The sequence below is a fragment of the Neovison vison genome, chromosome 3 (genome assembly GCF_020171115.1).
Source record: "Neovison vison isolate M4711 chromosome 3, ASM_NN_V1, whole genome shotgun sequence".
Taxonomy (NCBI): Eukaryota; Metazoa; Chordata; class Mammalia; order Carnivora; family Mustelidae; genus Neogale; species Neogale vison.
Window position 1 is genome coordinate 220,679,425 of NC_058093.1, and position 70,100 is coordinate 220,749,524.

Consider the following 70,100-nt stretch of genomic DNA (forward strand, 5'->3'; position numbering starts at 1 on the left):
CTGAGCGCTAGGGGGCAATGTGTCTGTTCCAAAGAAACCGCGGGCCCTCGTTGGCGGAGTGCTCATCCCGGCACACGCAGGGGCGCCCATCCCATGGAGGCACACTCTCCAGCGTGTCCAGAGGCACAGATGGGTCCAGGTGGGCGCCCACTCTCACACTTGCAGAGAAAACAGACACACTCGAGCAGAGACTTGGGCATACAAGGTGTGAGGCAGCCGCACACCTAGGGGCCAACACAGGCAGGCACAGAGAGAGAAATGGGGGTGGGGGTCCACAGCCCTTCCCCCAGGGACACTCATCGAGATGCCCAGAAGCACATGGAGGCACGTCCACAAACACACACGGCTGCCCAGCCACCCCCACTCAGGCCAAGACACAAAGTGCAGGCCCCCTGCCACACACCCACACAACATTCTAGTGTGAAGGAAAGGTGACCCAGACACATCCTGAGCAGAAACCCAGCCAGGCCCCAACACACCCTCTTTTCAGACACTCACACACCTTGTAGACTGAACTCTTGGAAACAGCCCCAGAAAAATACTCCCACACCCCCCCTTCCCCGGAGCGCACAGAATTATTCCACAGGAAACCTGCCCAGGTGTTCAGGGGACCCCCACCCCCGTGTGAAGTCATGGCTTAGCCGAGAGCACATCCCAGCCAGGGTCTCCCCAGACTGCAGGTCTGTGGGCCATTCTTCCCACTGCCCAGGCCCACCCAGGCCTCCAGACAGGTCCCAACTTCCCCCATTCCCTCCAGACATACAGGAGACATAATACTTCTCTCATAGGGCTCCTAAGACATCCCTCTCTCCCAGCACTGATGGCTCTTGGACAAGGCGTGCCACCAGCTAGCTGTCACGGGCTTTGCCCAGGCCTTTGCCCATGCAGAGTCCTCCTCTGGTGACCATTCCCCCTGCTGGTCCCTTTCCTGACCAGGAGGCGCAGGGTCTCCCTGTCTCTGGCCTGGGTGGGAGTTGGGGGGCCTACCCCCACCCAATGAAGTCCTATCCAGTACCTTTATTTCTTTGTGCCTAAATCAGCCAAGCCCCAGTCTTTTCCGGCTCTCACTTCCTTGTCACTTTGCTAAGTAATAATTTCCATGTCCGATTCCATTTCTTTCTAGTTCTGGAACCTCTAAGCTATCAGCAAGAGGATAGTTCACATGAAAACTAATTACACAAAATCAATATTTAATCACAGACCAACAACCTGATCCTGCAGAAAAATCCTTTTAAAACTCCACCACCCTGTACAAATACTCCTTCCCGATGCTTATTTATGGACTCCATTTTTGGTGGGGGTAATTTTCATTTTTAATTTCAAAAAGAAAAAATATCTGTAGACATCCACAACAGGAAGGTCCCAGGAAGGACCTTGGATCTGAGCTGGCTTCCGCCCTCTGAGTTTCAAAGTTGCAGGTTTTTATTGCTTGTTTTCATTTGTATTCTTTTGGGGAGGGGAGTTATTTTCTCCCTCAAGAGACCCTGCTTCCCGCCTCCCCTCCCCCTAAGTGGAACCCATTTTCCTGGCATTTTGGCTCAGGAACACCCAGAGTCTGCTTTCCCAACAGCGACATGGGGGAGCAATGAATCCCTGTGCTGGCAACGTGGTAACTTTTCAACTCCTGCCTGCGACGGTGGAGTGCTTAATCTGAGGTTTTTTAAATAAAAAGGGCTCAGGGGTTGGTTTTATTATAACGTTTATTTCATTTCAGATTTCATGCGCAATTTAGCAAACGCTAGACAGACTTGGGTGATAAACACTTTCTTTTGTGGGGGGAAAAGGCATTTTTATACACCATGCTTAATTTTATTTAGATTTAATAGTGATATCGGGGCACTTCAAAGAATGTTCTTTCTTTTTCCCCTCCCCTTCTCCGACGAATGCTGGTTTGCTAGCAAAATCACCTCGTGCTATTTTATGGCAAGGGAAATTACAGGCCTTCTCCCCCTTCCTCCCTTACACGCACTTTAGGGAGGAGAATACACGCAGGCATACAGAATAAACATCTTCTCTACTCTCCATCCCCTCTAAACTCCCAACTTCTAATTGCAAGATAGATTTCAGCCTCAGTGGGGATCAGGAAGATCTAAACATTTTAACTAAGATTATTGGGATAAATATTTCATAAAGAGAAGGGCAGATATTAAATTACTCCTATTGATTTTAGTATCACAACCCAATTCCGTTCCTTGGCCTCTTCAGTTTAATTGATCTCTTAAGGAGGCCAACCTTGCGCCCGCAGAGGGCCTGGGCCTCGGCCCGGGTGTCCGGAGGAGACTGCTCCCCCGGGCGGGTGCGCCCTCTGCGCACGGGTCTTCTCGAAGCTCCTAGCCGCCTTGCGGCTCTGGCTCTGCGTTCATTCGACGTGCACCCCTCAGTCCCCCACAAGTAGCCGAATGGTTATGGCTCCTCCGGGCGGAAGCCTGCGACTGAAAACGGGGAGCCCCAGAGTGCGCGGGTAGAGAACAATTGTGCGCGCCCTAGTGAGGAGGAGTGAGCAGGCGCCCGGGCCTTTCGAGCGGAACCCTAACTTCGGGGTTCCCCGTTTGCTTCCACCTCCAGAAAAGTCCGAGGGCCGGCTAACTTGGGTTGCCACTAGTAGGCAGACAGCGGTGGAGAACCGTGGGTTCGCCCCGGGGTTGAAGCGCAGTTGACTGTTTGCGACTTTCCGTGGCGAGTCCAAGAGCTCTGCTCGGCGACCCTATTGTCTAAGCGCCCCGCACCGCTTACCGCCCACCTCCCCGCCCCCTGCCCAACCCGCAGGTCTCTCTTCAGTTAGGGGTGGGGAGTTGGGAACTGTGTGAGTGGGGAGGGGGTGAACAAAGCCAAGATCCCACCATTCTCCGCCTGCGCCCCCTCCAGCCCAATGCGCGGGGAGGCCAGGGCGCGCCCCCCAGCTCACTGGTGTCAACCCCGAGGCAAAACCCGCGCGGGGGACCCGGGAGCTAGCGGAGTGCGGGTTCATGGCGCGGGCCTCGGCAGCCAGCAACCGGGACCACCTTAAGAGCGAGCCCCGCCCCGGGCCCGGAGCTCGGGCTGCGCTGATTGGTGCAAATGTAATGGCTGAAATTGATTGCTGAAATGCAAAACTTGTTGCTGCTTCTCCCGGCGCTGGGCGAGAGGCAGACACCGAGAGGGGAGCCGAGACCCTCGGAACGCCCCACGCAGAGCCCCCCCCTCCAGCCAGCAGAGGGGTGCGCGGACCCCCCCAGGACTGCCCCCGCCCCCCCCATTCCGGGCTCCTAGAGCGTAGCCGGAACGCCTCAACCCGCTCGCCTAGCCTGGCCCCCCAACCCGCGTATGCCCCCCTCCTCGGGTCCGAGGGGGACTCGTGAAGCACCTCGGCTTGGAGGCAGGGAACCCGAGCTTCGGAGCGACCCAACCTCTCGACTCGCTGCCCGCCCGCGCCTGGAAGCGGGCGCGGAGACCCCGCGAACTCAGAGACCGAACAGACGAGGACAGAAGCGGCAGGCGGCGGACGTGGCCGCGAAGCTGCGCGCCGGGGTGCAGCGCACCCGCCGCGGAGCAGGGAAACCGCGCCTTCCCTCAAACCTGGGCTCCAACCCCGGGCGCTGCTGCCTCGCCAGCCCAGCTGCGCCCTCGGCTCAGGGCCCGCACCCGTGATGCCGAGCGGAGCTTCCAGCCTTCCGACCCGCTGAAGAAGCAGTAGCCGCTTGCTCGGGGCCGACGGAGACTGTGCGAGCGGATCGTGCTCGGCGGAGGCTCGGGCTGCGGAGCGCGGGGACTCCGGGGGGGAGGGGGGAGGGACCGTTCTGTCCATGCCTGGGCGCCAGCCACGGCTTTGAAAGGTCTCCCTGCTCGGCCCCTTAGCAGCTCCACCACGGACTCCGGGAGGCTTCGGGAGACGTCCTGGGGCTTCCCACCCGACCCGATCGGACTTAAGAAGGTGATCGCTCTGCTTTCCCTTCCTTTTTCCCGCCTCCTTCCCCCCACTTAACTTTTTGTCTCCACTCGCCCGCAGCTCCCTCCCCTCCGCGCAAACCCACCCGCGGCTGTGCCAACCGCCGGGGCATGGGCCCCCCAACACGGCTCCCCGAGGCCCCGCGGCACCGCAAGATGTGAGAGGCCCGGGTCCGGCAGAGCCAGAGCTTCGGGAGAGGAGCTGATAACCCCCAGCCTCCACACGCCAGGCGAGGTGGCGGTGCGCACTGCACCCCCGCGGTGCTGAGCGTCCCAGAGCGCCCAACCCTGGGCCGGAACGTTTAGCTGGCCGGAGGCGCGCCGCGGAGAGCAGGCTGTCATGCCCTATTGATCCCCCCGCCCCCTGCCAAGTATGTTTGGGCTGGACCAATTCGAGCCCCAGATCAACAGCAGGAACGCTGGCCAGGGCGAGAGGAACTTTAACGAGGCCGGACTAAGCATGAATGCCCACTTTAAGGCCCCGGCTTTCCACGCGGGGGGACCCCCTGGCCCCGTGGACCCTGCCATGAGCGCGCTGGGCGAGCCCCCGATCTTGAGCATGAACATGGAGCCTTACGGCTTCCACGCGCGTGGCCACTCGGAGTTGCACGCGGGGGGGCTGCAGGCGCAGCCGGTGCACGGATTCTTTGGAGGCCAGCAGCCGCACCACGGCCACCCGGGAGGCCACCACCCCCACCAACATCACCCCCACTTTGGGGGCAACTTCGGTGGCCCGGACCCAGGGGCCTCATGCCTGCACGGGGGTCGCCTACTTGGCTACGGCGGCGCCGCCGGCGGCCTGGGCAGCCAGCCGCCCTTCGCGGAGGGTTATGACCACATGGCGGAGAGCCAGGGGCCGGAGAGCTTCGGCCCGCAGCGACCCGGGAACCTCCCGGACTTCCACAGTTCGGGCGCCTCGGGTCATGCGGTGCCTGCCCCATGCTTGCCGCTGGACCAGAGCCCTAACCGAGCCGCCTCCTTTCACGGCCTGCCCACCTCCAGCGGCTCCGATTCCCACAGTCTGGAGCCTCGAAGGGTGGCGAACCAAGGTGCCGTCGACTCGCTGGAATACAATTACCCTGGCGAGGCGCCCTCGGGACATTTCGACTTGTTTTCGCCCTCCGATTCCGAGGGGCAGCTGCCTCATTATGCGGCGGGGCGCCAGGTTCCCGGGAGCTCCTTCCCGGGTGCCTCGGCCATGCCCAGAGCTGCAGGCATGGTGGGCTTATCCAAAATGCACGCGCAGCAGCAGCAGCAGCAGCAGCAGCAGCAGCAGCAACAGCAGCAACAGCAGCAGCAGCAACAGCAGCAGCAGCAGCAACAGCAGCAGCAGCAGCACGGCGTGTTCTTCGAGAGATTCAGCGGGGCCCGCAAGATGCCCGTGGGGCTGGAGCCGGGAGTAGGTTCCAGGCACCCGTTGATGCAGCCTCCCCAGCAGGCCCCGCCGCCCCCTCCGCAGCAGCCCCCGCAGCCGCCGCAGCAACCCCAGCCGCAGCCGCCGCCACCCGGGCTTCTGGTCCGACAAAATTCGTGCCCGCCTGCGCTCCCGCGGCCCCAGCAGGGCGAGGCGGGCACGCCCAGCGGCGGCCTGCAGGACGGGGGCCCCATGCTGCCCAGTCAGCACGCACAGTTCGAGTACCCCATCCATCGGCTGGAGAACCGGAACATGCACCCGTATTCGGAGCCCGTGTTCAACATGCAGCACCCCCCTCCCCAGCAGGCGCCCAACCAGCGGCTGCAGCATTTTGACGCGCCCCCCTACATGAATGTGGCCAAGAGGCCGCGCTTTGACTTCCCAGGCAGCGCGGGAGTGGACCGCTGTGCTTCGTGGAACGGCAACATGCACAACGGCGCGCTGGACAACCACCTCTCGCCCTCCGCCTATTCGGGCCTACCCGGCGAGTTCACGCCGCCTGTGCCCGACAGCTTCCCCTCAGGGCCACCCCTGCAGCATCCTGCCCCGGACCACCAGTCCCTGCAGCAGCAGCAGCAGCAGCAGCAACAGCAGCAGCAGCAGCAGCAGCAGCAGCGCCAAAACGCGGCCCTCATGATTAAGCAGATGGCGTCGCGGAATCAGCAGCAGAGGCTGCGCCAGCCCAACCTGGCCCAGCTAGGCCACCCTGGGGACGTGGGCCAGGGCGGCCTGGTACACAGCGGCCCGGTGGGCGGCTTGGGCCAGCCTAACTTTGAGCGCGAAAGCGCGGGCGCGGGCGCGGGGCGCCTGGGCACTTTTGAGCAGCAGGCGCCTCACTTGGCTCAGGAGAGCGCGTGGTTCCCAGGGCCGCACCCGCCGCCGGGGGACCTGCTGCCCCGCAGGATGGGTGGCTCAGGCCTGCCGGCTGACTGCGGCCCGCACGATCCGGGCCTGGCGCCTCCCCCTCCCCCCGGTGGTTCCGGAGTGCTGTTCCGTGGCCCTCTGCAGGAGCCGCTGAGGATGCCCGGAGAGGGCCACGTGCCCGCGCTGCCCTCCCCCGGCCTGCAGTTCGGCGGCAGCCTGGCGGGTCTGGGCCAACTGCAGTCGCCAGGGGCTGGGGTGGGACTGCCCAGCGCTCCCTCCGAGCGCCGACCCCCGCCGCCGGATTTCACCGCACCAGCGCTCGGGGGCCAGCCTGGCTTCCCATTCAGCGCAGCGAACCGGCAGGCCACGCCGCACAGCGGCCCAGGCGTGAACTCGCCGCCGAGCGCGGGCGGGGGCGGCGGCAGCACGGGCGGTGGCAGCGGAGGGGGCGCCTACCCGCCGCAGCCTGATTTCCAGTCCAGCCAGCGCACCTCGGCCAGTAAGCTGGGCGCGCTGTCGCTGGGTTCCTTCAACAAGCCCAGCTCCAAGGACAACCTGTTCGGCCAGAGCTGCCTGGCTGCACTCTCCACCGCCTGCCAGAACATGATCGCCAGCCTCGGGGCCCCCAACCTCAACGTGACCTTCAACAAGAAGAACCCGCCCGAGGGCAAGAGGAAACTGAGCCAGAACGAGACCGATGGCACGGCTGTGGCCGGCAACCCGGGATCGGATTACTTCCCCGGAGGAACTGCCCCTGGGGCCCCAGGGCCTGGAGGCCCGTCGGGGACTAGTAACAGCGGCTCCAAAGCCCCAGGGCCGCCCAACCCGCCTGCCCAGGGGGACGGCACCAGCCTCTCCCCAAACTACACCCTGGAGTCCACGTCTGGGAACGACGGCAAGCCGGTCCCCGGGGGTGGCGGCCGGGGACGGGGTCGAAGAAAAAGGGACAGTGGTCACGTGAGCCCTGGGACCTTCTTCGACAAGTATTCGGCAGCTCCAGACAGTGGGGGCGCGCCTGGGGTGAGCCCAGGGCAGCAGCAGGCACCGGGCGCAGCCGTCGGGGGAAGCTCCACGAGCGAGGCTCGCGGGGCTCCTACGCCTCACGAGAAAGCGCTCACGTCACCGTCGTGGGGGAAGGGGGCCGAGTTGCTCCTGGGGGACCAGCAGGACCTCATGGCTTCCCTGGACGGTGGAGCCAAGTCGGACGGTAGTTCGCCCCACGTGGGCGAGTTTGCCTCCGACGAGGTGAGCACCAGCTACGCCAACGAGGACGAGGTGTCATCCAGCTCCGACAACCCCCCAGCCCTGGCCAAAGCGAGTAGGAGCCCCCTGGTGACAGGCTCGCCCAAACTCCCTCCGCGTGGGGTGGGCACTGGGGAGCACGGACCGAAGGCACCCCCACCCCCCCTCGGCCTGGGCATCATGTCTACCTCTACCTCCACCCCTGACAGCTACGGCGGCGGGGGCGCGGGCCACCCTGGCACGCCAGGCCTGGAGCAGGTCCGGACCCCAACGAGCAGCAGCGGCGCACCACCCCCGGATGAGATCCACCCCCTGGAGATCCTCCAGGCGCAGATCCAGCTGCAGAGGCAGCAGTTCAGCATCTCTGAGGACCAGCCCCTGGGGCTCAAGGGTGGCAAGAAGGGTGAGTGCACCGTTGGGTCCTCTGGTGCGCAGAATGGTGACAGTGAGCTGGGCAGCTGCTGCTCTGAGGCGGTTAAGAGCGCCATGAGCACCATCGACCTGGACTCGCTAATGGCAGAGCACAGCGCCACCTGGTACATGCCTGCCGACAAGGCCTTGGTGGACGGCGCAGACGACGACAAGACGCTGGCGCCTTGGGAGAAGGCCAAACCCCAGAACCCCAACAGCAAAGAAGGTATATGCCCTTGTTCCCATCTCATCTCCCGCCGGGAGGCCAACCCCCCACTGCAGGCCTTAGCCTAGCCTTGAGTGGTCAATTGGAGGGGATGATCCCTTGGGGTTAGGAGGAGCCCCAGGCTCTCTTAATGCCCAGCTCAGAGGTGGACACCACCCCGTTGGTTACAGCAAGGACTCTGTGGGCAGATCCCCCCACTTCCATTCCCCACCCTTCCCCGCCAGGCACTGCTATCAGGTGGATTCTATTTCCACACCGAGGTCGGAACTTTGATGGCAGCCCTGTGGGCATTATTTCAGGGTCCCTTTACCAAGTTTCAGCTGAGTTGCTGGGTGCTCAGAGGACAAGGCCAGGCCCTTTCCTTTCACACCAAGACCACTCCTCACCCTTAACACTCGGGCTGGTTCTACTTTGTGGGAGTTGTGTGCCTGCCTCTACACCCCCCCCCCTACTTTCCTGGCAGGACACCTGGGAAGTTGTGTTAATAACCTTCCCACCTTATCCTAGGAAGCCAACCTCCAGCTTGAGTTTCCTTCCATGTGCCAGCATCTTTAGAAAAAAAAAAGTTACCAGGCACTGGTGTCAGCAGCATCAGTCCAAGGCAATGCCTAATTTGACATTTGTTCCTAATGAATAGCTGTTTTGTCTCTTCTTAACTATTACGGTTTCATTGGAAACCTGGAGACCTGTCTGGTTGTAGGAGGCAGGCAGGCTTTTCCTGATTGCATCTCCTTGACATTTGGGTTGGGGGGTTGCTGGGGCTGGGGTGGAGTCTCTGCTTGGCGGAGACCGGACTACTCAGCTGCGGCATCGTCTGTGTATGGGGTTATGGATATATAGTCTTAAGACACAAAGGACCCGCGTTTGTCAATATCTCGCCTGGCTTTGGTGACAGATGTCTGGTCCCAGCTCTTGTTTGCATTCTAAGCACTCCCTCCCCACCAGGCCTGGAGGCCTTTAAGGTGGGTGGGGTGGGGGTTAGTAAAGGGACCGCCATTGCAAGTTAAAGTCATAACAATTTTGTCTTTACATCGTAAGAGGATGGGACTGCAGTAGATAACCGTTTCATTTTAACGGGCCCTTTCTTTTCTCCACACATAATTGCTTCTTAAAATTAATATCATACCTCTCCCCTCACTAACCCCCCAGCCCCCACAATTCCTCCCTTTTTCTTTTAAACCCTTGATGCCTTCCCTAGATTTGGCGGGGGTGGGGGGATGCTGACTATTACCATGGAACCAGCAGCTGCCCATTGAACCTGTCTTTAAAAAACAGACATCCTCTGATTCTTGCTCTCTCTTAGAGTTCTTCCTCTGTGTCTTCTTTGGCCTGGGCCTCCTGCCCCTGAGTTTAAGGTGCGGGTAGGTTTTAGGAGAATGGGCTGGAGGAGGAGGAAGAAGAAGGAGGGGGGAGGGGAAGCGCGGCCCCCGGAGTTGGGTGGCTCAGAACTCCCAGCTTTCGGCTTTCACCGCTGCCTGCCGGCTTTCACCGCTGCCTGCCTTCCTGGGTAGCGTCGTCCAGGGTAGCGTTCCCGCTTAGGTTTTTCTAATTCATGAATGCGGCCTCCCCGCTTTTCTCTTTGTTCGCCTACTGCCCAGCCCGGGACGCTGCTCTCTCATTTGAAGCCTGCTGCTTAGCATGCACGGCAGAGACCCTGCGGCCAACATCAGCATTCTCCAGGCTTCTCCCAGGCAAGGCCATAAATTGGTTAGTTTGGGACCCTCCGCTTCTTCTCCCTGGTTTTCCCCCCCTTCCTTTTTAAAATAGACTTGGACATAGCATCCTGTTTGCCCAGCTCTCAGCCACCCTCCCCACCCCAGTCTCTTTTATTTTCTTGTACACAACATCTCGATCCTACCCCGATCGATAGCTGGTTAGCACAAATCCCAGCCCCTGTCACTTCTACCTGGCTTGGCCAGGCTGCCCCTCCCCCGCCCCTCCCCCCTCCCCCTTCCCAGTAATTAAGAACATATTGGCCAAAATAGGGTGAGAAAAGTTTCTTAAGAGCCCCTGATTTCGAGAATTAATATAGAAAAACCAGTAGCCCTCGGCCTGTGTGCCTTCTGAAGGTTCTTCGTAGATGAGGTCCGGAGGAATCGAGTGGTTTTAAGATTTTTTTAAAAGGTGTCACAGAGCCCTCTTGCCAGGGGACCCCCTAGCCTTCCTTCCCGGAAGGAAAAAAAAAACGATGCAGCCTGTGAACGAAGAGATGTCATTAAAGATACGTTTTGTTTTGTTTTGTTTGTTTCATTATCACAGTCAGAGGAGCGAAAATATTTTTTTGGAAGCAGATGCTAGTCACTTGAGGGTTGATTCGCCCTGTAAGCTAAAGGCAGCCCTCCCTTGCCCAGGGGGGAGGACAGGGGTTGGGGGACAGGGACTTCTTTCAGGACAGGATGGGCTGGGGACTGGGACGGGCTGCGGGGCTGGCCTCCTTAGCAGCCTCGCAGGGACACCCACTTGACCTCCTTTGTTTTCCATTCTGTGATGTGGGAAGGGCAGTTTCCTAGATAAAGCCCCGAATTGAGGTCACTCACAGCTTCGGCAGCCTTGGGGCTGCTAGTTAAGGCTTTATAAGGTATCTGCATCAGATTCCTGCTCCCTTACTGGTAGTAAATAAGGATGATTAAACTTTTCATTATGATAACACCCTGCAGTTCCATCTGTACATGTTGTATAAATAGGTACACAGAGCCTTCAACAGCCCCCCGAGTCCCCTGGCTGAAAATCAGTGAAGTGTGCCACTTCAAAATAGAGGCGAAAAAAAAATTTTAAAGTACAACGTTCTGCTTGTCCTTAAACACATGCCCCGTGGGCCCATCGGCCACGAAACGGGGTGTCCAGCAGCTTTGAACATCCCTTCTGGAGGTCCCAGCCCCCAGCCAACCCCTTCCCTCCCACCCCCTTTCAGGCAAAGCCCGTTTTTATAATGATATTTTATTTTGTCACGCCGTAAAACATGCCAGTACTAATGTGATTAAATATTAACACCGTTTCTGAAATTCTTCGCTCCGATGACAAAGTACGAGTCGGTATTTAACAGAATGATCTGTGCTCGGATTGGTGAGAACGGATCAGTCTTCAGACCCGCACAAGCCGTGTAGTCGGTGGGACGTGCCCAGATTGTCTTATGGGGTTTAGATGTCCTTTGGAGGGGAGGGAACTCAAACGGCAAGTTGTAGTTCTGGCAAAGGCCAGGCCCGAATCACGTGTGATGATGATTTTTTTTTTTAAAAACCAGGTAAGCGGGCTTCTCGAAATTATGCTTCTCCTGACTTCTTAACCCACCCAACAACTTTTATATAATGAAACTCCTCATCTCCTCTTGAGGTTCTGTTCGCACAAAGTTGGGGGCGGGGGTGGGAAAGGGTGAAGTTGTGCGGAGGGATGGGGAGGGAAGAAAAACCAGCCTGAGTTTGGCCCTCTTCAGACATCTGTTAGATCAGCAAGGACGACACGGATTTGAGAGGAGTTGGCAAAATCGTCCACTGATCTTGGTAATAGGTGTGTGGCTGTGGAGGAATCCCAAAACAGAGAAGGAGGGAAAATGAGGAACTGTAGATAAGAGGGTATTCAGTCTGAAAAAGGCCATTTAGCCCCCTCCTGTCCCTGACGATTTTCAAAACTTGAATTAACTGTTTTCCTTACTAAGTTGATCCTTGCCAAACTTCCACTCCGTGGCTTGCTCTCTGTCCTGAAATCTGGAGCGGTCCAGAAACGTTCCTTCGCACACATTGAAATAGAAGAGGGCTCCATGTACACTGTGCATGCAATCCTGCCCTTTTTGGAAGGATGATATTTTTACAGTAATGCGGGAGAAATTTTTGGAATTTTATGCCTCTCGGAGTGTGCCGGTCGGAACTCAGTAAGCAGTACTGAGAAAGAGTGGGCAGGCAGCATTTGGACACTGAGTTTCCTTAGACGTGGGGGCAGGCTTGGGGGAGGAGGGAGGCCCCAGTGCTCTTTCCTGAGTAGTTTCCCCCACTCCCCACGGCGGCGTGGAGAAAATTTTTTCGGCTCACTCAGGCTTGTTTCGGGAAGGCAAGGAGCCTTGCCTTCCCATTTCCCTGCGAAATCACCCAGCATGGGTTGCATGCCTTCTGATGACTTTTGCCCACCCCCCCCCAAGATGTAACTCAAAACTTTGCAGGTGTTAATCAGGGGCAATGTAAACAGATAGGAGCCCCCTTTGTAGAGCTGACGCTCTGGCCTGCTTGCTCCCTGCCTAGTTCTGGATGCACTACTACTATTCTTTGGTGCTTGTTTAATATTTCATGGTTGTAATAAACCCGTCTCTCTCTCCTTTGCCCGCCTCCCGTCATAAAACCCCAACCTAGCGTACATCTGCAATTATACATTTCTACTAAATATTAATAAAGGACAGGGATTTTTGAGGGTTTGAAGCTTATCGGTGTTGAACTTGTTAATGGCTTCCACCACTCGATTTTTCTGACTGTTTTTTTAAGCAGCTGCTGCCTTCTGATATATCTGTGTTGACCCATGTTCATAGTTGCACATATATATGTAAATATATAAATAGATACAATTTTTGTAGATCCAAGGGCTTTCCTCAAGGATCGCTTTCTTTAATATCAATTCATTTACATTTCTTATGAGGCCCTTCAGACCGGAAGTAAGGAGCTGTTGAAATGTACTTCTGTTTTACTGAGGTTTCTAGGAAGGGAGTGAGGGCTGGTTAATCTGATAGCTCTTTCTAGCAATGAAATTCTATGATTCCTGATACGATTTTGTTTGCCTGACAGAGGTATTTAAATTTCCACAAAGAATCTTAATAGGGCCTGAAAATCTTAATAGGTCCTGAAAAATAGATCCTGCCCTTGCCAAGAAGTTACCTGATATTCTCTGCTGATATAAAATATACATCTTTAATAAATAGCCCAGGAGGACCAGGTGAAACTGGAGGAGGGAAATTCTTCCCGCTCTGGCGGGACAAACTTGAACGTATCCTTGGGATCTCACAGGATCTCCTGGACTCATTTCGTGCTGGTGCGGAGAGCAAAATCATCTCTCTCTCCACTTGAGTGACAGTCGCGTTAGGGTCACGTTCTTTGCCCAGGGAGTGATCTGGTTTGCCAAAGGCACTTAGGAGATAAATATTCCTGGTAAGGAATACTGTATTTACCTCTGGTTAATTTTAGAGGATAAAAAGCTATAGCTTTTATGTCACGGGATCAAATGTCTGGGCAATGTGCAAGGGCAACCAGGCTTCCCAGCAAATTATGTATAAAACCCCAAACCTTCTGATGCCAGAGGGGATCTGGGTCTGTCTGGGCACCCCCCCATAACTGAGTGGGTGTACCTTATGCCCTTCCCTCTCTGTCCCCCTGTTTATTCCACCCAAATATCCAGTCTGGAGGGTCTGGAATAACCAGCTTCATCCTTTTGACTCAAGTTGGGATTTTTGACTTGCCGAGCGATGTGTTTGTTTTAGGACGATGCCTATTTTTAGGCCCAACTTGGGTGGACAGATTTGAGTGTGGGTTTTGATTGCTGGTGGCGGAGATGTTGGTATATACATGAGTGTGTGATTGAGAAGAGAGACATTTGGTGGAAATTTTCAAGCTTCCTTACCTTCTCGAACCCACGGAAGCCAAAGGAAGTGGTCTGGGGGCCGGCTTGAAGGAATGTGGCCGAGGTGGGTGTCGGCTCGGGGTCTGCCCGTAGCTCACCAGAGGAAAGCAGGGCCCCTTGCAATTCAGTGTGTGAAGGAGGCCCCCCTCCGTCCCCCACACCCCACCCCTGCACAAGAATATATACATATGCATGGCCAAGTGTATTTCCATCAAATCATCCAGCCACTCCTCCACTTTACCCTTAATCTGCTTTCCCAAGGCAAGTGGGGAAAGGAGCTAAACCTTCAGTTTCAATGGCGTTAGCTGACAGGTTCTGATTCTGTAAAGGACTGAATGAGCGCAAGTCCTAAAAATAGACGGAGGATTTTGAAGATCCTAATTGCGAAATCTCGGCCTCCTGGGCTTCCTGGGCTGTGGGTGACTTTGATCTGGAGTATTTTGGTAGCAGGCGCGCATCTCCCCTTGCTGGGTTTTGTGCGTGAGCGTGTGCATGGAGGTGTCTCGCTGGCTGAGTTCAGCTGACACCACTCTCCAGCCAGGAGAGGAATCATTGAATCGGTGCCCACCCCGCCTTCCCCCTGCTCCTCTCCCCCCCTCCCCCTCCCAGTTGTGGGAAGCGGACGCTGCTTCTCATGTATGGAAATTCCTCTCCTTCATTGTAATCTTTTGGTACCAACATGGAGGAGACGATGCCAGGCTTTCGAATTAGTCACAGCCTTGCCTTCGGGGACCCTCTGTGTCCTGACACACTAGAGCTCCACTGACAGTACCCAACTCCGTGCCACGCGGGGCCCTGGGAAACTCTGAATGGGACCCGAAGGAAGAGATGGTTCTGGGACCCCGGCACCTTTTGCCCCATGGGCAGCCCAGCGAGGAGGGGGCCCTGAGCATTTTCTGATGTCTTGAAATGATGCGACAAGAGGTACCACGCCTCAGCAGGGTAGCCGTTACTGGAGAGCATGAGAGAGAAGGTGGCCTGAGTCACAGCATGTCTATCGGGGGCAACAACTCCAGACTTACTCTGTGCCCAGGATGGAAAGGCAGAGTGCAGTTATGGTGATGTGAGTGCGGGCGGCTGTTTGAGAGACAGCATACTCTCGGGGTGTAATTCTGATAGGACACGAGGCCCGCTTTGTTTGCTGGTCTGCATTTTAATCAGCGTCCTCCAAGGTTTGGGAAGCAAAGGAAGGGTCTGCTCCAACATGGTATTTACCCGGAAAGGACCCGGGAGAGGAGGCAGTGGAGAAACTTGTCAGGGGTTTCCCCGTGCCTTGAAATCCGAGGGGCTGTTTCGGGTTCTTGATAGCTTTGAGCTTTGGCCCGATGAGGCCACATTGGACTGCCCTCCCTCCCCCCGTACCTAATGAGTGTGTGTGTTGGTGTGTGGGGAGGGTCCATAGATCTACGGTATCATCCCAAATTCCCGTTCTCCCTCCTGTCTGAGAAAACCTTTTCCTTGCAAAGCTGGATCAGAGAGAGAACTTTATAGCGATCGTGTGCGTCTCCTTCATGGTTTACACATCATCTTATGGACCCAAATGCCCTTTTAAACATAAAGGCAATTGAATTGAACTGTTTGGAGGTCTGAGTGCATTCGCAATAACCTACTGGCTCTCTCTGCATGTCCCAGAAGGAACATCTAACACGGAATAGATTTGTCCAAAAAATGGGAAAACCCACAGCAAACATCCTAACACACTCACCTTGTAAGAAAGAAGTCATTTAGTGTACTGATCTTTAAAGGTGAGGGGTCCAGCAAACTCAGCCTGCCCCCCTCTTCCCTAATTGTTGCTAGGATCCACTGTGTGACCCAAAGCCTCTGTCTTCCTTCCCACTTTCCACCTCTCCGTGGAAGATCTTGGGCTCCTCGTGAACTGTTTGGCCCTGGGATTCCGATCCCTCCAGCGGTCCCTGGTTTTCTGGGTTTGCAGGCTTACTTATCTGTGCCAGGGTTTGGTTTGCGTGAAGGAAATGTGCTGGACAGGGGTTTGGGGAAACAGAGAGACCCTTGGGCAAAGCCATAGTCGGGGCCCCTGGCTGTGGACATCTTTGGAAAGTCGAGGGCTTCGAAGATCCCCCACCCCCACCCCCCACCGCCCCAGAGGGAACCAGGTCTTGCTTTTATCCGGCATGTCTCTGAAACTATCTCCAGGGTTACTCAGCAATAGACAGTGATTGTCATGCCTTTGGAGGAAGCGCGGACTGACTCCGGTGTTGAGGCACTTGGCCACCCCCGCGTTCCCCATTTCCCTCTTCCAGCAGCCTGTCTTGGGGGAACAAAGTGGCTCGTAGAGGCGTTTGATTCTGAGGATTTAAAATTAGGTTTCCTTCTCGTTGCTGATAGTGATTTAAAAAGAGTTTGGGCACCAAGATTTAATTTGATCTGAAAGCTCGGGTCCGAAGTGGCATTGGGACAAACCCCGGTCTCGGGCCGTTCTGAGCAGCTGGCTTAGCGTGGCGTGTCTGGGGAAACCCGTCTGTCCCAAAGTTGAGGGCCGCAGTGTAGCGTTCCTGGTTGTATTTGGGAGCTCCTGGAACGTGAGGTGACAGCTAATGAGTGAACCCCTCCATACACACTTGCATGCGCACACACACACACACACACAGAGACACACACACACACACACGGGTGCGTGCACACACACAGGCACACACAAACACCCTGCTCCCTATCCATCCAGTCATCCCGGGCAGGGTGGAATGTCAAAAAGAGATGACCTTTTTCAGTTACCGTGAAGCAGTGTTTTCAAACGCCCTTGGATCTTCGAACGCAAGTATTGTTGAATGATTGGCAACGACCACCAGGAATAAAATACTTTGGAGGGACCATCTTATGATCAGAGCGGGGGTGGGGAGTCCGAAGAAAACATAGCCTTCTTTGAAATCTGCCAAGCTCAGCCTTCCCGCGAAGGCGAGGGGTTGGTTGGGAACTCACTGAGAAGTGAGGGGGTTCCACCCCGGCCGCGTGGACTGTTCGAAAAGTCCTCGCGAACATCAGGGCCCCCAGGCCTCATGTGTATATTCCGCTCTCTTTTCCTGTGAGAAAAACACCCCTCTTTTTGGGAAGAGTGAGATCCGGGTGCGGTGTATTTTCTCGGTGCTGGAGGGGGTCGGCTAGTAGAGGGGTGGGCAGAGCAGGGAAGAAGCGTGTCCATATGAATCAGAATGTTATTTACCAATACTTGGGGTTTCAGGAGTGGCAAATGATTTCTAAATGTGGAAGTCATTTATAGAACACTTCCTGGGCAAGGCTGGGGGTGAGCGAATTGTTTGGGGGCTGTCGTCGGCCATCGCAAAAGCACGCCAAGTTATGGTTTGAGCTTCCCCGTGACCACAGATTTTGTGGGGGTAACATAGACGTGGAGGACCCAGTGTGGACTGATAGCCGAATGGTGGGTCTGTTAGCAATCAGAGCCCTATTTTGTTTAGATAGTGGCACGGGATGTGGGGTGGGAGGGGTGCGTGTGGAGGATGAAGACCCAGATGGGCCCTGGGTGCGTCAAGGCCTTGTAATATGCCTGTGGCCACCTTCTCCTGCAGAGGAGTTGGCCCCATGTGGCCTGTTGCTGATGCACCAAGTTTCGAAGATGAGCCCAGACCTTTCCATTAAAGAGGGATGATGGGAGTGGGAAAAAGGAGCAACCTTTCCCCTGGTGACCCCATAAGGTGACACTGAGGCTTCCTTCCCAGCACCCAGCCACTTTGGGGATAATCTTGCCTTTCATAGACCTCTCAGGCAGGTCCCACTGCTTTGAAACGCAAGCAGCGCCCTCCTACACAATGTATATTTTTTTTCCCCTTTTTCTGAATGGTAGGCAAAAACGGAACGAAAGTCAGTGATGAATTCAGCAACAGGAAGATTTCCCTGACTCGAGATAAGCCAAGTGTGGAAAGGAGCTGCAGACATTCAGGTCTCCTTTCTCTTCCTCTTCGGGAGACCCCCCGGCCCAGCCATCGGCAGCCTGGAGTGCTTTTGTAGGGAGGCCTAATTGGCTCAAAACAAATTGACCATTTTCAACCCCTGCAATGTAACTTTTGGTGGTTGTTTAGTATTTGAGGGAAGAGAGGCAGTGGCCCAAAATTTGGCTTTTTTAAACAAGAGCAATTTCACGATCCTTATGCCGTGACTATTTCTAAATTGTCTGGGCATAAAGCTTTGGATGCCTTTTGCTGGATTCTGCTTATGCGTGCTTACACACACACACACACACACAGGCCTGAGAAGTCTTCATAAGAAATGAAAAAATAAATGGGTTTCTTCCCCATCTGCACCCCACCCCCGCCCCCTGCCCCAAAAGAAGGCTCATACAAAGTTTTGGGTCCTTTCAGTTTTAAGTAGAAGCTTATTGATCTCTGTGTGGTCAATTTTTGGCGAATTTGTAATCCTGTTAGGCCCCCGGGAGAGGCATGATTAATTTACTTGTACATTTCACTATTTGGGGTCAGTGTAGTTAATAAGCATTTATTTTGTGCTCAGTGTGAGAAGCATTTTTCTGGGATTACGATTGTGGGGGTGTGCGCGTGTGCGCGTGCGTGCGTGTGCGTGTCCGTGAGGCTGAACATGTACGGTAAGAGCCCCGGCTCCCCCAAGGCTGAATAAAGACCCCCAACTGCCGTTCCCACCACCTCCCCAGGACAGGAATAGAGAGAGGTGACAAGCAATCGCTTGTCGGGAAGGAGGCAGAAAAAGCCCAATTGTCCAGCAAACCCAGCCTCCCCAGACCCTTCGAGACAGCCAAGGAACGTGGGTTTCCTCCTGGTGCCTTGGTCCCTGGAAAGTTTTCTAGCATTACTTCTTAACTAACTGGGAGCTGAGCGCTGATGTGGAGAAGACTTAAGAATCGTAAACTTTTTGGAGCACCCTCTGTGCTGCTGCTTTGACAAACAGTGGTGCTGGGATGTGCGCGTGCGGAACTTTTAGAAAAACGCATGGCTGGACTTCCAAAGAAGGAAGAAAAAGTATGTGTAAGTCTTGAAAGCTGGGACAAGGGAAAACAGAGCCAAACAGCCTGCAGCTTTGGCCTCTCCTAACACTGAGTATCAAAGGGGGACCGTGTGTCATCCTGGTGGTGCGGGCTCTTTGGCCCGAAGTCTGTGGGTACCCTCCTCTTCCTCCCTGGGCTCCCCACAGCCTTCCTGTCTCTCCACTTCCGGATGATGGGTTAAAATTCCACTTCTGTTATGATTGGCCTTTTTTTTTTTTTTTTTAAAGATGGGTCTTGGCCATCATGGTTTTGAGCAAATGATTTCCCGAGTAACCCCGCAACCCCCATTTGCTTGATTCTACACACATCAGTTTTCATGAAGTCCTTGCCTTTGTGGAGCGAGGGCAGGACGGAGTGTTTTCGGCGCCAAGCCAGCCTGAAATGAACCTGAGTCACTGAGGAAACGGGCATTTGGAGAGATGAGGATACAATTTCTTTTTTTATGTGGGCCCGTTAAAGTCTAATGGACATTGGTGTCTGGCCTTAAATTTGGAGAGGGTCTTTATCTAACCCTTAAAACTAGAGTCGTTTCCTGTAATTACGACACCCCAGGCAAGATCACTAAATCTTTCAGAAGCTCATCTGGAAGACGGTGCGGGAGTGGGGGGGGGTGGGAGGGACAGAGGGGGCGCACACCTGTTACCTGGATCAGCTATAATTATGACATCTCTGGACTCCTGGTTTGAAAGGAAGAATTTATGGACCCAGCAGTGCCGGAAGAGAGCAGCCTGAGGCGTTCTGTCTCCTGGCAGCGAAATCACAGCCACCTCCCCGCCTGCGTCCCCCTCCCCGCCCCCCCCACCAGCTCTGTGCCCATCACAGTCCCTGCATCTCTTTAATGAATTAATTTAGCTCCCCGACATTTGGTATTAAGTAAGTAGCTATTTTGGGAATCCAAGAGAGAAAGAACTAGAAGACTTTTTTTTTTTTTTTAAACTCTTTGGAAAAAAGAAAAAGTGTTGCATTTTGAAGCTGGAGATGCCTGAGAATCCAGGCATGGCGTTGTGAAGGAGAACACATTTGGTGGGACGTGGCAGAACGTGGCAAAGCGGGCTGACCCCATCCCTGCTGTGTTTTTGCTTCACTGAGTGGTGTTTTTTTCCAACTAACCCCCCCCCCCCAACGTTGTTAAGAACGGAGGAGGCCACAACCCCCAGACTCCATGCTGTTTGTTTGGAAGTATTGTTTGGATTACTCTCGCTTTTCAAATTGAGAGAAACTTAGTTTAATGGGAAAATAGCAGTATTACTATCTTGGTGTGTTTGCTTTAGCGTTTAAAAATAGTTTGTTTTCATATCCTGAATTTCATCCTTTCCTTGTTTGCTTGTCTGATGGGAACCCGTGAGAGTGTGTGCGTGTGTGTGTGTGCGTGTGTGTGATACCAGCACACACATCTGTCTGTACACACTCAGGCAGGCAAATGATTGCAGTCGTGCAACCAAAAATCAGTTGCAATTTCACAGCTGGCGCAAGAGACCCAGAGCATTTGCTTTTAACTTAAACCATCTTGTCCCCTTCTTCCCCACCAGCGCCCCACTCCCAGCCTCCGCCTTCCATCTCCCTCAGCAACGTTTATTCCTTCCTTAAAAAGGGAATGCTGGGCCTGTTTGCGGAGGTCCCCGTTGGAATAGATTTTCAGGGGTTATGTATTAAATGTGTTTGAGGGTGATTTCAGCCCTCAGCCTGGTCGTCCCAGTACTAATGGTAGCAGGGCCTATTATAGGGAGGCAAAGAATATTGTAAATGGCTTATGCAGAAAAACCATTTAGATAAAAATGCAATTTTCCCTTCTGCATAGAGTGCTACGAATTAATAGCACATTCTTTCTAAATGGATATTTTTATATTATATTTTCCTCCTAATGAAATTCTTTTCCCAAACAGGGGTATGTTTCATTTTAAACTTTAGAGTAAAATTGATCTCTTTGTAAGCCTACAAAAAAAAAAGGTGTGGGGGGGTGTCCTGGTTTTGAGCAGGCCCCTTTCCTCCCCACCCTGTGCCCAGGATTTTTTGAAGTTCAATCATGCAGAGGTTGGGTGGAAATGGTGAGTCTGCCGTAGGGAGAGGGGCTGGGTTTGTTCACATTGTTTTTTTCTTTTTCTTTTTTCTTTTTTTCCTTTCTTCTTCCTGGGGTAGGCTTGGGGGCTGTTTGGTGGTTTCCACAAGTACAGAAACTGGTCTTGGAATTGGAGCTGTTTGTGCTTGGCACCTCTCACCCCCTCACCTGCCCTCACCTCCGCAGGCAGGTTTCCCACCATGCTCTCTCCCCGAGACCCAGATGCCTGCTCCCTGCTCCCCCTCACAGGGCAGCTGTGAGAGATGGTTGCTTTTAGCTCCTGTGCACCCAGTAAGGAGTGATTCTGTGGCCCAGCTCTCTGCCGGGGCCTCTGAGGCCATTGTGGGGGGCAATGGAAATTCAGAACTTCTTCGAAGGCCGGCTTTGTGCCTTCCAGCAGAAGCTTGCAGCAGCCTCATCGTGGAAAGGCTTTGAGAACTTCTTGCTCTGGCTGCCATGGGCCAGTGTCTGCTGACCCCAATTTTCTGGCCCTGCCTGGGTGTGCACCTATGGAGACACTGTGTAGACTTGTGTTGGTGACTTCGATCTGCAGACAGGACAGCAATTAGAGCTGTGGTGTTGCTCTAGGTCAAAGTCCTGGGACACGTGCTCCTAGCTCTCCCTCTCAAACTAGCATCAAGGTGAAAATTTAGGCAATGTTGTAGATGGGGAGAGAACATCTCCTGGTTTTGAGCCCTTTCTCCATAGCTGTGCCCAGCTGAAATATCCAGGGCCCAGAGAGGGCAAGCTACCTGGCCATGGTCACACAGCACGGTTGCAGAACAAAGAGTGGACGGTAGTGGACCCTGGGCCTCGACCTCCCCTTACTACCTCTTGACCTTCTCATTTGTGAGCCAGGATCTGATTTTGCCTGGTTAAGCCTTGTGTGTACTGGGGCCGGGGCCATCGTAAACCAGAAGTCTCCAAATCTCCTGTAGAAATCACCCTGACATCCATTCCTGAGGACAGAGGCACTTACTGTCCAGCCTCGCAGGAGGTGGATGTTGTTTAAGACACCGTTCTTGACCTTGGGGAAGATGCAGCTCCTGATCCTGCCCGACAGGTGGTCTTGGGTTCAGGACTGGCCCTTCGACTCTTCTGAGCTCTGTGACCTTAAAGCCACTTCAGTGGTCTTAGCTTGGTTTCCTTATAATATCAAGAAAGCGGAAAAAAATAGTGCTTCCCCTCATAGAAGTATTGTGAGGATTGAATGGGATGATTGTAGCTAAACAGGACTACACAGAGGGATGATAATGATGTGGTTAAGAGCATGGGCTCTGAAGCCAAACATGCTGGGGTCAAACTCCAGCAACTCCCATTTCCTGGCTTTGTGACCTTGGGTAGACTCCTTAACCTCTCTGTGCCTCCTTTTCCTAATCGGTGAAAGGGGATGATCATCACTCTTACCTCATGGGGCGGGGAGGGTTCAGTGAGTTCAGACATGCAGGAGCAACTACTTGGAAGGCTGCCTGTCACCAAGAAGCACCATGCCAACGCAGCTTTTATTGAGCACCTGCTGTATGCCAGATGTTTCATAGGCATGACCCTTCGATGTGCAGGGTGGTGGGGCTGCTATTGTTTGTCCCAGCAAGGGAGGCCATGGGACTTGCCTCTGCCATCCAGTGGTGCAGGCTGGAGGGGTACCACAGGAGGCCGTGCATCGGGTGCTGAGACTGGGGCCGGGCACCAGGAGCTTGCTCAGTAGATGTTACTGTGTTCTGGGTAGGGCAGGGCTGGGCTGCTATCCACTGCCCCTGCAGCAGCCACCTCTGGCCTCATTGTGGGTCCCTCTCCTTATGTGGGGTGGTCAGAACCCCCCCAGTGGACAGTGGTGGGCTGGCCCTAGCATGGTGTGGCCAGCCACGGTCAGCCACAGCCAGCCACGGCCAGCCACGCTTGCTGGCTGCAGGATGGTAGCACCGTGATATTTTTCTTCCCCTGACAGCTCTCCCTGTGCGCTGAAAGCACAGTTCCCTGATAGGCGTGAGTAATGGTCAGCCTTCTCATTGAAGGAATTCATGAGATGAGCTGGTCCCCAGCCTCTGAGCACTTTGCCAGGAGCCCGCGTCGGCCATAAACAATTTGAGAGCTGGCAATAAAATATTAACCCCCTGTGTCTGGCACCTCAGGTGAGGCCTCGGGAACCTGGCAGGCTTCAGCTAAACAGCGAGAGCGCCAGTGAGCACGTTCGAGAGGAAGAGAACATCCCTGCCACAGTGAGAGTGGGAGGGGCTGGCTGCCTAGGCCTGAGTTCGAATTCCAGCTCTGTTACTTGGGTTCTGTGTGACCTTGGGCAGGTGGTTCACCTCTCTAAGCCTCCGTTTCGTGGGTGTGATCCTTCGGTCCCCTCTAAGATGGTTGCTGCGGGGGTCGATGAGCCTTGTGCCCTGGGGGCAGTGAGCAGCGGGGTAGGACTTTGGAATCAACTAGAGGGGAGTCATTTTCTGTTCCCACATTGGCCAAATCATGGTGCCTCCCCAGCCTCAGTGTCCTCTGCTATGTGCTGGAGAGAATAACACATCTCCCTCAGGAGCCTGGCCATGGTCCTCCTCTGGGAGTGAGGACCCCACACCTCCCCGCCCCACCCCCACCCTTCCCAGCCAACCCTCACCCGCCGGGCCCTTGGCAATGTCTGGAGACATTCCTGGCTGTCACAGCTGCAGAGAGGGAAGTCGCTCCTGGCATTTAGTGTGTAGAGGCCAGAGCTGCTGTGAAACGTCCCACAGCACACAGGACCATTCCTACCCCAGTCCTCCCCCACAAAGAATTCCCAAGCCCAGAAGGTCGAAAGCGCTGGTGTTGAGAATCCCTGAACCATAGTGCGGGATCGGGGCTAGGGTTCAAGATAATCCAGACGTGACAGCAGTGTCTGCATTCAGCAAACGTGAATGAAGCCGTTAAGGCTGTTCTGGGTGCTGGGATGTGGTGAGGAAGCAGAGGGACAAAAGCCCCGGCTGGCACAGCGTTTATGTTGTAGGAGAGCAGACAGACGGACAGACAAGCAGCAAACCGAGAAGAATGATGCAGAGTGGGCAGGGTGGGGAACAGAGCCTTAGGAGAAGGGGACTGGCACGGGAGTTTCTCGACTGGGCCACTGGGGATGCCTCTGGGGGGTGGTGACAGGTGAGCAAGAGGCTTGAATGATGAGAAGGGACCAGCCAGTGGTGTGCTGCTCATCAGCAACAACTGGCTCTCTGGGGGAGGAGGAAACATACAGTTTCTGTTTTGTAGCCTCTGCCAGTTCCCCTGGAGTAAATGCTCCCCAGCAATTTCGGCCCTCAACCGGCTTGTGGAATTCCTGTCTAGCGAACAGTCTACACCCCCTGGAGCCAGCAGAGTCCAGGTCTACAGGAATGGGCTTTCAGGAGGGGATGCAGCGGTGAGGGCAGGAGAACCCGGCGGGACTGAGCAGAGAGGTGTTGGTGAGGAGGGAGAGACTGTTTGGGCGGGCAGGGGCTAGACCTCTGGGGGCTTATCATCACCGTCAAGTCAGGAGTGTGGATTTTATTCCAAGTGTGACAGTGGGCCAGGAGAGGGTGGTGAGCCCTGGAGGGATTGGATCCGATGGCCCATAGTAGATGAGCAATTAATAGCGATTACATCTGAGCCCAGAGTCTCTGAGATGATGTCTGTTTCCCTTTTCTTGCTTGGTGCTGGGCCCCTTCTGAGGAGGCAGAAACTCTCTTCCCCTAGATTGGCAACATCTGGGTCACAAGTGAGGGCAGCGGGTGTACGCTCCTTCCCAGGAGCAAGGCACTCAGAGCCCAAGGGGACTGCTCAGCCTGAAGCAGGTGGGGGGTGTGGGGGATGTCCGTCCGCTCCCTGGTCTGGGCAGGCCACGATTTATGTCCCGGCCCAGGGAGACTCTGTTTCCTTCTTTTCCCAGGCATTGTTCTCCACGCCTGACAGAGGTCACTGAGACAGGAAGGCAACAGGCCCTGTGTAGAGGGCTGAGCCTCTGGGTGACCTGGGCTTGGCGTCTACCTTCTGGGAGCTTTTCTTTTGCTTTCCTCCCTGACTCTCTGAGCTAAAAAGCAATTGTAACAAGCTATAGGCAGAGAGGGCCAGGCATATCCAGCCCCGTATTATAGATGAGTAAGCTGAGGCTCAGAGAGGCAAACTGACCTGCCCCAGGGCAGCTGGCTGGGAGTGAGGGCAGAGCGCACATTCATGCCTGGGCCCATGCCCAGGATGGGAGCCCATGCTCAGGATCGCTAAGGACGATGCGACTGGAAGCTGATTTCTCACCAACAGATGCTCAAAATAAAAATCGACTCATGGTCTCGCCCCCTTCTGGCAAACGTCAGCCATATCATTGGCTACTGAGATCTTTACCATCCGCGTTCTCCACTGGTGAAGGTGCTGGGGGTAGGGTCCCCAGGCCTGGGGGCGGAGAGCCTGCTGTGACTGAGCCTCAGTCTGCCTATCTGTCAAATGGGTCCTTTCTGGTCTTTCTGGTCTTTTCTAGGACTGCCCTCCCCCTCCATAGGGAGGGAGCATCTGCTCTTGTAGCAGTCACCTTTCTCTGGGCCCTTGCCCGGGCCAGAACTGTAGCTGTGAACCAAACACACTCTGCCTGTTGGGGGCTTGAATATGCTTGTATATGCAGGAAGCATAGGTAAAAATGACAGTTGCGTGAATGTTCCATCGGAAATTGGCCAGTGGAAGGAGAGTGGACTGGGGTTGGCCTGCTGGCCGGGAGGGCTGGGAAGCTCTGACATAGGGGTTGAGACCACAGTGAAGACAAAGCAGCAACCATTCCCAGCACCTGGCCCTGGCTTGGCAGCCAGTAGCCATCTGGTGACTGAACGACTGAAAGAAGGGGCTTTACTGAAGGTAGGGGTGCGTCCCTGCCTGGTCCCAGGGCTGGAGGTTGAGTGTCACCCCAACAGTCCTGAGATCTAGGAGGGCTGGTGGGACTTTTCCTCCAGAGGGGCTGGGGTGAGGAGGGAAAGGAAGGGGGCCCCGGATATTAACATCAGAATTCCTTATCCTGCCAGGCCTGCTGGTGTGCCTTGGGTCTCCAGCCCCAACACCGATCCTCCCTTGCCCCTCCTTCCCATGGGTCCCACTTGCCTGAGTCCCAGTAGCCCAGGACACAGCCTCTGTCCCAGCTGAGGCTTGTTCCAGATGCCAGGGCCCACCTGACCCGAGGGGGTCATCACAGGGTGCCTGAAGTGGCCACTGGAGCTGGTATTTATGCCCCAGACCTCAGGGAGGACGATGGTGCAGGAAGTCTGGGCCAGAGCTGTAACAGCGTGGCCGTGGCCTTGCCCTGGACTGATCCCTTCACCACCCTGGGCCTCCCTTTCCTTATCTGTTTTTTGGGGTTAAACAGGGTCTTAGTGAGGATTACAGGAAATAATGGACTAACCCAGCATCTAGCTCATCACGGAGGTTACTAAACTCTGACATAAATACAGGTGCCCCTCTGGGGTGCCCCCTTCCCCCTGGCCCCGCAGGAAGAACTCGGAGCCTTCGAGGGGAAGGCGGGAGTGGGGGCCGCCTTACGGGGTTGCAGCTTACGGTGAGAAATGTGCCTGCAGAGTTTTCGACGGTGGTCTTCCATGCCATGGAGGGGAGAAACAGTGCCCACAGCGGTTGGCAGGAACTCCCCAGACAGTTTAGGTGTTCGAGAACACAAGTCCGTGAGAACACAAATCTGAGGTAAAAATCAGACATTTTTTGGGAGCCCCTAAGGAGCTTTCTCTACCCTGGTCCTACATACCCACTTCTTAGACTCCCTGTCCGTGTAGGATTTACCAATCAGTCCCTTGCTAATCTTAGGAATCTCTCAAAATCATGGCCAGAGTGCTAAGGAAGAACGTAAAGAATATTACTCCCGTTTCTACTCTGGATGTAGATAGGGATGGGCTCTCCGTGGGCTGTTAGGCGACACATGCGTGGTGCTTAAACATGGTGCTTGGCTGGCAGAGGCCCCAGTGTCTACTACCTGCTACTTTGTCACCGGCCTGGGCCACCGACTGGGGACAGCAAGGACGCTTATCCTGAGGGACTTTGCTTCTTGCTTGTGTTTCTCCCCAAATCCGTGGGGCTGTGAGTAAGCGTGTTTGCTGGAGATGTCCGCCTCGAATATTCATTTATGGTTTCAGCAAACAGAAGCAGGGCAGAGAAGCTGGTGGGCAGGAAGTTAAAACCTCTCTGTCCGGAGTGGGGTCCATCGATGTCCCCCTTGCGTTTTAAAGACTGGTACAAAGACTCTTTGCCTGCCAGTCCCTGGGGGACAGAAAAACATCCCCAGCTGTGGTTCCCCAGGTGTTCGCTCTGTCTCCCGTACCCGCCCCCCCCACCCCCCTCTCCCTTTCATTCCTGGAACAATGTCCGGGCCAGTTCCTTTGGGCTCCTCCACATTCCCTGCCAAAAACAAAAACCATTCTTAACCCCAGATGACCAGGCCTGTAGTCGTTTTGTCTGGTATGTGGCGTCCGCCTGGGGTTGGGGCGGGGGGTGGGGGGGCACGCATGCTTCCAATTTATATTCCAGAATGCCAGCTTCAAGGGGAGCAAAGGCCGGAGGAAAGAAAAGGCCTCAAGGAGCAAGGAGTCCAGAATCGCCCAGATTTCAAGAGAGGAGAGAGAGAGAGAGGGTGAGGGAAGGGCCAGCTGGCTCAGGGGTCTGAGGCCAACCCCTGGGGATGTGAGTGAGGGGATTGTGGGTCAGGCCGGGCCCTGGCCCTTCACCCACTCCCTCCTCCCTGCTCCCCCCACTTGTTAGCCACGTTGTGGACCTCGGATTCTGCTCTGTATTCTATTTGGTTATGATTATTTTTTAATGAGGTCAGACTGAAAATCCATCTGTCTGGGCCTGCCTGCCTAGGTTTGAAGGCAATTAAACTGGAGACTAACCTCTTAATTAGGGTTTCCTTGTGTAAATCTCGTTTGATAAATTCCTTATCATCTTTGGCTTTAACTACAGCGAGGCCTCGAGAGGGGATTGTCCCCCCCACCTCTGAGTGAATCCCCCCCCAAAGAGGCTGCCTCCTCTACAAACGGGGCTCCGCCAGCCAGAACCTCCCCCAGGAAGGGCTGGGAGAGAGGCCCCTTTCAGGGTTAATTAATCAGAAAATTTAGTGGTGCCCGGTGATTCCGGAGAATTTGTCTGCCACCTTTTTATTCTCCTGTTCCCCCTTCTGCCTCCCTTCTATGTCTTTCTTTAAAAAAAAAATTTTGGGGGGATGGGGGTGAAGTGGACTCTACAGAAGGAAATCAGCAGCCCCCCCTCTTTCCTTGTCACCCCCCCCTTCTCCCCAACTTGTTTGTCTCTGTGGATGGTTAAATTTTCTTCCTTCCCTTTTTTAAATGCAAGTGAGGCTGGGAGGGCTGGGAGTGGAAATGTCAGGGGTCAGTCTTCAGGCAGCAGGGAGCAGGGCGGGCAGTCTTTGCCATTTGGGAGAAATCAGAGCTGAACTTAACCCTTTGGAGCCCAGCCCTGGCCTGGGGGCTTGGGTGCTGCTTCCTACTCTGTTCATGAGAGTCAGGGGACTTCGTCACCTGGACTCCGTTTTTTTAGGGTTTTAGGCATGGGGGTGGGGCTGGCCCAGGGGGTGAGGGGCAGGCCAGGGATCGTGCCAGGAGCAGCCCTTAGGAGAATGTCAGGTTGAATTTATGGTACTAAGCACCTGTGCTCTGTGCTGGGGATTGGGCTCCATTTGCTGTCCCTTTGGATGGGGCTGGTGGGTAGGCGTGGCCACATTCAGTGCTTTAACCCTGTCAGCATCCCAGGGCATGGCCCCCCTTTACAGATGGGGAAACCGAGGCCCGGGGGGCAGTGGCGTGGTGATGTGCTGAGTCTTCCAGTTGGTAACAGGCAGGGATGGGGCTGGGGTCTCTGTCCTGAACCCTTGATTCCAGAGCTTCCTGGGGCCCAGTAGGAGGACAGGTCTGACTCAAGCATAGCATTTGGGCTCCTGGAGAGCCCAGCAGGAGCCGGTACCTTCTCTGAGCCATGCCTGTGGCATCCTCGCAGCCCTGTGAAGCAGCTGCTTTTGTGTACCCACCTTACAGATAACGTGAGTGAGGTGCAGAGGTGGGTGTGGCCGGCAGGGATAAAGCCCAGTCTGCACCCCCACCTTTCTGCCCCCCGGGCCAAGCTGCCCCTTGGCATGGCGACAGCACCAGAACACAGAAACGGGAGAGATGGTACAGAGCTCACACCTTGTGACCAAAGGTCCTCATCACCTATAGGGGGTCTCCAGGGGTAATGGAGGGGGATGCATGGTCTGCGAACCTGGGGCTCACTGCGCATATGGCTGGGTGTTGGTCAAGATGATACTGTGTTTAGTCTGTCGTGGCTTAGGTCAGCCCCTGGCAGAGCTGCCCCCAGCATGTGAGGCCCATAGGGTAGTTGTCACAAGTGTTCTGCCTCGGTTCCTCATCCGTGAAGAGGGGATGATGGCAGCGTCCATCTCAGAGGGTTCTGTGGGAACTACCTTCGTTCCAGCTTGAAAAGCCTTGTGATCAGTGGCTCACACCTGGCAAGCTTCAGTACAATTAATGTGGTGTTATCTATTCCTAATCATGGCAGGGGCAGTGGGGGAGGGGGGATATAGGCAGCCACAAAGTCCCAAAGAGCAGCAGCCCCATGTTGAGGTGGCATGTCTGTGGATAGCCAGGAGGGAGGGGGGACAGTGAGAGGGAGGAAGGACTCTGCCAGGGGCTGACCTCAGAACCTAGACTGTGTGGCCCTGGGCAAGTCACCTCACCTCTCTGTGCTCTGGAGGTGGGAGGGAATGCCAGCTTCCTCTGTCAGAGGTGGCATGAGTCTAGACTTTGAATCTGCAGGGGGAGTAGAGGAAGATTTGCTTCATGGCTTTGCCCTTAACTGGGGTGTGGCTCTGGGACCTACTCTGCTGGCTGGGCGTCAGTTTCTCTGTCTGGAATGTGTAAATCGGGGTGAAGCCTAGAGGAAGCGACATGCCCAGATGTGTTCTGTAGCCTCCAAGGAAGCTGTTCAGACATCAGAGATTATTATTAGAATGAGAGAAAGTGGGATCGTTTCTCTGCCGAGTGGAGGGATATCTGAGCATGGTGGAGCCACTCTACTTGGAAGCTCCAGGTCTGCCCCAGGACCTTTGCTTGGCATCTGCCTCCCAGAGGGCATTGTAGAGGGAGGGAGAGAGAAAAGGAGCCCTTTTCCTTTGTGGCCTTGAATGAATCCTGTTGCTGCTCTGTGCCTCAGCTTTCTCATCTATAAAATGGGTGTGGCAGAGTTGCTGCCTCTTAGAGTGGACGTGAGGACTAAATGAACCGAGGTAGAGGTATTCAGGGTGCCAGTCTGGGCTCCCACGGATGCCATGCATTTGGTCACTGGTCACCGGTCACTATGACAACGGCTCAGGCTGAGCTGAGCCTAGGAAGGTCTTTGGAGCTGCCTGAAGTGGAACTTGAATTCTCCTCTTGCTGGCCTGTGGCCTCCCTTCCTCCCGCCTTCTGAAACCCAAGCCCAGCATCTGCTTCCCCAGGAGCTGTTTAATATTCTGCTGGGGTAAAATGAACTCATTGGAGCCACCCGAAAACAGCTGAATGAACCCCCGGCGCCCGCAGCCTTTCAGAGAGGCTCCAGACCGCTCCCCGCCCCCCCGCCACCCTCCAGACCTCTGGGAGGCTGGCAACCACAGCAGCTGTGGGAGAGGGGCCCCCTTTTCTTTTTGGTGCCCTGGGGGAGCCTGTGCCCCCAAATGGGGCTCCTGGAGGGTGGGGAGCTGGAGCACGGGGAGGGGCTGCCTGGGTTTCTCGGCCTGTTTGGGGCCTCGTCTGTACTTCTTGGCTCAGAGGTTCTGTGTGTGGGGCCTCCTTGGGAAGGCTGAGAAAGCCAGGCCTTCCCCAAATTCTTCTGATCCTCCCCGCCCCTGGTTCAAACTGGGTCCAGTGGAGGCACGAGGCCCCAGCCAGCAAATCTGTACTACTTGATGTCAGTGACCAATCGTCACGGTTGTACTTGTTGAGCACTTGCTCAATGCCGAACATGGGGCTTAGCATGTTGTCTGTGTTTTCTTACTGACTCCCCACAACCACGGTGGCAGTTTATTTCGTCTCCTTATTCCTGTTTGACAGATGAGGACACTGAGGCCTGAGAGGTGAGCTGGCTCGTTCAAGACCATGCCGCTGGGAAGTGGTCAAGCGGGAATCCATCCAGGGCCCAGGTTTCTCTTGGATGGCACATGGATGTCTGCCCGTGATCCTTTGGGACCTGGTGGCCTCTTCTGTCTTCTGTAAAGTGGCAGTGGTGGGGTGTGTGGCTGACGTGCCCACCTGCAGGGCTGTCCTGACTGTCATGCCTGGGGGGCATTTCCCAGGAGCACACAGTTGGGGCTCCCTTACGTCATTATCACCTGATTATTACTTTGCAAATCTCAGCACCCTCTCTCTTCTCCTGCCTGCCTGTCTTGCCTGCCTGCCTTCTTTTTTCACCCCAGCAACCTGGGAAAGTGAACGGTAACAAAGTGCTTCCAGGTAAAAGCTGAATTAATTTCATGTAATTATCCCTGATAAAATTAAATATTACTTGCAATTAGTCTTGGGCAATTTCGCTCCCGAAGCAATGGGATAAAAACAGGCTGAGTGGGTGCCCCCTGGGCCAGGTGCTGGGCCTGTTGGCAGGTAGGTGGGAGCTGCCCATGGGTGCCCCATCGCCAGGAGGAGCCTGGGCAAGTAGCACTGGGCTGGGTCCTCCCGGCAGGTTGTCCTGATGCACCTCTTTGGCACCTCTGACCTTTCTGGAAGGTCCCTGCAGTCCGCCTCCGGGAAATGGAATCCAGACCTTTGTAGCTTCTGCCCAGCTGTGGCATTTGGAACAAAATATCTCCCTTTCCTGAGCCTCAGTTTTTCTCATCTGTGAAATGGGGGCAGTTTTGCCCATTCAGTGACTGAGTGGCAGAGGAGTCAGCAAACCTTTTCTGTAAAGGATCCGATCCTAAATATTGTGGGCTGCTCAGGCCACTTGGTCTGCATTATTTCTACCTAACCTTGCTCTTGTCATGTGGAAACAGCTAGGATGTGTGCCCAAGGGGACTGCCCAGTAAATGGAACCAGTTACTGTTACTATTTCCTGGGCTCGAAATACCTTTCATGGTAGATTTCAGAGTCTTTTTACTTTTTACTGTTCACACAGCGTCTGTGCATTTTTTTTTTTTTTTTAATTCTTAGACCGAAGGAGGGACATAGTACCCCCCACCTTGCAGGGAGACAAGGCCCAAAGAGGGAAACTGCCTTATCCAAGGTCACACAGTGGGGAGAAGGCAGAGGTGGGACCCGAGCGTGCACCTGGTTCTCCGCCTGGCTCAGGGCCTGCTTGGCAGGACAGTTGTCAGTATCAGATTGTGCTCACCCTTTAGTGAAGATGTGACCTCAGGCAGGTCCCCTTGGGTCTCTGGGTTTCCTCATACCCACATTGCAGGTTGTCATGAGAGTGAAGGAGGGGCCGGGGTAAAGGGACCCATGAGGTCGGCCACGCAGCAGGTGATCAAGGCAGAGGCCTCCCTGTTCGTATGTCTGAGGGCACTGCATTTCCAGGCCCTTTCTGAAGATTGCGAACTCCCTCTCTCCAGATTCCTTAATGGTGAAGAGCTTTCCTCCTGGCCTGGCCTGGACCTGCTGCCTGACCTTGGGAAAGTTGCTTTATTTCCTTGGGCCTCAGTTTCTTTATCTCTGTGAGAACAGGGCTTCCGTGGCAGCTACAAATCTGGAGTGATGTCGTTCTGGCTGCCTTGAACATTGGGTTGAGAAAGAGTCTGAGGCTGAGTCTGGGCTCTGTGGGAGCCAGTGCTGTGGGCGGTCAGCGAGCGGTACTCCGCTGTGGTCTCACGGGGAAATACGTTTTGGTGGGAGTCCTTGGTGGTGGATAATCTCAGAAAAGAGGACCCCTGTGGTTCCTTCCTGGCCCCTAATTTACCTCCGTCTACAGAACCCCCCCCGCCACTTGCAAAATGATGGAGTTTGCCTTTTGTAAGCAAAGCTGTGGACACGGCAGCTGCTGACCCAGATGGGATTTGTAGATTATAATTCTAGATTGTCCAATGGAACTTTCTGTGATGACGGAGATGTCCTCAGTCTGCACTGTCCAGGACATAGTGACCACCAGCCCCGGATAGTTGTCGAACCCTTGCAGTGCGGTTAGCTGTGAATGAGGCATTGATTTTTAAATTTAAAAAAAGCCACATGGGACTAGCGGCTGCTATGTTGGACAGCCCAGTTCTAGACCCACAGAGCTCCTGAGCTATGTTATAGGGGTCCCTGAGATCACAGACTTGTTATACCCCAAGCGGGTCACGAACTCTGGGTAGGTTGTTGGGTGCAAGCCTGTTGCTTAGTAACAGAACTGCAGCAGAGCTCTGCCCCCAGGCAGCAGCCGGAAACCAGCCGGAAACCACCCCTGCAAGAGAGTTAAGGCTTTTCCCTGTTGTCCCACTCCCCTCCTTGGGGTCCTGATTGCCCACGGCTCAGACCCTGCAGGGGGTAAGGCCTGGTCTGAATCAGCTGCCCCACCAGATGGTATGTACGTTAGTTTCGCCTCAACCCCTGGCACCCCAAGAAAGTGGCAGGTGCTTCCAGACGCAGAGTGGGCGGACCAGGAGGGAAGGCAGGATGCCAGCCCTTTAAAAGAGACAGGAATTTTTTTTTTTTTTCCTTTTCCTTTTCCCCTCCTCTCTCCCTCTTCTCTCTCTTTCTGGTGGGCAGCAAAAGTAGAAAAGCTTTTAGAAACGGACTTGACCTCACCCTGCCTCGACTGCTCCCTAGCTGTGTGGTGTGGGGAGAGTCGCCCAACTGCTCTGAGCCTGTTTCTGCATCCTTTAAAAAGGAGTGACAGCCCCTCCCTGTGTGGGTTGCTGGGAGGTCCTGATGCAATGGTATAGACATAACTTTTAGAACAGTGTCTGGGATGTGGTCTCTTTCCCTGAAGAAGAAGAAAAAAAAGAGATGTTGTGAGGGCTATTTAACTGAGTTCTGTGCTTGCTGTCAACTTAAAACTCACCTTGGGGTCTGAGTGGGTTTGGGGGCTCGAGGCCAGTAGGCAGAAGGGGTGGGCTGGGTGGGGGTATTGGTTGGGAAAGGGGCCTTCCTGAGTAGTCATTCTTGGGTGGAAATTTCTCGCATTTGTCAGCTAACCCCCACCGCCCCCAAGTTTTCTTTCCTCGAAAAAGGCACCTGCATTTTGGGGCTTCCTCACATACCTACAGGGTCTAAAATAATTTGGGAGAATTCTAGTGCCCAAACTTGGAAGGAAGGGTGTTGGCTGTGGGGTTTTGGTTGTGGAAATAAGTGGATATCATTCCTCCATTGCTGGATAATAGTCTGAGAGGGGGTGTGGTCCCTCTAAGTACATTTTGGGCAGAGGTTAGTGGGAAAGCCTCCTACTGAAGTCTTGTTTCATTGGCACCAGGAAGCCTTGAAGAGTTCCTATTCAGGTCTGTCTGGAGGCCCACGTGATATGGTTTGATCTTCCTTATTTTCGTGATTCTTTAGGGTCTGTTCCTGCCCATAGGAATTGGTGGAGTCAGCATATACTGGTTGAGGGTCTACAAGGGCCAGGTGCCAGGGCCACAGTAGTGAATAGGAGAGTCGGGCGTGCGATTTCATGGAACTCCTATTCTAGGGGCTGTAGTAGAGAGTAGGACAATTAGGAGAGGTTGGGGTTAGCACCATGTATTAGAATACAGTGTGCACTTGAGTCTACTGAGGGGCTTGAAAAGACCTACTTGAGGAAGGAGGAGACAGATGAGTTATTTAGGTGAAGGGCAAAGTGATAGTAGTTGCAAAAAGAGGGGAGAGCAGGCATGAGTAGTGTTGCCACCACTTGGTGACAGCATACTGCAAACTCCATTGTCAAACCTTCTGAAGGAGGAGAGGACTGAGTGCTGGCTTAGGCAAAACAGGCAAGAACTCTCTGCTTTATTTATAGTTCTGCCCCTGACTTACTCCTCTCTGGCCTCAGTTTCCCCAATTTACAATACCAGCTAGCCCAGTCTTCCTAGGGTCCAGTTCTGCCTTCCTCAAAAAAAACACAGGGACAAGAAGGTGTGACCTCTGCCATGGATGGAGCATGGTGGCCCCTGCTTTTCCTTCAGAGCCCACATCCTATCTGGCATTGGAGGCCCCAGTGGGGACACAGTGCCAAATCCCCACTCCCAGGTATAGCTTAGCCTACAGTTCCCATAAGTCCATAGCATAATTTGGGTTGGACAATATCTACCTGGGTGGCCTCTTTAGGTCACAGAGTGACAGGTCTGGCAGTAGGGATTCCTGCAGCCCAGAGAGAGTGAGTGATAGCCCTGGATTTGCATAGCCAGCTTCCACCACTGGGTTCTAGTTTCCCACAGTAGGAGAGGGAGAGACCCACCTGGAAGGAAAGCAAGTTGGGGGTTGTTTGCGGCAGAGGCACCTCTCCCCAGAAGCCTAAGCCAGACCTTCCAGAACCCATGTAAGATGGGAGCTGAGGATGGGTGGGCTAGCCACCAGGCAATCCAGGGATCCTCTTCCCTGTCGTTTAGATGGGAGTGACCACCCAGCTTCTTCTAGGCCTAGACCAACTTCCACTGTTCTGCCCATCTCTCTCCCCCAGGTCAGGCAGATGCCTCAGGTGGTTAAGGTCATACAAGGCTCTGGACTCCTGCAGAGCTGGGTTTGAGTTCTGACTGTCCAATTTCTTGCTGTGTGACCTTGGCCCTGCTAGGCGGCTGATGGCATAAATGAGATCAGCCAGTGAGGAGGCCCCAGGGCCTGCCCCAGGGCCTGCCCCAGGGCTGGTGCTCTGTGGCTCAGGGTCTACATAGGTCTGCTTGTCCTGCCTGTCACTGTCCCCTTTGCCCATTGCTCTGTCCTTCCAAGTGGAGATTCAGAGGTCATGCAGGAGTGAGCTCTGGTTGGGGTTGGGGCACCCATCTCCCCTGGTCTGATGGGGCTGACTTGTTCTGCCTTGGAGAGACCCCCTTTCTCTTTTTGTTGCATTGTAGACACATTTTGGAACGATTTTTAAAAATAGCAACCCCTATTCTCCCCTCCCCTCCAAACCAACAGTTTAATGTTTTATTGATTTTTTTAAAAGATTGTATTTATTTATATGAGATAGAGAGGGAGCATGAGCTTTGGGGAGGAACAGAGGGAGAGAGAGAAACAGACTCCCTGCTGAGCAGGCAGCCAGGGTGGGCTTCAATCCCAAGACTCCGGGATCATAACCAGAGCCAAAGGCAGATGCTTAACCGACAGAGCCACCCAGGTGCCCTGCTTTATTGATTTTTAAATAGGAAGGCAGGGAGGTTTCCCCTGTAGGCTGAGAAGGAAGACCAGGGACACAGTGAGTGGGAGGGACATTTCTGACTCTCTAAGGGTCACTGTGCGAGTCTTCACCAATCAGCAGTGTTGTTTACATATTGACATGTTCCTAGGGAACATGTGGGGAGCATCTACTGGGCGCCTGGTGGCTCCTTCCTACTTGTGTGAACTTAGACAAGTGATGTCACCTCTCTGAGCCTCAGGGTCAGGGGTCAGCAAACTTTCCTCATAGAGGGTCTGATAGAAAATATTTTAGGCTTGTGGCTTAAATAGTCCCTGTCCCAACTACCCAACACTGTCATTATAGCATAAAATAGCCATAGACTAAATGTAAATCTACAAGTGTGGCTATGTACCAATAAAACTTTATTGATAAAAACAGATGGTGGTCCAGATTTGACCTGTGGGCTATAGGTTGCTGACCTTAACAAGTCCTTTACCTATGAAAGGGGGCTGAGAGAATAGAAGCTGCCCTTTGGGGTTATGGTGAGGAAGTTTAAAGGAATGAATGCATGACAGGTATTGACCCCAACCATTTTCTGTTATTGTTAATATTATTGTATTCATTCTCCTGGCAGCCCAGCCCTGCGGGTGTTATGGTCTCATTTCACACATGGGGAAACTCAAGATGTGGAGAGATAAGAAACTTTCCCTCAACCCTTCTGCTCTCTGTTGGATAACCTGAGATGCATACTTTTGTGCCTTGGGTTTCCCACCTGTATTCTCAGTGAGGATCTGTTGATGTCAGTGCACAGGGCCCGGTGGTCACATCCGTTGTGTGGAGAGGAGATGGAGGCATAGAGAGGTGGAATCCCTTGCAAGGGCCCTCGGCTCCTCGGCTGACACATGGCGAGGCAGTGCTGGGTTTCTTGGGGACCTGGGTTATAGGCGTGTGACTCAGAAGCTGCTGGGGAGGGATGGCCTGCCCCGTTAGACCAGAGCTGTCTCAGAGCACCATTCCCTCGGGGGTGGGATCGGATCCCCCCACTTGTTTAGAAGGACCTTGGAACACAAAGGACCTTGTCCCCAGTGGAATGTGTTTCTGATTCAGGTGTACTGTGCCAAGGCTGGAATGGATGAGGTACAAGCCTCTTATGCATGTTGACAGATTCCTGATGCCCCTCCCTTGCTCAGCAGCCTTCCTTGGCTCCCTTTTGCTCTCAGGAACAAAGCCAAACACTTCCTGGGGCCTCCAGGGGCCTCTGTGACCGACTTCATTTCAACTTTGCAGACTCCTTTTCCTCCCTCTCCCCCAGGCCCCAAATCAGAGCTCCTGGGCTGGCCCCCACTTCTCCCCAATCACAGCAGAGGCCGGGAGCTCACTTCCTGCTTCTCTCTGCTGCAAAGCTTTATATTCATCCTTAAGTACCCCCCCTGACCCACCTCACGTCCCCTCCTCTGCAATTTCTCCTCTCCCCCACCCCACCGCTGCCCCATCCCCACCTATCCCCTGGGTGAGTGACACAGGGCAGACTGTCTCTGTGGCGGTGACAGGCTCTGTTTGACACTAGGTGTTTACTGAGTATCTCTCAGCCAGGCTGAGAACCCTGGGGAGTGGCGGGTGGGGGGCAGGCTGGGAGCTCTGTGATGGGATCCCCTTTCTGAGTCCCTTACCCAGCACACAGCTGGGAACACCTACCTGTTCAGCTGGGATGCTTTGGCTCGTCGTCCTGCTGTTACTGTTATCTTAAGGCCCCATCTTCTTTTTCCTTTTTTTAAGAGAAGGAAAGAGGGTAGGCCAAGGGAGAGGGAGAAAGAATCTTAAGCAAGTTTCATGCCCATTGCAGAGCTGGATGTGGGGCTTGGTCTCACCACCCTATGATCAAGACCTGAGCCCAAACCAAGTCAGTTGTTTCACCGACTGAGCCCTCCGGAAGCCCCCCAAGGACCCCCTCTTACAGGCTGGCCCCAGGAAGGCTCAGGTTTGGAGAAGCAATTGTGGGATGTGGAGGGGCAGCTGGGTACCAGGTCCCTGGGAACTAGCCCATGGCCTCTCTCTGCAAGGCAGGAATGACTGAAGACATTTTTCAGGTTTGGAAATGGAGGCTCAGGGGGTCAGAGTAGCTGATGCAGGGTCCCACAGCCTGGCAGTGACAAGGTTAGGAATGGATCCCAAACCCTAGCTGCAAAGCAGACGATTATCCCACGATGGACTCCCACACAGAGCCCTTCCTTGGGGATGCAGAAGCGCTATGGGAATCTGCATGGGTGAGCAGGTCCCCTGCAGCCCTATGGGCCCCGCGTGGGAAGGTCCCAGAGCTCCTGCAGACAATCGGATGGGTGAGTAGGGCACATATTCTCAAGAATCACCACCCAAAGCATCAGCACTTTGGAAACTTATTCTGTGAAATCCTGAGTTGTCACTAAATTGTCTCCTTCCTTCAGTGGGCTGAAAACAATGGTGTTCTACTTCAACAGAAGCGTATGTGTCTGTCTGTCTGTCTTCTTTTATAAAATAAGTGTTTAATGGCTGAATGCCCCCAGGCATTGTGCTGGGAGCTCAGGGAGGAGTCTGCCCTGGTTCTAGGTTGCCCCTAGGATAGAGGGGAGGAGGTGGGGGCTCAGAGAGGGGCAGAGACCTGTCCAGGGCCACCCAGTGCCGGGCCTAATGCCATGGGGCATGAGTTGTGAGCGAGAAGGGGAGAAAATAGGGCTAGAGTGGAGATCTGGGTCGAACAGTCCTGCTTGCAATGCTGAGAGCAACTACTGTTTCCTGGCTTATCCTTGGTGCCTGGCGGGGGGCTGACTCTGCCCCCTTTACCACAGGGGCCCTTCCCGCGTTTCTGGCAGATTGATGGCGCCCCCGTTCCCATCTGGACCCCTTGGGAAGGGGTCTTCCTATTCCGGGACCCTTGTTGCACCACAGTGGGCCCCGTCAGAAGGAAGGGGCAGGCTGAGGGGTCGACCTGCGGCCCCCTCCCTACCCCTAACTGTCATGTCTCGGTAGCGAACAGGCCCGGAGTGGCCCGGGGGGTGCACAGGGCTGCATCTGTCACAGGTCACTGGCCGTGGGTCCCGAGGCGCCAGGAGAAGGAGCCCAATCGGAGGCTCGGGCCGGGGTGAGGGGCCCGCGACGTCCGTCCTGTGGGCTCTGGCGCTCTTCCGCCACCCTGTCTCCTCTGGGTTGGGCCAGGTCCCCAGCGTCCAGCCCCTGCCCCCATCCCCAGCGCTCGGCCGCCCAGTCCCCACGATGCCCTTGCTGCTTCGCCTCAGTGGAGCCCTGAGCCAGTTCTCAATCTAAATGACAGCTGCCCTCAGCCAAGTCAACTCCAATTAATTTCCGAAGGCTTCCAGGGGCCGGCGGAGGCTCGCACCAGACTCCGTTGCCTGGCGGCCCGTGTGCGCACGAGGCCCCTTCTTTACCCTCATGGGGCCCAGGCGGGTGGGGCCGCACAGGGTCCCTCCTGATCCTTGGTGGGGGGCCCTTTCTTCCTCCTAGGAGCCCCCTTGCTGGCTTTGGATCACCCCTTTCAGGTCGGGCTGATGTGGAAAATCTCAGGCAGTGTCCGTGGAGAAGGACTGAATGGCGGGCCTCAGATTTTGTCCTTGGCTTCTCTGTCACTCTGGGGGTCATTCTCATTCCATCTGTGAGCATCACGGCCCTTCCCCAAAAAGTGAGAGTTGATTTCAGGGAAAGACAGGGAATTGGGGTCAGGGGGAGAGAACAGAGAGATTGAGAAAGAATTGGGGGGGGGTGTCGTGTGAGAGACAAAGAGAAAGAATAGGGGTCAGGGAGAGGGAGCGCCTACCACTTTCGCTGGTAAATTTCACTTTTTCATGTGACTTTGATGGACCCACACACTGTGGCATCAGGCAGACCTGGGAGTGACCCCGGCTCCTCTACTGGCTGGCTGCATGACTGTGGGTCAGTGACGTCCCCTCTCTGAGCCTTAATGCACACACCCCACCCCCCGGCTGAAATGACCTGGTGTTGGACCATCTCTCCCCAGGTTTGGGGGTCAGTGCTCACTCTTATCATCCTTGGAGCTGACAACAGTGGGGATGGGCTCACGTTTCCTTTTTCCTTTCCTCATTTGTCATAGTAATACCCCTGCTTGAAGTTGTCCTCGAAGGGAGGGGAGCGAAAGGGTGGGGTGCGGGCAGAGGGCTGGGCTGAGGAGGGGCTGGTCCCTTGACCTCTGTGAGATGACTGATTGGAGTTGTCACTCAGGCTGCCAGCAGCCAGCCCTCTGTCCCTGATCCCCAGGGTTGTGCTCTTGGGGATTCCTTAGGTGAAGGTATCTTAATGTCCCTCACTTGGGGTGGGCTCCTGCCCCAGCTTCCACCCTACATCGAATGTATAATCTGATTTCCCTGAAGGAATGAAAAGAGTCCGGGAGGTTGTATATCTACCCACCACCGTTCATTTCAGAGAGGACCAAAGAGGCCCAGAGAGGGGGAGTGACTTGCCCAAGGTCACACAGCAAGCAGGTGAAGAGCTGGGATGAGAATGTGAATCGTTCTTTCAAATATTTAACAAATCTAGGGCGCCTGGCTGACTCAGTCGGGGGAGCTTGCAACTCTGGGTCTCAGGGTTGTAAGTTTGAGCTCCAAGTTGGGTAGAGAGATGACTTAAAAATAGAATTTTTTAAGAAAATAAAAAATAAATAAAATATTTAACAAATCCTTTTCAGCAGCCTACTGTGTGCCAGGGACCAGAGAGACAGCTGGGATCCTCGTGAGTGTGTCTGCCCTCAGGCCGGGCTCCTCTAAGAGGGGTTGGTCACAGGAGAGATTTTTATCCCCCCTCTCCAGAGGGGGGAACAGGCCCAGCAAGTTGAGCTTGCCCAAGGTTATGGAGTGGGTGAGAATTAGACCGGGGTGGAATTTGAATCCAGGCTCTGAGCACGCAGAGTTGGGGCTCCCCCAAAGCTGAGGGTAGGGGAGGAGAGCAGTGGGGGTTTGGGTGTGCCGTGTTCCTGCTTCGTTGGTGGCTTTGTAGACCCTCTGTGTGAGGCCCCCCATCTGGCTTAGATTTGCTGTTCCCACCCTCAGACTGAAGTTAAGTGAGTCCCCTGGACCCTGAGTGTCTCCCTGGAGGAGGAGACATGGGTCAGGGACCCAATACGGACAGGCAGCTGAGGAGGGCTTTGGCTTTGGGGTCGTGGGGCCCTGCAGAAGGCTTCCAGTTGGGTGGCGGGGGTCAGTTCCTACTAGCGTTGTGTCCCCCACATTCCCAGTGGCAGGGTCTTAAAAATGTGCTGCCTTAAAAATCCTTGTGACTTTGCTTACCACTGGGCAAGGCTATCTTTTCCTGTGACTTTTGTCTGCTGTGACAGCTGGTGGCCATTGCGTGAGCACCTGCTGTGTGCCAGGCACCGGAGAACCTGGGGTAACCTGGCGAGGAGCTGGGTGCTATCCTTGTCCCATTTCATGGGGAAGGAAGCTGAGGCTTGGAGAGGGGTTGCGGTTTGCCCAAGGTCAACCCACTGGGGGAGCGTCAGGGCCCGAGATGCAGACTTTGGTCATCTGGCTGCAAAGCGCCCCCCTCCCCCATGATGTTTTTCATCTTTGGCAGCTTGTTGTCGAGGGCCCTGAGCACAGGACGCCCCCTTCTGCCAGGGTGAGATGTGTCCGTGCACCCCAGAGCCAGCTCGGGGGTAACTGAGGCATCATTGCTGTGAGAGCGGGGAGAGGCGTTACCCACCTCAGAGAAGGGGTGTTGGAGAAACTTTGCCACAAGGCTGACAGCCAGGTAGAAGGTGGGAGTCAGCAGGGGCGAGAGGTGGGGAGTGCTCGAGACAGAAGAAACGGCAGGTGCAGGGCTGTGGAGGCGGGAAGGATCAGGGCTTCGTGGAGAGACTCTACAGCAGGCTCACGGAGAGGTGAGGCTGGAGGCCCACGAGGAGAGCAGGCCAGGTTATGCGAAGCTGGGAACTTTACCTTGGGAACACTGGGGAACCATGGAAGATTTAAGCAGGAGAAAGGGCTGCTGTGGTTGGTGCTTTGGGAAAGGTATCTGACTCACAGGGGAAAATGGGCTTGGGGGCCTGTGGGGAAGCAGGAAGGAGGCAGTGGGGACCTGGCCCAGGGTGGAGGCAGTGGGGAGAGAAGTGGGTGGATTTTGGAGGCAGTCTCCTCCTTCCCTGGTGCTTAGGCTCTGGGGCCTGGGCAAGAGTGAAGAGAGACATTCAGTGCCCTGGGTGCCATATCCCACCTTTCTTGGAGATGGGGAACAGGAGCTGGGAGAGTCATGGAAGTATCTGGGGGCCTCCAGACCTTCCAGGCTGCAGGACAGGGGCGCTGGTAGGATCTGGCCCAACCCTGTGGCTCCCAGGCCTGCTTCTGCTTCCGGGCTCAATGGCCCACCCCCCAGCTGAGTGGCAGCTGTCAGACACCAGCATCTCCCCCTGCCAGGTCCAAATAAAGGAAAAACCAAAATACATTTCCCTTTGTCGGAATCCGGTGAGGGTGAGTCGGGCGGGAGTCATTCGCTATTGTGTTCTGGGGCCCACACTGCTCCTTACATAAGCTGGAAGTTAAAAATACGCATGGAATTCTAATTTGCCTGCTTTGCCTGGGATCGTACCCTGGTCCCCTTGCCCCACCCCACCTTGGGGGGCAGGGGGCAAGGCAGGCCCCCACCTTACCCTCCCTCCCCGGCACCCACGGAGACAAAGAGACCATCCCGTGGCCAGTATCCCCTACTGGCATTTGGCAGGATTAGCTCCAACCACCTCCGAGGTCCTGGGTAGTTAAAGCCCAGTGAGTGTAATAACCCTAAGAGCAGCTAACGTTTTTGGGGAGCTCATCACGTGCTTAAAGTCTTTATCTGTGTGATCTCCATTAATCCTCCCAGATGCCTGTGAACTTGGTTCCCATTTTGCAGTACAGGTTAACACCTTGCCCAGGGCATGCTCTTGGATGCGCAGCCAGGGAACCCTTGATCGGGGCCCTACTTGGAGGTCCCCCTGACCCCCCTGGCCCCCCTCTCTCTGGCCTTCCCTATGGTGGGTGGTGGGCGGGTGGTGAACAGGAGGTGGACAGAAATCCCCTCTCTGAAGGTTCAAGGACAGAGCCGTGTGGTGCTGCAGCTCTCACCAAGCCCTGCCTCAGGGAGGGGATGGGGGTCAGGGAGTTGGGGGGTGGCGGCTGTCCCCAGCTCAGGACCCCTGACCGTGTGCCTCTCCCAAATTGGGACCCAGTCCTGGGGACCCTGGGTGCAGAGCAAAGTGGTGACAGGGCCTGTTTTGCCACGTTTAAAAAAGAAAGAACACCTGGCTCCCTCTGTGGGCGGCCTCTCTAGGAGGGAAAGGAGCCATGAGGTGTCCCCAGGTAAACAGACATGAGTCTGTCCCCTTCTCCCTTCTCCGTTTGCGCCTGCAGGTGGGTCAGCGGTGCTGCCGGGCAGGAGTCGGCTCTGTGCCGGGCAGCAGGCTAAGCCTTTTACATGGATCATTTCATTTAATCCTCGTTGCCGCCTCCATGAGGGCCAGTCCTATTATTTTCCCCATTTTCCAGGGCTCAGGTTCTGGGAGCTGAAGTGATGTTCGCAAAAGCCCTGTGCTCTGCAAGTGGTAGCCGCTGTCATGGTTGAACCCTGTAGGAGAACTGGCATTCCTCTTGTTATTCACTTTTTTGACACTGACTCTAGGTTCTCTCCTTCCCTTTGTGGCACTTACCGTCCCTATTGGGGATCCATCTGACGCAGGCCCCAGGGTCACTGTGGGGTGGAGCAGGGGGCAGCCAGCACCTCCATGCCATGGTAGCAAGTTGGTGGCAGAAATGGCCAAGTGGCTTGTGTGCTGTGTAGTGATGGGAGGGGGTGCTGGGGAAGCGCTGGATAAATCAGCTAGGACATGTTTGTGCACCTGAAGAAGGATGGAGAGGAAGAGCAGGCTTCCCCCCTACAGGCCCTGCCTTGCTGGGCGGGCGTGACGTCGGGTCCCAGAACCGGAAGCCCCTCACCTCGACCCCTGGGCTGCCTGCGCGGGGTGAGGGTCATTTGGGGTGACAAATTTGAGATGGTGACACCCCTACCTCGAGGAATGATCCCCCCACATGCACAGTGTCTCCTGTCGTTCTCTTGTATGATCCCCCCAAGCTGCTCGGAGATGGGTCTGCCAGGGATCATCATCCCCAAGTTGCAGATGCGGCCAGCTGCCCATGTATGGGGGGGGTTCAAGATCCCACCTCAGCCCGGTGCTCAGGGAATCCCAGCCTCGAAGGAGAGGGCTGGTCCAAGCTGCTGACCTGGCCCTGGGTGATGCCTGCGCAGTTCCCCCCCTCCCCCACCCAGGGCCTCAGTCTTCCCATCTGTCAAATAGGGATGAGAATCACTCCACAGCCCCAGGCCCCCAACGGAGCACCTGTGTGCAGCGTACTGTGATGCCACAGTCTGATGGGGAGGCTGGTCGCTAACAAGTAGAAAATGTGAAGGTCTGCATTGGTGGCTGTGTGCACTGAGTAACTCCTAGTCCTGGGAGCTTGGCGAGGGTGGTTTTTTCTCTGGGTCCTTGTGTGGGGGGCCGGCATGCCTGCCATCACCGAGGAGTGGGGACTGGGGACTTCTCTGGAGCAGGGGCAGGCCCTGACTTGAGGCGGCTTCCGTGGGACTGATTTATTTGCAGCCACTCAGCAGCCCTGGAGGGGTGGAGGGGAGCTGCGGTCCTAGGGCGTGTTGGGTCCCCCCAGCTGGAATGAATCTGGCAGGAGGATGAGTTTGGTCATGCTTGGGTTGTCAAGAACTGAAGAATAATATTCTCTTTTAAAAATATTCCCCATGGATACCAGACTCTCTTGCTTGTCCCAGGCAGAGGCTGGGGAATCCTGCGCCTATGCCCTGTGACGTTGAGCAAGCCCCTCACCCTCTCTGAGCCCCAGGTGCCCCTTCTAATGTGGGGAGAAGAGGCGCCCAGCTGCTGTGCTTGTGGGGGGCGTGGGATGGAATGAGATAACACAGGGACATCTTCAGCTGTGTGCCTGGCATGCCCTCACTAAATCTTCTCCAAGTAAGAGGAGCAGCTGTCTCTAGGGTTGGCACACGGTATGCTTTGGAGTCACCCAGAACTGGGGAATACGGCATCTCGAGGACACGTGGCCATTTGGGCCAGTCTGGAAAGATCACTCAGCAAATGCAGCTCCCAGAAGGGTCTGCAAGCCTCCTCCGTCTGAGCACAGAACTCGGAAAATGGCAACTTTCCTTCACCTTCCTAGCGGAAGGGAGCCAGGTGCCAGGTGCCTGGTTCTGGGGGTCTCGTCTTTCTTTAGCTGGGTGGACTTTGGCAAGGGGCCTCGGTTTCTTACCTGTGCAATGAGCATGGCTCCTTGAGATCATGAGTGTGAAGTGAAGTAAGGAATCCTTTTCAGAATCTTCTCTCTCTCCATGGCAGATGCTCCCTTTCCCCAGTCCAGATCTCACAATGCTTGGAACAGGATTCCTTCTGAGGGGATTGGGGAGTGGGGCGTCACTAGGAGCAAAGCCTAGGCTCAAGAGCAGAGGTGTGGGAAGGGGGAAACTGAGGCTCCTAACTTCCTGCGGTACCTTCTCCCCAGGAGTCCCTGGGTGTGGCATTAACAGCATTCTAGGACTACCGCTGCTAACCAGCTTTGAAACCTGGAGTCCAGGGCCTCAGCTTCTCCTTCTGTGAAATGGGCGCATAGACGCCAGTCTCATGGGCAGGAATGTGCCCGCCTGGTGAATCCCAAGGAAGGGACGAGGCTTGGGGGCCTCTAGATGGCTGCAAGGACCCCTCACCTCCTGAACTCCCAGAGACTATGCCAGCAGCTCTGTGGGGAGGGGATCTCTCTGTATGCCAGGCCATTATAAGGCCTGAGGGAGAGGACATGACCCCCACTTCTGCAATGAGGAACTAAGGCTCGGAGAGCGGGAGAGGGGCAGACCTCTTGCCACATGGTGGTGGGGCTGGGACTGGGATTCAAGCCCCATGGTGTCTGTGATGCTCTCTCCTGCCTTCACTGCCAGCTCCTGGAGGAGGAAGACAAAGATCTGCCTTACTTCCGGCCGGATCCGCAGGGCTGGAGCCACACCTGGCACATAGTAGGGGCTCAGTAAGGCCTTATTAATTGGATGAATGAGAAAAAGAACAAGGGAGAGAATCTTCCCCCCTGGGCCCAGCTGCTCCTGGCAGGAAGGTCCTTAGCTGGGTGTCTCTGGGGCTCCAGGGTGGAAGCCCAGTTAGTCACAGCCTGGCCCATCCTCTGGGAGGATTTTCTCTGCAGGCTATGGCTCAACTCCCAAGGGAGGCCTCCCCCTTAATCCCAGAGGGCGGGATGGGTGGGGTAGCTCCTGCCTGGCACAGGGCCCTGCTGGGAGGGCGGGCCGGTCATGGAGTTCAGTATCTGGGCGTGCTCCCTCAGCTGGAGTGGGGCCCCCACCCCCAATTCCAGCTTTGCTCACTTCTTCGGAGTCAAGAGATTGACCACAGGCTCACGATCAAGCCCAGCTCTGCCCCTTCCTGGTTGTGTGATTTTGGGCAGGTCACCTCTCCTCTCTGAGAGTCAGGCTCTAAAAAGTGGGAATGATGAGGATACTATAAACATATAGTAGATCTGAGAACAGAACCATTGGCCACTTGGTAGCAGTAAACTAGCAGCTCCCCAAAATGACTGTTCCATTCCTTCCCTGCCTCTGAACCCCCAGTTCTTACTCTCTTTGAGTGTAATTCATACTAAGGAGTGAGTGGTTATCAAACTTCTTTCCAAGCAAGTTGGTCTAACTCAGGCATCGCTATGATCTGTGGTGTTTCTTATGCTGTGTGACTATGTGAGAAGGAAATGGCAAGCATTTTCACCGACTTCCTCATCCCTTCACCGGAAGTCCCTTCATAAAGCAGCTTGGGTTGGGCAAAGGGCACTCGTCTGGTTGGGGAGTCTGGACTCTTCTGCTCTGAGCAGTGTTGTACTGTTTCAGGAAGTTCCCAGCACATAGTGGGTCTCTAGCAAATGTTCAGAGGATGATAAGAGAAAGGGCTGTGTTCTAGACATAGACAACCCTCCCCTCTACCCCTTAACTGCATCTGGTGAACTCCTACATATGCCTCAACGCCCAGGTTAGATGCTCCTCCTCCAGGAAGCCTGTCCACCTTATTTTATGTCCAGTCAATCTTCTGGGAACCGTCCATCAGAGATGGGCCAACCCTGTGCAATTCTCCCATTTCCTGAGGGGGGAAAACCTGATATTGAGCCAGAGTCTTACCCTTGGCTAAGGTCTCACAGCCACGTCAGAGGCAACAGCCAGGGGATTTGAACGAAACTTCTCTAGCTCTCCTCAGATGAGACGGTCTTCAGGCATGAAAAGAGGGCATGGATGGTGCCTCTCTTCCCGTGCCTCTCCCACTCCCCCGTCCCCTTAGGGCCTCCCGAAGAGCTGAGCCTGCTGCTAACATGTCTTCCTTTTTTCTCCACAGCCCACGACCTCCCTGCAAATAAGGCCTCAGCAACCCAGCCCGGGAGCCACTTGCAGTGCCTGTCTGTCCACTGCACAGACGACGTGGGTGACGCCAAGGCCCGAGCCTCTGTGCCCACCTGGCGGTCCCTGCACTCCGACATTTCCAACAGATTTGGGACATTCGTGGCCGCCCTGACTTGAATTGACAAGAAATGCCCAACCCCCACCAGGCCCTTCACCCTCTCCCACCGCCCCCTCCCCCTGCCCCTGCCCGGAACCCCTTCCCTTGACCCCACCCTCCTATTAATTTGAAAGGGCCACTATTGCTGAGTGGATGATTTTTTTTTTCTAGGTTGGTACCTGCTTAGTGGCATATGGACCGGAAAGGGTTAATTTAAAAGGGGGGGGAACCTCAAAAAATTTTTTTAAAAAAGAAAACTCGTCTGCCACAGTATGTTACCAGTGTTAACCCTTCTGCAGTTAGCAAACTTTTGCTTCAGCCTTTTTCCTGCTAGATAATTCCCGTTTTTCTGTAATCTTGGCATACGTTTTTTTAGATGACCTCTTTCCTTGTTTTATTTTCATGCTGCTGTATGTCCAAGCATTGTTATTTCGTACTAAGACAAGAGTTACTTTCTTTTTTATTCTCTTTTATTCTCATTCCTCTCCTCACCAATCCCCAGTCGTCTTCTTTCTTTCTTTTTTTTTTTTTCTCCTTTTTGCTTTGTTCACTGCTTATTAAAATGGAAATCCTGGAGAATAGTAGTTCTGGAATATTGCCGGGCGAAAGTCAAATTGTCATCACGATATTATATATTGACACCCAACTGTCATCAGTCAGGCAGGAGCCAAACAATTAATGCCCCCCTTAGGTATTCCGCCTGGGATTTTGTTTTGTCTGTTCCCTAAGAAAATAGAGAGAGATATATTTTCGTTCCTACAAACACACGCTCAGCCCTCAGCTCCATCCTGTCTTCTGCTGGAAGCTGTCCTCTCTGCAACGGAGGTGATGACGTGTCCAGCCCGCTCAGTGGGAAGGAGTCGGAATGTTCAACAGTGGTGTTTTCTCTCCTTTTCTGGGCCTCTGTGCAAACGCCCAGGCTCTGAATGTTCATGCTATGCTAAGCAGTCCTGTGTGCATGAGGGATGGTGTCCTTCCAGCTTGCAGAGTCTCTGGGGGCTCCCGGCTTCCGCCCTGTTGTAGCAGGGCTGGCCGGGTCTTGGGTGCCCAAGTTGGGGGAGGATCCATTCTCAGCCCTTGACCTTTGCCCATACAGCTGATGCCAGCCAGGCCTTGGGGGAGGAAGGATGTGGGACTGCATGTATCTTCCTGACCACTCCCATTCTGTCCTCACTGCCCATCTAGTTCTCCCCCTCCAACCTGGGTAGCCCCCCATCCCTGGGAGGGTTGAGGCTTTTGCCAGCACTTTTCTGGGGACTCAGGGAAGGAGCCCCCAGGCTCAGCCTGCCAAGCCCCCCTTCTCTGAACCTGGGTGTATTTCTTTGCAGAGGTTGACAGGTTCCTGCGGGCTATTCGGAAGGAAACAGTGACTTTGATGCCTAGGCCTTTTTCTTTAACCCCAGAATACCCCCTGCTCCCCACCTTCTGATTTAATCTCACCCTATTGCAAAACTAGAGCCCTGTTCCAGGCGCCTCACCAAGGAATCAACTCTTTGAGCAAAGATGGGGGGTGGCTAGGTGAGCAGGCAGTAGTGAGCAGGGCTCCTGGACACCCCCCACCTCATTTCGAGGACCCAGAGTGGCAGACGTTGCTGGCCCAGTGCTGGTGGGGCAGGCACCTTTGGGTGCTGTGGAGGCCTATAAAAGGCTCTTATGATTCAGGGGTGGGGGGTCGTGAGGGGCACACAGACTCCAGGGTGGGTCAGACAAGAAGTGACTGATAGCCCTTCACCCAAACCAGTAACTCCACCATTTTCCTTCTATTTTTACTAAAGAGCAAGTCTTACTAAACGCTCTATTTTGAACCTGGCACCCCCTCCCCTCTGTCCCCAGGTCCCCAGAGTTTCTAGACCTGGCTTTTTTGTTGTTGTTTTTTAAGTAAGTGACCTGAAGGCTTTGAGTTCACCATACAACACCCACATTGTTTATTTCAAAGAACTTTCCAGCAAAGGGAGAAGAGTGTCCAGAAAAATCTTGCTCTTTCTCCTCCCTCTTCTTTCCTGCTGGGGCCCTTTTGGCTCAGGTCAGCGTCTGGATTGCCTTTGCTGGGGCCATCAACCAGGGGCCCAGGTCTGGCCCCTGGGGGCCGGCAGCAGGCAGGCAGAAGAGCAGGTGGTGTGAATTGATCAGCAGTGGTAAGGTGTGAACTGACTCAGTCCCGGAGTTCTGCCACCAGAGGAAAGAGAGAGAGAACGTTGCTCCTGCCAGGGGCCGCAGGAGAAATCAGCCATAGTCTGAGCAAAACTCCACACCCCTCCTGATTCCGCAATGTACAGCTGTTTGAGAGCTTTATCACTTTATTTTTTAAACAGGAATGATTTCTCCTTCATTGCTTAAGGCCGGGGAGCCAAGAGTCTCGACTTTCGTCTTTGACTTTCCCTGGGTTGAGTTCATTAGCACCTGGCCATCAGCTCCGTAGTCCTAGCAGCGTCGGAAACCCCTGAAGTTTTAAACTTTCTCGCTCCCCACGACCCCAGAATGGAACAGCTTTAAAAATAGCCTTAAGCAAAAGGATGTTATTTCATTAAATTTGGTTTAATGGAAAGAATAAAAGCAAATTAAAAACACACCCAACCCACGAGACTCCAAACACTGGTAATCGGTACTGCATAGCAAACTTTTTTTGGGAAAGAAAACGAAAACGTTATTGCACATGTAAAATATAAAATCTTAACTCTGCTGTGTGTTAGGCAATCCTGTAATCTTTTTTGACTCTTAAAAGAAATTCATTTCTGAAATGCTTGGTTGGAAGACTGTGACAATAGCTCATGAAATTGAGTGTTATTTTTTTCTTTCTTTTTTAAAAAAAATATGTAAAGTGCAGTCTTCTGTATTCATGCATATTGTATATACCTGTATATGTTTTCCTGAGCAGCTAAATAACAATAAATATGACGTTAATGGTGACTGTGGTACATTTGTGGGTGGGGCTTGCTTCATTTCCCCCCACACACCCCCTCTTTTTCCATAGGTCTATTCAGAATCCCATGGGGGCTGGGAGCGCAGGTCTGGACGTTGCAGTGCTGCGCCTGCGTGTGTCGATGCTGTTCTACACTGAGTCATCTTAGAGTTTCTCAACCTGGACGCTGTGACACTCGGGCTGAATAGTGTTTTGTGGTGTCTGTCTCCTGCCCTGTAAGATGTTGAGCAGGATCCCCAGCCTCTACCCACCAGATGCCAGGGACACCTCTCCCCTCTCTCCCAGCCCCGTGACAACCCATGTGCCCTGGGAGGCTTGACCCTTCTGGGACTGAAAACCGCTGGTGTCTGATTGGTCTGGGAGGGAGGGGGCAAGGAGAGACCACCCAGGTGGCCATATGGTGAGGCTTCTTTTGGGTCGCAGGCTGAGTTCGCATCCCAGTAAGCTTTGTAATCTCCTACAAGTTATGTGTGTAGCGTCTCGCTCCCTCCTTTCCCTCATCTGTGAAATGGGTAGAACTTGCGAAGTTACAGGAGACAACGTGGGTGGACCCAGCAGGTAAGAGGGCCCCACCTGCATTAATTGGAGCATGGCACAGCTGACAGCCTTTTGGGATCTGGCTGTCCTGGATTGGATGCTGCTTCCTCTGCTTACAACCATGGGTTCTGGGCAAGTGGTTTAAAAGTGGTCTCCATTTTCTTTTCTCAAAAATGGAGCAAATAGGGACACCTGAGTGGCTCAGTAGTTTAAGCTTCCAGCTCTTGCTTTGGGCTCAGGGTTGTGGGATCTGGTCCAACCTGGGGCTCCCAGTTCAGGAGGGAGTCGGCTTGTGACTCTTTCTCTGCCCACCACCCCCCCAAATAAATAAGTAAAATTTCTTTTCTTTTCTTTTCTTTTTTAATGGAGCAAATAACATCTAGCTTGCAGGTTACTATGAGCACCAGCCCTGTTCCAGGCCCTATAAAAGCTCTGCCACCCTTTGGCATCAGCTTTGTTCTGGTACCTGCAGCCTCAGATTCAAGGTCATGCAAGACATTGGTTTATAGAAGGGGTTTTGGGGGGTGAAGAGATAGACAAGTAAATTGACAGTTAAAAGTGAGGGGAGACAATGCCCCATAACCTATGGCAGTACAGAAGACAAATGTCAGTCTGAGATTCCTGAATCCCATATAGGGGGGTTTAGGGCAGGTTTCTTTTAGCAGGTTTTGTCCATTTGGGGTTTTGAAGGATGAGTAGGAGTTCATCTTATTCATTCCAGCATATAAATTGGCCCTGATTTGGCAGAAATTTTGTTGTATTTCTTGCCTTCAATGTTTAAAGGTTTCTTCATATACGCAAAGGGGTATTTGTCAGAATATAAAGTTTTAAGGACAAGGCCTGTATATCCACTTTAATTTGGAGAAGCTTAAAAATCTCTCTAACCTTTAAAGGTCTCCTGCTCAAAGTGACAGTGGTATATGATCCCATTCAGTAGTACGCAGGGAAGGGAAGAGAAATGACAGAATGATGAGCACTGGGTGTGGGCATTGGAGAGACTTCAGGTCAGTGTGAAATGAATGAGGGAGTGTTGCGGAGGGCCCAAGAACCAGAGAGCCATGGACTGGCACGTCCTTAGGGATAGGTGGGAACCTGTGACTTAGGAGCTGCCCCATGTGGGGTGCATTTTGGCCCCAGGGAGGGTCCCTCTTAGGGCTCCAGGGTAGGGCACACGTTGCAGGGTGAACTTGCCGAATTGACAGAGAAGTGTCATCTTACCCGAATGTTCCAGCACATACCTCCTCCACCCAGCTCTGACGAGGGGATGGAGGAGGAGTTGGGTGGAACCTCTGCGCTTCCAGAGCTAGGGTGAGGTGAAAGAAGGACATCTCATCCCCTTCCCCTTTAAAAAATTTTAAAACGATTCTAAGAGCACAGAGGACCATGGGCTTCCCTCCCTGACAAGAGGACGGGCAGGAAGGACCCCACCCAGAGCACCGCAATGTGTGGGAAGTGCCAAACTTTGGCCCCCAAACTGTGCTGGCCCGAGGTGGACGTGATTGTGGATGAGTACCAAATTCTGCAGTTATCACGTGGTCTAATGAGGTGCCCCAGGAAACTTGGAGAAAAGTTTTTTTGTTGAGATAAAATTTACTCACATAAAACTCACCATTTAAATGATTTTAAAGCATAGAATCCTGTGGCTTTCTGTGTATTTACGATGTTGTGCGACCATCCTTGCCATCCATTTCTAGAACATTCTTATCACCCAAAAAAGAAACCCTGTACTCATGATCATTAAATTCCAATTACCCGCTCCTTCCAGCCCCTGGCAACCACTAATTTACTTGCTGTCTCTTTGGCTTCGCCTATTCTGGACATTTCATATAAATAGAATCATACAATCTGTGGTCTTTTGTGGCTGGCTTCCTTCACTTAGCCTGAAGTTTTCAGGTTCGCTTCTTTTTCATGACTAAATACTATTCTTTTCTATGAACATACCCCACTTTTATCTAGTTGCCAGTGGACGCGCATGAAGGCTATTCACACTTTTGGGCTATTATACATAATATTTCTGTGAACATTAAAGGTGCCAGTTTCTCTGTGAACATATGTTTTCAAACCTCTGGGTGTATAACCTAGGAGCAGAATCACCCAGTCCCGTGGTAACCCCTCATTTTAACTTTTTCAGGGAACACCAGACTGTTTCCTGAGCAGCTATACCCTTATATGTCTTGGAAAGGAACTTTTGTTTATTTAACCCATTGTTCCCCACTCCCCTTTATCACATTTACAAGATTGAGGCATGATCTACACACAAGGAAACCCATGAATCTTAAGTGTTCAGGGTGGTGCATTTTCAGCTATGTCTACACCTGTGTAACTCAAACCAAGATCCTACAACAGGACAAACTTCCCAAAAGGTTCCCTCTTGCCCCTTCCGGCCAAAAGCCCACCCCTCAAGCAACAGCCCATTGGACTTCTAGTACCATCGATTAGCTTTGCCTGTTCTTGCATCTTGATGTCCTATAAATGAAGCATGAGTCAGGAGTCCCTCCCTCTGTATTGCTGAATAGCATTTCCTCCTGCAGACATTCTGCCATCTGTTTACTCCTTTACCTTTTCATAGACATTTATTTCCAGTTTTGGTTACTAGGAATAAAAGTACACGAACCCCGGTGTACAAACTTTTATGTGGACATAGGCTTTCATTTTTTTGGAATGTCTGGGTCGTATAGCAGGTGCATGTGTCTTTAAGAAACTGCCTGGGGGCACCTGGGTGGCTCAATCAGTGAAGCCTCTGACTTGATTTCAGCTCAGGTTGTGACCCAGGGCTGTGAGATGGAGCTCTGCATTGAGCTCCATGCTGGGCACGGAGCCTATTTGAGATTCTTTCTCCCTCTCCCTCTGCCCTTTCCCCTCCCTCTCTTGCTCCATCTCTAAAGTTAAAAAAAGGGGGGAAAAAAGAAACTGCCAGACCATTTCTCAAAATTGTACTATTTTGCATTCTCAATGGCAATGTATGGGATTTCCAGTGCCGCCTAATATCTTTGCTAACACTCAATTTTATCTTTTTTTTTTTTTAAGATTTTTATTTATTTGACAGAAAGAGAGAGAGAGAGCACAAGCAAGGGGAGCTTTTTCTGGCAAAAGCAGCTGGCAGAGGGAGAGGGAGAAACAGATTCCCCACTGAGCACGGAGCCCAATGCGGTGCTTGATCCCAGGACCCCAGGATCATGACCTGGGCTGAAAGCAGACACTTAACTGACTGAGTCACCCAGGAGCCCCAATATTATCTGTCTTTTTAACTCTAGCCATTCTAGAGAGGGTGTATTGACATCTCACTGTGGTGGTCATGTTTATTTCCCTAATGATGTTGAGTATATCTTCATGTATTTATTTGCTATCTGTGTGTTTTCTCCTGTGAAGTGAAGTTAAAATCTTTTGCCCAATTTGTTGTTGTTGTTGTTTGTCTATTTTATCATTGCCTAATACAAGCTCTTTCTCTGTGTGTGTCAAATACTTTCTCCTGGACTGTGGCTTTTGTCATGATCTTTTGAAATGCAAAGGTTTTAAAATTTCACAAACTTCATATGGTCCATTTTATCGGGTTTCTTTGATGGCAAGAGCTGCATCCTCCCTAGGGTCATGCTTGCCCCAGTACTTGATGGTTTTATGTTTAGCTTTTGATGGTACATTTTGGTTTAGGTTTGAGGCGAAGGTAAGAGTTCCTTGTTTCCAGAATGTCCAGGTGTCCTGTACCGTTGGTTCAAGACATTTTCCATTCTTTTGTTAAATGGGAGATGGCTTAGCCATCCTTGGTGGAGATTATTTGCCTGTGCACATAAGGGTCTAGTTTTGCATTCTCTTTTGCCCCTAGGATGCATTTTAAGCTGGGGTCACATGAAAATTTTGGTGTATTCCCTCCGAGAATGGAATAGAATAGAGGGAGTCCAGTGGAAAGGTTCTGATGTGTTCTACCTTGATCCTAAGATAAACCTTTTGAAAACATGGCTGTGTTACTGTTGCCTGATGAAAACTCCCAGCCCAAGACCTTCTGTTTGTTGGAAAATGAGGTTGGTACTGTTGAGAGAAGTGTTAAAAACCTAGCAGCTCTGAGCAGACATTTTCTCCTTGTAGCAGTACAAAGCTTTACAGGGTTGGAAAAGGAGTGCCTTCACTGCTGGGAGATCGGGAATTGCTCAAGGCTGTCTTTGCACACCTTCATGTGTCACCGTGCCTCAGACTTCCCAGAAATGTTGCTCAATCTCTCCATTTTACACGTGAAGAAACAGACACTTAGAACGTCCAATGTCTGGCTCAAGGTCACGCAGCAGTCAGCAATGGAACTGAAACCAAATGCCCTGCCTCCCTGCCATCTCCCATTGTCCCTTGTCCTGGCTTCAGGACAGGAGGGAGGTACGGAGGGGGGAAGGGCAGCTCCTCGCAGGGTGAGGTGTATTCTGTATCCACAGTGGAAGCCGGCACAGGGCTTCAGACAACAGGTCAGGAGTGAACACTGGTATGAAAGCTAATGGAAATAGAAGGGGAAAAGAGACTGCCCAGAGATGCTTCCTCAGAGAGGGCCTAGAGTAGAGACTGAGAAAGTGGGGGAGTGAGCCAAGCAGATATATGGAGAGCAAAAACAGCATGTGCAAAGGCCCTGTGGTAGGAGCATCCTCAGCATGTTGGAGGAATTAGTGAGGTGGCTATGGTAACCTGGCACTGGGCCCAGGGCTTGTAGAGAAGCATAACAGCAAGGGACTTTCAATGGGAATCCAGTCCCCATCCTCTGAACCTCTGACTCTGGCGCATTTAAAGATAAAAACCAAAATAAGTACCCAGCATCATTTCTGTCTCATGACTCTCTCCTGGGATCCCACAGTGTTTTCTTAATTTTCTCTGTTTTGATTTTGATCCACCTGCTACCTTGTTCCCTGGGCCTGGCCTGTCTCCCGGGTTTCTGCATCTCTGCCTCCCACCGAAGCTCACTGGGTGTTAGTTATTCATCTCACTTTATCTTGCTGAAGGAGGTGACCCAAGGAGCTCTGTGTGTCCTGAGGCTGCCAGGCTGGAGGTGACAGCGTCAGGATCTGGGGATGCAGGAAGACCCGGGGGGACCAAGGAATAACCGTGATGCTCCCCTACTTGAGCTAGAAACTTGACTTCTGTCTCTTGGTGGTTTGGGGTTCCCAGTCCCATTTCTGGCTTTCTGGGGGCAGGAGGGAGATTGGGAATAAAGCTGTTGCTGCTGGTACCCTTCCCTCTCATGGTGCACGTGCCCAGGGACTTCCCATGCACCGACCGTAAGCTCAGGCTTCTTCTTTCTGAAACCTTCTTCAGGATTTGAACCCTGGCCCACCTGAATCCCCATCTAAGAGTCTGCCTGTGCTCTGTGGCCCCCAGGCAGTCCCCGGCCAGCAGGGTCGGGCACATGGTGGGGTTTGAACAAGTGTTATGAGGGGGCCAGTGCCAAGTCCCCACTGATCAGCCAAAAGTCCCCACTCTGGGCTTAATTTTCCCATCTGAAAAATGGGTTTAAACCAGTAGCAGCCTTGGATACCTCCCAGGGCCGGACTTCTCTGAAAGATAGGAGGGGGAAGATGAAAACGGTGAACTCTTCTGGGCTTTGAGGGGGACACCCTTGCCTGTTATCAGAGCCCATCCAGCCAAAAGTTACTGATCACCTCCTGTACCCCAAATGCTGGCCAGGTGCTCACCCTGCCCACTCAGTGCTCAGACAGCCATGGGGATTGAGGGCTTCAGAATCCTTCCTCCTTTATAGATGAGGGAAACAAGACTCAGGGATGTGTCATCTGTGGGCCAAGGTCACTCAGGAGGTGAGTGACAGGCTGGATGGCCATTTGGGGAGATCTGAGCTCCCAGCTTGTGGGCTGGCAAGGGGTCATCTTATTCTACTGTACTTTTTATAGAGATTGGGGTCAACAGGAGTCCACTCACCCCTCCCGTGTTTTTCTACCTTGTTTTTCTAGGGATGGTGGGGCCCCAGAAGGCACCAGAACAGAGGCAGAGAGGTAAAGCCACTTGGCTGAGGTCACCCAGCCTGCCAGTTTCAACGGGGCAGGTTCCTTTTGTTTTTCCTGCTCCACTCTCTGTCTCGTATAGAATAATCACTGGATAAATGCTTTGTGGCCCACCCAGGGCGGGACCTGGCCAAATCTTCTCTCTTCCAGTTGACTGTTGTTCACCAAGCAGGTGGGGAGGAGAAGCTGGGAGGAAGAGGCCCCTGACTTTGATGCTCCCGTCTCCGGGCAGGGCAGGATATGGGCTCAAGGTTGCCAGTCATCCAGGGGGAGGCAGGAACTCCTGCTTCTCTGCCCCTCCTCTCTTGCTTAGAGCTACAATCCTACAGGTCTGGCCAGTTGCAGGATGCCTGGAGTGAGGGGCAGGGGTGGGGCTGTGGGGATCTCCCAGACAGTGTGCCTTGTGGCTGGAAACTTTGTCCCCACCATTCTAGTCCTTTCCCAAGGATGGGAGGAGCCTGACCCCATGGGAATCTCACTGTAGGAGCACATTCTTCCTGGCCCTGCCTCCGGAACCCCCCCACCCCCCAAGCAGCCTCTACTCCTCTAGCCTTTGTCCCAAGGAGGAACCCTCAGGAGTTCTGAGCCCCTTGGAGGACAAAGGGCTCATTGAGGCGCCAAGGCCAAGCAGAGGGGGAGGGGAAGGATATAGGAAGGAGCAATTGACAAGAGTCCGCAAGGCTGCTTCTGCCCACACACACCCCGTATGACTCTGAGGACTTACCTCTGAGGTCCTCCATTTACCCATCTGTGAGATGGGGCAACGGGGGGTGCGTGTTCCCAGTGGCTGAAGATTGCCTGTAGCTGTTATGTGTATCATGTATGGAGGTAAATATTGTTGACTTAGATATGGAGACCACTGTCTTGCCTGGAACCCCTGTGGCCAGATGGGTTTGCAAATCCAGACTTTGGGAGAACTTGAAAAGGTAAGCAAGGTAGGATGCATCCTATGGGCTCAGTGACACCTTTGGGGGCTTGTAAGCAAATACAAGAAAGCGCTGAAATACTTTCATTAGGATACAAGATGAGGGGTGCCTGGGTGGCTCAATGGGTTAAGCCTCTGCCTTTAGCTCAGGTCATGGTCTCACGGTCTTGGGATCGAGCCCTTCATCAGGCTCTCTGCTCAGCAGGAAGCCTGCTTCCCCCCCCCCCCTCTGCCTGCCTCTCTGCCTGCTTGTGACTTGTCAAATAAATAAATAAAATCTTTAAAAAAAAAAAAAAAAGGATACGAGATGAATAAAGACTTCCAGGCATGCGAATCTAAGAACTTGCTGTTTTTAGGACCTTTTTGAATGTCAGGATTGCACACAACAGAGTGCAATCCTTTACGGCTAGAATTCATGAAGTCATTAATTCCTTCCCTCAACAAATATTTATTGAGTCCCTGCTATGTGCCAGATGCTGCTTCAGGCTCAGGGGACCCAATGGGGAACAGAGCAGAGCTCCCATCTAAGGGAGCACACACTGGGCTGGGTGTGGCCTAACATCTATACCCATATCTCCAGATGCCTGGGTTTGCGGAGTCATCAGACCTCATGGAAGGATGAGGTAGTCAGGGTCTTCTACCCCGAACGCTCAGGTTTTCTGAGAACCTCTCCCTTGTATTGTGTTAAAGGCGGGGTGGGGATGGAACAGTGATTGTCTTCTGAAATGGACATCATGATCATGACCAGCTTGAAAATAAGACAATAAACCTGGGCCCTAAGTGACTTGCAGCTGGTGCCTGCAGTGGGCAAGGCAGCACCTGAGCCATTTGTGGTGCCCACAGCCTGGCTGCACTGGGAGCTGGCAGCAGATAGTGGGGGATGCTGAAGGTTGTTGGGTTGGCCTGAGTTCAAATCCTGTTGGCCCTCCTGCTGTCCCTGTGACCTGAGCCAGCCTGGTTGCCCTGGCCCTCAATTTCCTCATCTGCCAAATGGGCTCAAGGGGTCCTTTGAGGGCTTCTGGGAGGACTGAATGACTGATCTACTAGATATGAAACACTTAGAGCAGATCCAGCTCCAAAACAAAGCAGTTTTTCTCTCTGGGGTTCATAGCAGCTTTCCGCCTCTTGGTGAGCAGTTGTACCACTTAGGGCAGGGGGGGGCAGGAGGGTGGTTAAAAGGCCACAGAGGTGCAGGTCCCCATTCAGACTCTCTGAGCTGGTCCTCTGGGTGTGGGGTCTAGAATTCTGACTTCTGGCCAGGTGGTAGACTTCAGGTTGAGATCCAACACACTCAGCTGTCCCATCCTGATGACTGCTGACCCCTTATAGTGGGGAGGCCAGGACAGCTTGGTCTGGGGATGGGGGACCCAGGGCTGTGGGTCATGTGTTCAGACTTGGCTGGGCTGGCTTTCTTCCCAGTTCAGGGGAGGGCAGCTACATAATTTACAGGGCCCGGTACAAGATGAAAACTTGGGCCCCTGGTTCAAAAAGCAGGAAAAAAGGGACACCTGGGTGGCTCAGTTGGTTGAGCATTGGACTTTTGATTTCAGCTCAGGTCATGATCTTGGGGCTATGAGATCCAGCCCTGGGTCCAGCTCCCCACTTACTGTGGAGCCTGCTTGGGCTCCCTCTCCCTCTGTCCCTCCCATGCATTCTCTTTCTCTCAAATAAATAAATCTGTAAAAAAATAAAGGCAGAAGAGAGGTGCTAAAATAAAAGTTTTCTGTTTCTTCTGTAGTCTGTCTTCGACCTGCCATGATGTTTTTTACTGGCTATATAATGTGGTTCTAAGCAAAGAAAAATCACACTTTTAAATTATTAGCACGAATCCTACCACTCATCTTTCTACAGTGCAATGCTACTTTTAGCACGAATATAAGAACGTTTAGTGCATGAGCCGAGTCACTAAAATTACACAATTCGTATTCGTAGTGCGTGCACACATAGGCATTCTGTTTTACCCAGAACAGTGGAGATGTTACTCAAAACGAGCTCGGCTGTTTTTATTTCACTTCTTGAGACCTGAACATTTGCCAACACTCTGCCTTTGGCTTATTGCTGAGTGAGGGAAGGCTGGAAGGAGGGAGGAATGATGGGTCATTTGATGAGCTCGCTTCTTTTCGTCTGTGTCATTTTCAGCATCCGAAGACACGAATCAGACTACCATAACGTGCTCTGGCTGGCTGTCCGTGTTTCTTCAAGTGCCTTCGTTCTGCCTTCGAAGGAAGTTCGGGTGGAAAGTGGAGCCTCTCCAGGCTGGCAGCACCCCCACTTACTTGATCTTAGATGCAGACTGCTTACCTTCTCGGTGTGCCTTTCACCGAACACGCATGCGCAGCGGACCGCGAGACGGTTAACAGGGGGAGCCGGGCAGCGAGGCCCAGCAGCGCACGTGTGCATTACACATGTCTCTTCTGCTCACTGAGTCTCTACGGGACTTCACTCCCAAATCACGAGTTAAAAGATAATACTGTTAGAGGTTTTCAGGCAGGGACAGCAAAACCTGAAACCAAGCCTGGCATCTTGAGAGTATGGGGGTCCTGTGGACTGTGTAAGTCATAGGCTCAGGAGGCTGGCCCTGTCCGGTGGGAAAACCAAGGCCCTAAAGAGGTACAGGGACCCGGTTGAGGTTGGAGACGGCCAACCCCCCACCTCAGTCCTCCGATTCTCCTGTTTGGTTTGAAGATCAGGTTTGCCTCCCAGGGAACAGGGTACTGGTAAGCGACAGAAGTGAAAATGAGTCTACAGAAGCCAATCATTTCCCTGCCTCCTGTAGTTCAAACATTTGCTGATTTACTCATTCAACAAATGTTACTTGTCTGTCTACTATGTGCCTGGCAAGACTGACCGGATCCCAGTCCCGGAGGGGCTCCTCATCCGGTGGACAGGGCCCTCTCTTCCAAGCCTAGATACACTGTCTAGAAACTTCCAAACCCTGAGACCAAAGGCCTTGACTACTGATCACCCCTTGATAAGTGGCCAGAGGTTGGGACACATCTCACTGAGGAGCCACTGTTGAGTTTTCCAATAGCTAGAAAAAGGGCATTTTAGAAGGAGGGCACAGGTTAGGGAGAGATGCAGCTGTTAGCAAGGGGAAAACTGCCCAAGCCTAGGACCTGGAGGAGCGGAGGTGAAGGCGTGGATGGAGGTTTGAGCCAGAGGCCCCAAAGGAGATACTCAGGGGTCATATGACTCCAAACCCCATCCCCAAAGTGGTAAATTCTTGGGAGACGTCCCTAGCCAATATTTCTCCTTGGAACCCGGCTCTCTGGCTGAACTGGAATTGCTCTCAGATAGCACTGCCCAATGGCCTAGATGTGTCAGGTTTTCCCTCCCTCTCTTTCTGTCTCCCTCCTTTCCAACCCCTCCTTTCCCCCCTCCCTCTTCGTCTCCCTCCCTCCGTTCCTCAGCTGAGTCTCTGCTTGAAAATCTCAGCTGCTTTGTTTATCCAGCTGACTGAGGGTCCAGCACCGTGCCAAGCCTGTGGATCTTCTCACTGAAGCCTCACCCAACCCTATCGACTTGGAGAGGAGAGAACTGAGCTCAGATAGTTGGAAGTGACTCCCTGCCAACCAAGGTGTTGTGAAAGGGGAAACTGGCTCTAAACCAGGCCATTTGAAGATGACTGGTGGGTCCCGAACTGCCAGGCCACCCTGCCACAGGCCTGCACGCTCATATCTCTCTGTTCTTTATACTTCCATTACCTCTGACCTTCCTACCTGGTGAGCTCTTACTCATCCTTCAAAACCCTATTCTTTGTTTCTTTGAGTCCCCAGACAAGGAACATTCCATTTCTCTACCTAACAAATATTTGAGTAGCTCTGTGTTCCTGGCCTGCTAGGTCCTGGTGAAACACTGATGAAAAAATGAACCTGACTCTACCGGTTAACAAGCAAACACAAATCAGTGTGTTGTTACGAGTTGTGAAAAAACAGTTGTGAAGGACATGAATGGAGGACTCTAATAAGGATGAATCAGTTGGGATTATTATATATTGGAGAATCAGAATAGTTCTTCTGAAGAGGTGAGATTTAACATGGCCTCCAGGTGGGGAAGTGGCCAGTGCAAAGGCCCTGGGGCAAGAAGGGTTTGCTCTGTGCAGAGAACAGCAAGGAGGCCAAAGTGGCCAGAGTGCAAGGAGCGCAGAAAGGGTGGTGGGAATGGGAATGAGTCAGTGAGGTAAACACACCTCACTTCGAGTTGTCTTTTTTTTTTTTTTTCAAATATCTCTAAACATTTATATTTATTCAATTTTATATACCTTCTTAAGTTTTTTTTCCCCAATTTATTTATTTTCAGAAAAACAGTATTCATTATTTTTTCACCACACCCAGTGCTCCATGCAAGCTGTGCCCTCTATAATACCCACCACCTGGTACCCCAACCTCCCACCCCCCCGCCACATCAAACCCCTCAGATTGTTTTTCAGAGTCCATAGTCTCTCATGGTTCACCTCCCCTTCCAATTTACCCAAAAGCATTTTTTTTAAAAGATTTTATTTATCTATTTGACAGACAGAAATCACAAGTAGGCAGAGAGGCAGGCAGAGAGAGAGAGGAGGAAGCAGGCTCCCCGCTGCGCAGAGAGCCCGGTACAGGGCTCTATCCCAGGACCTGAGCCGAAGGCAGAGGCTTTAACCCACTGAGCCACCCAGATGTCCCACTTCAAGTTGTCTTTTAAGGCACTGAGGTTTTAGAGTCCTCCTGGAGCAGAGGGATCAGGTCATATCCTCACGGCGTCTCTAGAGCAGGGCCTGACTCCTAGGAGTCAGCAGGTCAATGCCAGGCCTCTCTGTCCCTTCCATTCTTCCTTCTGGACTTTCCCTACTCAGCTGGCTCCTGCAGAACATGGTCCTAAGGGACACAGTGGGTCAGCTGGGTTGCAGGGGGTGGGAAACATGAGGCATGCTAATGTGGGACCCAGGAGGGGACCAGGATGGCACTCTTTTGGGAGTTGCGCACCCTCTGCAGCTCATTTTCATGTGTCATTTGCATTTTCTCCAAAATTATTTAAGGTTCCAGCCAAGTGCTCTCTCACATAGGTTGCCACTTAAAAGAGCATCACGAGAGCAGATGGGCATCAGGTTTGGCCTCTGCAGGCTTACGGCCTCCCTGGGTCCCTATCTTCCACCCCCTCTCCAGGTGAGGGGACTCTTGGAGAAGAATGGGGAAGAATGGGGAAGAGACACCAGTCATGTCCAGCTAGTGTTTGTGGAGTCCCCCTCACCATGCCTGGCCCCAGGCGCTCAGAAAGCACCATCCAGGTGCCGCAAGAGTCCTGTGCAAGGAGCAGGGCATGATCCACTCAGAGCTCCAAGTCTTACAGCGAACAGAGATGGAGAGGAAGCATCTAGCCAGCTTGCCGGGGAGCTCCCGTTCTTGCATTAAGGGTGGGCGGCTGTGCCAGATGGAGTACAGGTCTGCCAGCTTCACAGCCTGGGTCTCCCTGCTTCGAGCAGGAAGGGTTCCCCGAGGTCCTTTCCTACAACCAGTCATAGCTGGGGAAACTGCATCCCAACAGGCAAGAAAGGATGAGGTTGGGGTTTGAACTGGGAATGTCTGCTTTAGAGAAGGATAAATGATGTAACCTCAGTCATTAAAAGGTGAGCCCCCAGTAGCCTGAGGTTGGCTCTGCTAGGAGGATAACAGGGAAGGGAGACTCCTGCATGAAGTACCCCACCTGGCCCGTCCTGAAGGGTGGGGTGCACCCTCTTCCCTCAGTGGGAAGTGAGACAGATAATTTCAAATTTCCTAGTGAGCCACCTCCTTTCCAGTTTCTCTCATGTCATCTGGGAGAGACTCCTGTTGGTGCTAGCTCCCCTCCAGCTCTTGCTCGACTCCCTTTTCCACAAAGAAGCCTAGAACCTTCTGCAGGCAACGCTGTCTAGCTGGAATTTAGTGGCAGCTTTGTCGAGAAGGAGCCATTCGAGCTGAGCTGGGGAATGTCTCTGGGAGTTAGACAGGGAATGGGGAGGAACGTTCTGCTTGGAGGGAGCGGTGGGTGCTGGGTCCTACCCAGAGGCATGGGGGAGCAAAGCTGAACTGGGAGAGAGGAAAGCCGTTTGATACAACTGGGACTGTGGGGTGTGGATGACAAAGTGGGAGGGGGTCTGAGTGGCAAGGACTCTAGTGCCAGACGAAAGGGCTCACAGCTTATTCTATGGGTGGTGGGAGTCATGGAAAAAATTTGAGCAGGAGCAAGGGGTTTGGAGGTAGTGAGGCTAGAGGCAGGGAGACCATTAAGAGAGTCTACCAGTGCTCTTGGTTAAAAGATGACGGTGGCCCAGAGGAGGACAGTGGCTTTGGGGATGGAGTCCTCGGTGCTGACTTAACAACTAGGCTCTGCCTAGTGGTATGGGAGCTGGTGACAGTGGCGATGGTAGTGGCGTGTGCCCCAGAAATAACACCATCAACTAACATTCACTTCCACACTCCTCATCTCATTGTTATTGAGTCACTATCTCATGGGACTGATCCCATTTTTATCTCCATTTCTCAGATGTGGGAACTGAGGTTTGCCCCTGGCCACCCAGCTGTAGAATGGCAGAGTAGGGATGGGGAGCCGGGTTGGTCCCACTCCCGAGCCCCGAGTTCTGGACTCTGTGCCTCCTGCTTGCAGGCAGCCATGGGAGAGCCGGTGGCCCAGCCTTCCCCCTGGCCCAGGGAGCAGAGATAGTGCGTCCCTCTTGTTCCAGGCTTTGTCCTGCTCTGATCCTATGCCGGGCGGCGGGGGAGGGGTTAGGTTTGAAGGCACTGCTTGCACCTTTGGCTGGGGGCCCGTCATCCCCTTGGCATTGGTGGCTGTGCTCCGGCCCCCAGGGAAGTTAGAGAAGCCTTTCCACGGCGCTCGGCCCTTTTGTGTCAAACCCCGGCCCTGTGTGAGAGGAGCATGGAGGAATTTGGTCCATATGGATCCAATTTCTTTTGGAATATACAGCAAATGATGCTAGACCATGGCAGGCTGCCTTGGCCGGACTTAAAATATGTGGGCATTTGCTTCTGAGATGTTTGACAACTCCCAGACTCAGCAGAATGGACCAGCAGCACTGGGCTGCAGCTGCCGGTCCAGGAGTGAACAACCGAATGCCATGGCTCATCCCGAGAGTGTGCCAGGGACACGTGGACAAGGACCAAGATTCGGGGGAATTTAGCCAGGCTGGACGAGGTGCTGAGCAAGGCTGCCCGGGCATTGGAGCCTCTTTCCTCCAGGAGACATGATATCACATTGTGTGGGGAATGAGGCTTTATTTTCCTGCTGTGTAACCTCAATGAGTCTGTTGACCTTGCTTAAAGTTAGGGGACTCTACCCGTCCAGTGGTGCAAGTGGTCTGGAGAGTAGGTCTAAGCAGAGCCAAAGCAAGCCTTTTGGTTTTCTGCAAACCTCCCTGAACAGGCACCTGTTCTTCCTTTTCCTCAACATGGGGCTACCAGTCTTAATGTCCCACCCCCTGATGGCAGTGATTGGTCTAGAGATGGGTGTGTGACCCACACTGGGCCAATCAAGTCCCTGCCCTGGGATTTCTGCTCTTGGACCAGATGAACACAGCTCCCTTTCCTCCACAGAGGTGAGCCCTGGGCTAGCAAGGAGGGCAACCCCTGCTTTGAAGGAAAGCTGGTCTGTGGGAAAGAAGGTCACCAGTAACGAGAGAAGCAGATGAAGATGAAGGAAATGTCCAAGGAGGTTGGCATCCTCACGCCTATCCCGCCTCGCAGAATTTTTGGTGTTGAGAGCCAAGAACACATCTCCTGTTCTACTGAAGCTAATTAGACTTGTGTTTCTGTCTCATATGACTAAAACAGGTTTGATAAATGCAAGTCTTTCCTGGCTTCTAAGGCATCTCCATGGTTCATTAACCCCATTGTTTCTTAGAGCTGCTCTCTAGATGGGTATTAATATTCCTATTTATAGATATTAATAATCATAATCAGCCTTGCTTCTGAAGAGCTCAATGCCATGCCAGGCACTAAGCTAAGCCTCTTGGAGGAATTATTTTATTGCACCCTATAATGCCCTTGGAGGCAGTGGTTATTATTATACCCATTTTACAGATAAGGACAATGGAGGTGCAGAGGGGTCAAGGGACTGACTCCAGGTCCCACAGCTGGCAAATGGGAGGAGCCAGAATGTCTGCTCTCTTCCAAAGCATGTGCCCATAAATTCTATGCTTTGGGGCTGGTGGCATTAGGGTGAAAGGAAATGCCTCAGTTCCTCTCCTGATGCTTCTCTCCCTGTCTATGCCCCTGTCTATGATGTGGCTTTGCAGCTCCTTCCACAGAGAGGTGAGTCTCCATCTCAAGCCTTGGGCCTGGCCTCTACCCTGTGACTTGGGTTAGCCAATAGAATGTGGTAGAAACCACACTCTGGCCGTTCCCAGCTAGGCTTTCAAGAGGGTTTGCTCTCTCCACTCTGTCTTGAACCCTTGCCTGGCTGCCAGGAGAAGAAGCCAGGGTGAGCCTGCTGAAGCATGGGAGGCACGTGGACCTGACCTGAGTCGATGAGGCCAGCCTATCAGCCAACAGTCAGCTGAGCCCCAGGTAGGAGAGCAAGTCTGGCCAAGATGAGCAGAGCTACCTGACCGGCTGCTCTAGAAGTGGGAGGAGTTGATGCTTGGCCCTGGACTGCACCGAGGGTAGGTCATTATTTGTCATGCAGATGTATTGTGACAGAGAACAGGCAATGACAGTGGGGGAGAAAGGGAGAGTGTCTTCCTTAAGTCATGTCTGGCTGTGTCTGCTTTGCTGGATGCCATAATGAAGGACCATGAGACACCATCTTTGTCCACCGCCCCCCCCCACCAACACCCATCCTTTCAGCAGCCAAGGTATGACAGGGATTCTAGAACTGGGCTTAAGTGCCTGTAATTAATAGCAGGCCTGACTCCGAAGGCCGGTCTTGCCTGCTCCCTCCGCCTGCCCGCCCCAGTCCGAGTGGAGTTTGCAGGGGTTGAGTAATTGTATTGTTTATTGCACTAAATGGAACATTCATCAAGGAGCTTGAAGGCACTCAGGCTGTCCCCACAGGCCATGCTCCCTGCCGAGAGCAGAGATGGGAAGCGGCCACCTGCTGGACTTGCATGAGGACATGGGGGAGGCCAGCTCTGGCCTTCTAGAAGCTTCCTTCCATTACCTCCCTGGTCTCCCTGGGTTATAGTCTCCATTTTAAAGATGTGGAAACTGAGGCCCAGAGAGGCTACATCAGTTGCTTGAGCTCACCCTGCCGGGAAAGGAGAGGGAGAAGACACTAGGTACACCGGTGTGAAGAGCCAGGCTTTGGGCACTTCCCTGGCAGGCTCCCCTGGGGGGCCCCCTGATGGCTGCAAGAATCTTTTTCTCACTCTTGCTGAGCCCTCAGAGGAGAGACAACGAAGCTGGCAGATGTCACCGAACGCCGGGATGAACTGCCTAACACCGCAGAAGATTCCCGAGCACTGGGCGCCTGTCATTCTGCACGAAGTTGCCCTGATTGGGCTCGGCACCCACCGGTGCAGCTCTGCCAAGTGCCCGTGACTTTCCACCTCTCACCCGTGGGTGGGGAGGGGGTCTCTCTCTTCCCTACAGCTCATGAAAAGGTGGCTATTTTTAAACTCCTCTACTTAAGGTTGAAACAGGTTCCTGTCAAAGCCACTGCGTAAGGAACACCTCAGGCATCCTGGGAAGTGACGTTCAGGCAGGGACAGGGCCAGGGAGAAGCCTTGGGTTGACGTCGGAGCCGCCAGGCTGGCAGGCTGGGGTGGGGCTCCAATGAGTCACCCCCTCTTCCTCACATCTCTCTGATGTTCTTCTGTTCCTGGTGGCTATTTTGTTGGGAGCTTCCTAGAGACAGGAATAGTGACCCAGCTACATTTGACCATCCGCTCTGTCCCCCATTGTCCATAAGAGAAATTCCCTCCTTCCTCCCTCCTCCCCTGCATGCCCGGACCCTGCCCTTCCGGCCAGCTTCAGCTTATGCCACTTCCTGCTCACGCTTTGTGCCCCAGTTACTGACCGTGTCCTCTGGGTCTTCGTGCATGCTGATCCCTCCCCCTAGACCGCTCTTCCTCTGACCTGCTTTACCTGGCTGACTCCTATTTGTTTTAAACATCACCTCCAACAAGAACCAGGAGATGGGATGGGGATATGGGACAAGGAAAAGAAACTGGGTTCTCTAAGATTATCTTGGAGGAGAATCAGATGCAGGAAGCCCATGAAACAAGACAATGGGACCGGGGACAAAGAACAGGTAGACCAGCTAGATGAGATGATGCAGGGAGGTTTGGACTACTTATTGGGAAGTTGAGTTCCTGAGATCATGGAGGTCACAGCAGAGCCCTCACTACTGTGTTCCCTCCACCCTGTTTTTCACAGACCTTCCCCAGAAGGTTTTATTAGAAAGAAACATTTTACAGCTTTAAAAAAAAAAAATGTTTGAAAGCCCTAAGTTTTGAAGTCAGACTGCATTTGTCCAAATCTCTGCTCAGCCACTTAGCTGTGTGACTTTGCACAGGAACCTTATTTTCCTAATCTATGAAATGGGCACAATGATAGTACCTATGTCACAGTTGTTTTGAAGAAGGCGACAGACTGTATTTTCCAAAGATGGCCCTAACAATATCTCCCATGCCTTGCGCCCTGGTAGAACCTTAGCTCTGCCTCATCAAAAAGTGGGGTCTAAATCCACTCACATTGAAGCTGGGTGGGCACCGGTGACAGCCTTGACCAACAGAGTACAGTAGAGGTGATGCTACGGCTTCCAAGACGAGGTCGTTGTGCCTGGTTCTCGGTGACACTCATTCTCGGAACCCAGCCTCCATGTTGTAAGGAACCTCAGGGAGCCTGCGCACAGGAATGGGGACCCAGACAGGGTTCACAACCAGGATCAGTCTGCCAGCTCGGTGACTAAACGAAGTCGGTCCTCTACTCCCTAGAGGGTCTGCCTCAGCTGATGTTGGGGGACGCAGAGGTGAGCTGTCTCTGCTGAGTCCCCACCAAAATTATAGATCAGCAAGCCAAGAAAATAGTCACAAAAGTGACTATTATTGCTTTGAGACACTGAGTTTTGGGGTGATCTGTAATGTAGTAAAAGATTGCCAGAACAAGGAGTAGGTGAGATAAGGCACATAAGCGGCTTAGCCCAGGACTACATGCCTCGGAAGCTCCTTTTACACAAGAAGAATTGGGCACAGAGATAGTGGTGGGTTGGCCCAAGGTCACACAGCTACTGGGCATGTTTTCCATCTACTTTTTCTGCTGCTTCTCGGCATGGAGGTGGTCAGAACATAACTGTTGGCATCTGAGCCCAGCCTAGGGCTCTTCCCAAAAGACTTGTACCCAGCGCTCAGAATAGGGTTCATCAATCAGTCTTAGTTAAGTACCTGCACATGGGGTTCACTGCCAGCTATTGCCTCCCTGACTCTTCCGTCATGGGCCTTCCATGGCTGCCCCAGGGGAGGTGGGGCCGAGTGGTCCAGCTGGGCATTGGCAAGTGAAGGGCCCTGGAGGTGGGAGGGGGCAGCTCCTGGCACCAGCCCCTGCTTCCTGTCTGCCTGCGGCGCGTACTCCCAAGCGTGAGTTGCTATGAGAAAGGCTCTGGGCGAGTCTTGCCTCTCAGCATTAATAATACTGTTAATTAAGCAGCCAAGAGAAGAACACGGCTGGCGCCAACGAGAGGACAATGGTCTGAAAAGGGAACAGAGAGACACATCAACAGCTTCCCATGCGGGGCTTTCAAAAGAGCAGCTGTAGGGAGCAGGCGGGTGGAGAACAGAGGGGACGTGGCCAGAGCAGTGATCACGGTGTGGAGGGGCTGGGGAAGCACGGCGATGAGCCCATGCCAGCTGCCCAGCTGTGCTCCTCCCTGGCACCCCCTCCCTGCCCAGCTGGATGAGGGCTGCCGTGAAGCTTCTGGAGCGGGTGGGTGAAGCAGGCAGCCAGAGGGTACCAGCTGGTCCACAGACTCCTCCTGAGACCTCTTGCTTCCATTTCCGCAGCCACAAAATAGGTCGGTTGAACTGAATCCCATTTCTTCTTAGTTGTGGATGTGGATTGTAGGTGGCTGCTGGGGATGCTGACTTGAGGACTTAGAAGCTGACTCACTGCTTTCTGGAAGAACACGCTGGGATCGATTAGTGATGTCTGCCATGGGAATGGGATTAGCAATTGGGGCTATGGGTGTCATCGACGGGTTGGATCTCCGAGTCCTGTTCCTTCATCCAATAAGCAGTT

General features: G+C 53.5%; 1 protein-coding gene across 1 annotated transcript; it reads left to right on the forward strand.

Moving 5' to 3' along the window:
• Positions 1-3,129: 3,129 nt before the first annotated feature.
• MN1 (MN1 proto-oncogene, transcriptional regulator) lies at positions 3,130-50,441 on the forward strand. The gene is made up of 2 exons (XM_044244016.1): positions 3,130-8,081; positions 47,373-50,441. The coding sequence occupies exons 1-2, from the start codon at positions 4,298-4,300 to the stop codon at positions 47,552-47,554; spliced, it is 3,966 nt and encodes a 1,321-aa protein (XP_044099951.1). The 5' UTR covers positions 3,130-4,297; the 3' UTR covers positions 47,555-50,441.
• The last annotated feature ends 19,659 nt before the right edge of the window (positions 50,442-70,100 follow it).

Excerpts from the sequence above, each read along its gene's own strand:
- MN1 (XM_044244016.1), top strand. The coding sequence starts at position 4,298 with ATGTTTGGGCTGGACCAATTCGAGCCCCAGATCAACAGCAGGAACGCT. Across the intron at positions 8,082-47,372 it reads GAACCCCAACAGCAAAGAAG|CCCACGACCTCCCTGCAAAT; the intron begins GTATATGCCCTT and ends TTTTCTCCACAG.